The sequence below is a fragment of the Bos mutus genome, chromosome 10 (assembly GCF_027580195.1).
Source record: "Bos mutus isolate GX-2022 chromosome 10, NWIPB_WYAK_1.1, whole genome shotgun sequence".
Classification (NCBI taxonomy): domain Eukaryota; kingdom Metazoa; phylum Chordata; class Mammalia; order Artiodactyla; family Bovidae; genus Bos; species Bos mutus.
Window position 1 is genome coordinate 18955188 of NC_091626.1, and position 72089 is coordinate 19027276.

The 72089-nt window shown below is 44.5% G+C and overlaps 1 protein-coding gene across 3 annotated transcripts; it reads right to left on the minus strand.

The window, feature by feature from the left end:
- Window positions 1-601: 601 nt before the first annotated feature.
- On the minus strand, window positions 602-34225 carry ADPGK (ADP dependent glucokinase). 3 transcript variants are annotated; one of them, XM_070377400.1, is made up of 7 exons: window positions 33915-34225; window positions 25469-25694; window positions 21949-22011; window positions 13056-13176; window positions 8597-8793; window positions 7879-7977; window positions 602-2568 (listed from the first exon to the last, which is right to left on the minus strand). In XM_070377400.1, exons 1-7 carry the CDS (start codon window positions 34145-34147, stop codon window positions 2017-2019), a joined length of 1491 nt encoding a protein of 496 aa, XP_070233501.1. In that variant the 5' UTR covers window positions 34148-34225; the 3' UTR covers window positions 602-2016. The 3 variants fall into 3 exon arrangements, with proteins under 3 accessions (XP_070233501.1, XP_070233500.1, XP_070233502.1); XM_070377399.1 differs by having other exon boundaries at window positions 602-2571; XM_070377401.1 differs by lacking the exon at window positions 33915-34225 and adding an exon at window positions 32795-33824 and having other exon boundaries at window positions 603-2571.
- Window positions 34226-72089: the final 37864 nt, after the last annotated feature.

Here is a 72089-nt window from a genome sequence, read left to right on the forward strand (position 1 = left end):
GCCCAGTTAATCTTCCTCCCAAAGCTTAATGTGCTTGTAGAAAGGTGGGACGTTCACAGAGGGATACACGTACACTCATACCTACACACACACACTCAGGAATATAGTTTTATAAACAATACTTAAAAGAATTATTCCTATGATGTATGATGCATTTTGATACTTCATAACCCAAGTTGATTTAGTCATGATTAATAGTTCAAAACCCACCTTTTGGAAAACACTGCTGTCCACACCTCCTGATCATCTTCCTTGACATCACCAGCGAGAACTGGAGAACTTGTTGAGAATGTACTAAGGACAAGGGCTGCCTGTAAGAAAAAGATGACACGGAGAACATTGCTGCTTAGGGTTAGAACATAAATGATGAATTATTCTTTCTTGGGAAAAGAGAAATTTCTTCTCACTTAAGCTTTTCTAATAAAAACATAAGATTGTTGAATTATTTTTAATTGAGTTTCAAGGCAGACTGATGAGGTAGCAGCCAGAGATTTCCTTAATAAGCTCCTTGGCTTTGAATTTCAGTCTGCATAGTTCTCTAGCCTTGTCTTCAAAGGAGTAATCAAGCTGTTCCTTCTCAGCCAAACCAGGAGGGAAGGTCATAAATTGAGAACGCGAGGTGGCTTTGAGATTCCAGAAGCTGCTGCTGTGAGCCCAGCGTGAATGATTACCCCTGACCCAAGAAGGCCTGCCACCAGTTGACACGTGTTCCCAGTGTTCTCTGAACAAATCGAGATGGCTCTTCACACACATTTTCAAATTACTGGGTCATATTGGCTTGACTGCTTGAGACTAGTATGTCACTTTAAACCAGAGGACAGACCTACAGCTCAGACTCAATGTGATGGGGAAGACAAGATAATCAAACACCTCAACAGCAGAGGAACATGTAAGTCACAAGTCAAGATCAAAATGATTTACATTTTAGCTGGCTCCAGAATCATGGGAGAAATGAAATCAATCACAGACAGACTTAGGATTCCAGAAATGTAAATCGTTTTTAATATATTTAAAAGCACGCTGAAGTCTCGATTTATAAAAATAAATACGTAATATGACAAATTTATTTATGATCCTGGGGCTCTTAGGAGGTTGAACTCTTTAACAGATGTGATGTATCACTGTAAAATATACATGATCTGTTATACACCCAGAAGCAGATTCCAGTTGTAAAAGTAAAATTCCTTTAAGGATCAGAATGAACACAGATCAGTCTTCTGCTATAGCAATCATGTCCAGAGCTGGGCAATGAAGGTGGGCCCAGGCACAGCAGCCTCTGACCAGCCAGTCTACAGTTAAGGAGCCAGGGCAGGAAAGTGCAGCCCTTTAGCTCACAGCACCACCCTGCAGGCCAGCCAGGCCCCTAACGCAGAGTGACTGGTTTCCTCAAGGGCTCCACGAGGCACCCAGCCTCTGCTGTCTCTCTGAAACACAGGAGGGCTATTTTGTCCTTACCTGTGGCTCTGTCTTAATTTGGGAGCAGAAAACTGAAAAGGCGTATTCACTGAATATTGTCATTGTAACACTGAATGGAAATTATGATCCTGTCATGGGTGCTGAGCTGAGAGAATGCAAGAACTCACACTGGGCTTTCAGAGACGGGGAGAACGGGTGAGTGAGCATGCACATCTGAGGTGGGCAAGAAGGGAGTGCTTTCTCCAACTGACATGCTCTCATGGGCAAGGAGTCTGGCCTAAAATACCTGAAAAGGGGTTGGAGAATCAAGTTTTTACCCCTGTAACACACAACATAAAAATAAACAACGAGAACAAAAATCCAGTCTTGTTAGTAGATAGCTGAATTGCGATTAAAACCTGAAATGTTTCTGTGTAATTGTCAAAAGGCTGGAATGTATCTGGTACAGTTTAATCTGCTGTTGTTTCTTTGGCTGTCTTTCAGTTTGATCAACAGAAATGGTTTTTGACATTCTCAATCCTATTTCCCAGAGCACTGAATTCCTGTCATTTTTAGGTTGGCTAGTTTTCCTTCATCAGAAAAATGACCCCAACAACCTTCCTACAAGTGAGGGTGTACTTCTGAATAGAAGAGTCCTTCGGCTGAGATGGCATCTCCGAGGCCCACAGTTCGAACAGGATCTTTACACACCAACACTGGTGTGAAGTGGAAGGACACGCCCTCCCTGTGCCATTCGACCACTGGCTTATTTGGGTTTAACACAACCTTGGAGCCGGCCTCCAAACGGGAGGTCATGAACTCGTGGGGTGCCTTCAGAGATACGCGGCGGGTGTCTATGGTCTCCGTCGCGCAGGCCTGTGTCGCCGCCACGCGGGCGCCTGCAGCCACAGCAGCCAGCTGGTTGGCCCAGTGTCCATCCACAGTCGCCAGGATGTGGTAGGCCAGCGTGTGGAAATGGATCCTGCTGAGGTCGGAGGCTCTGCTTTCACTTTTCCCATGTTCCTTCAAGATCCAAAAGAGGATGTCGCTGACCACGCCCACATCAGGAACACCATTCCAGGAAGAAAGAGAAGAGTGAGGTCCAGATGCCGACTGGCTGAGAAATAACAGCTCCTGTTCATTCAGCCCCAGGGAAGTCACGGCAGGAAAGACCTGCTAACAGAAACAAAATGGGGGTCTCTTTCTGATGGACACCTAGCGCCTAACCTCCTAGGACATGGCCAGTGACGGAAGTCAAGGAGGGAAGGCAGGGCCATCTTCCTTCCTTCCCTGCCTCTGAAGGCACTGAGTGACAGATCAAGGTCACTGTCTTGGCTCTCACACCTCTAGCTATCTCCACTCGCAATATCACACAGTAACCGGGAAGGTGCAGTGATGCTGTATTAGAGCCAGCCTCCTGTTACACACTGGAGGACAAAGCAGAGTGTGCACTCTGGATTCCTTTCCACAGTGCCCAGTCTCTGCCTCGGCACACGCAGCAGAGCCTCTCACCACTGATGGGGCCTGACTCTCAGTTCCCGAACATCAGCAGGTGTTATACCCGCACAGTGGAGAAGAGCCCACCCCACAGCCAGGGTCGCCAGGAGAGTGCCTCGTGTCAGATCTAAGTCTTTTGAGCAGGTGTGGATTAGGAAGACTGTTACGCGATAATAACACTGTGGAAAACGGCACCGAACAGGAGCCAAGTCTTCTATTTTGAGGGGAACCACGATGTCCACCTCACTATCTTTCTTACTTAGCACTTCCTTTCTCAGAGCAGGGACTTGCATAAAGTGAATGTTTGTGCAAGAGAGATGAGCCCTGTGTGTATTTATATAAAAGTCAGGGGTGCTCATGTAACAGCACTTCTGTTTGCCGTATGGTCTATATCAGATGCCACGCAAATGGCTCTATTTCACTCACTTCTTGCTGTAACGCTCTGAAGGAAGGAGGGGTTGCCTCCACCTTACAGATAAGGGGACTGAAGCTTAGAAAGGTTAGGTAGATAGTTATGCAGAAAATGAAACAAAGATGGCTTTTTAAAGAAGTGAAAAAATAACCTCAAGGAAGAGAAATACATGAATAAAAATCATACTGAAAAGCACCAGGCGTGAACCCTAATGTAAACTATGGGCTCTACATGACGACGACTTGCCAGTGTTGGTTCACTGACTGTGACAAATATCCCATCTGCGGACAGGGGAGGCTGTGGCTGGGGGCAGGGGTGCGAGAGCTATGCGGGAACTCTACATCCTGCTCACTTCTGCTGTGAGCCTAAAACTGCCCTAAACACCTTTCACATGTTTGACTGATAAGAAAGCACATTTAAAAATCATGTTTCACCAGGAGGGAAAGAGACACATGTACCCCAATGTTCATCGCAGCACTGTTTATAATAGCCAGGACATGGAAACAACCTAGACGTCCATCAGCAGATGAATGGATAAGAAAGCTGTGGTACATATACACAATGGAGTATTACTCAGCCATTAAAAAGAATACATTTGAATCAGTTCTAATGAGGTGGATGAAACTGGAGCCTATTATACAGAGTGAAGTAAGCCAGAAGGAAAAACACCAATACAGTACACTAACACATATATATGGAATTTAGAAAGATGGTAACGATAACCCTGTATATGAGACAGCAAAAGAGACACTGATGTATAGAACAGTCTTATAGACTCTGTGGGAGAAGGAGAGGGTGGGAAGATTTGGGAGAATGGCATTGAAACATGTAAAATATCATGTATGAAACGAGATGCCAGTCCAGGTTCAATGCACGATACTGGATGCTTGGGGCTGGTGCACTGGGACGACCCAGAGGGATGGTGTGGGGAGGGAGGAGGGAGGAGGGTTCAGGATGGGGAACGCATGTATACCTGTGGTGGATTCATTTTGATATTTGGCAAAACTAATACAATTATGTAAAGTTTAAAAATAAAATAAAATTAATTAAAAGAAAAAAAAATAAAAAATAAAAATCATGTTTCAGCAGGAAAAATAAGAGCACTGCAAAGAAGTAGAAGTAAACCTGTGCTGTGCTCATGGATGCTAACTGTGCAGGATCAAACTGCCAAATGCTTTTTACGCCCCAATCTAGCAGTTCAACTTCTGAGAATGTATCATCCACATGTACCTGGTCATGGGTCGAATTAAATTCATGTAAAAGGGGACGACCCAGAGGGAGGGTATGGGGAGGGAGGAGGGAGGAGGGTTCAGGATGGGGAACACAGGTATACCTGTGGCGGATTCATTTCGATATTTGGCAAAACTAATACAATATTGTAAAGTTTAAAAATAAAATAAAATAAAAAAAAAAGTTAAAAGTTCATATTTGAACTTTGAAAAAAAAAAAAAAGGTTACTCACTGCAGCGCTGTAGGAACAGAAAAGGGCAGTGAGCCAAACACTCGGCTCTGGCTGGCATTAAAGACCCTGTGTGCACCACGGCTGCTTCTACGCATGTGGCAGCAGGGAGACTGATGACTCTCCACGTGATGACAGAGAAAACATCTCCAAAATGCATCCAGTGGAAAAAAGCAAAGTGCACAACTGTCTATGCAGTATGCTATGCTATCTTTTGGGATAAAGAGGGATGAAATTATAAGGCTCTTCCCCATTTGCTTATATATGCACACAATGAATCTGGAGGGATGAGACAAAACTCGTAAGGAGGTTACTAACAGTGGGTACAAGGGCAGGAGGAAGGGAGATTTCACTGTGCATCTTTTAATATTTTGTGACTTTTGAACCATACATTACCCCATGAAAGACGTTAAAAAACAAGAGGTTAACTAACCTGCCTAAGTTCACAGAACTAGAGAGTGGCAGGCAAAGCTGGTATTCCAATCCTGGTTTTCAAAATCTGTGCTCTCAAGCATCCTACTCTTGGATTTATCTGATCATTATTACTGTCCAAAGGCTGAACACCTGGGGGCCTGATGGCGAGGGAGTGAAGTGTCCCCCAAATTTCCTTTCTCTGAGCTTCCTGAAGTTCAACTGAAAGCACCAGGGTTGGGTTTTTGGTTTTCTCCTTTGGGTTCCACTGCAAAAGGCATTCACTTCCAACCTCCCCATGCTAGAAGGAGAAACACACACTACGAACCCATTGGTAACACACCCCGTGAAACACATCAAAATCAGACTGATTATAGTTTTTGCAGCCAAAGATGGAGAAGCTCTATACAGTCAGCAAAAACAAGAGTGGGAGCTGACTATGGCTTAGATCATGAACTCCTAATTGCAAAATTCAGACTTAAATTGAAGAAAGTAGGCAAAACCACCAGACCATTCAGGTATGACCTAAATCAAATTCCTTATGATTATACAGTAGAAGTGACAAATAGATTCAAGAGATTAGATCTGATAGAGTGCCTGAAGAACTATGGACAGAGGTTCATGACATTGTATAGGAGGCTGTGATCAAAACCACCCCCAAGAAAAAGAAACACAGAAAGGCAAAGGGTTGTCTGAGGAGGCCTTACAAATAGCTGTGAAAAGAAGAGAAGCGAAAGGCAAAGAAAAGGAAAGATATACCCATCTGAATGCAGAATTCCAAAGAATAGCAAGGAGAGATAAGAAAGCCTTCTTAAGTAATCAATGCAAAGAAATAGAGGAAAACAATAGAAAGGGAAAGACTAGAGATCTCTTCAAGAAAACTAGAAATACCAAGGGAACATTTCATGCAAAGATGGGCACAATAAAGGACAGAAACAGTATGGACCTAACAGAAGCAGAAGATATTAAGAAGAGGTGGCAAGAATACACAGAACTATACAAAAAAGATGTTAAGGACCCAGATAAACATGATGGTGTGATCACCCACCTAGAGCCAGACATCCTGGAGTGCGAAGTCAAGTGGGCCTTAGGGAGCATCACTACAAACAAAGCTAGTGGAGGTGATGGAATTCCAGCTGACCTATTTCAAATCCTAAAAGATGATGCTGTGGAAGTGCTGCACTCAATATGCCAGCAGATTTGGAAAACTCAGCAGTGGCCACAGGACTGGAAAAGGTCAGTTTTCATTCTAATTCCAGAGAAAGGGAATGCCAAAGAATGTTCAAACTACTGCACAAATGCACTCACCTCACACACTAGCAAAGTAATGCTCAAAATTCTCCAAGCCAGGCTTCAACAGTACTTGAACCATGAACTTCCAGATGTTCAAGTTGGATTTAGAAAAGGCAGAGGAACCAGAGATCAAATTGCCAACATCCATTAGATCATAGAAAAAGCAAAAGAGTTCCAGAAAAGCATCCACTTCTGCTTTATTGACTATGCCAAAGCCTTTGACTGTGTGGATCACAGTAAACTATGGAAAATTCTGAACGAGATGGGAATACAAGACCACCTGACTTGCCTCCTGAGAAATCTGTATGCAGGTCAAGAAGCAACAGTTAGAACCAGATATGGAACAATGGATTGGTTCCAAACTGGGAAAGAAGTACGTCAAGGATGTATATTGTCACCCTGCTTATTTAACTTCTATGTAGAGTACATCATGTGAAATGCCAGGCTAGATGAAGCACAAGCTGGGATCAAGACTGCTGGGAGAAATATCAATAACCTCAGATATGCAGATACCACCACCCTTATGGCAGAAAACAAAGAGGAACTTAAGAGCCTCTTGATGAAAGTGAAAAAGGAGAGTGAAAAAGCTGGCTTAAAACTCATTTTCAAAAAAATAAGATCATGGCATCTGGTCCCATCACTTTATGGCAAAGAGATGGGGAAACAAAACAGTGACAGGCTTTATTGTTTTGGGCTCCAAAATCACTGCAGATGGTGACTGCAGCCGTGAAATTAAAAGATGCTTGCTCCTTGGAAGGAAAGCTATGACCAACCTAGATAGCATATTGAAAAGCAGAGACATTACTTTGCCAACAAAGGTACTGTCTAGTCAAAGGTATGGTTTTTCCAGTGGTCATGTATGGATGTGGGAGTTGCACCATAAAGAAAGCTGAGTGCTTTTGCACTGTGGTGTTGGAGAAGACTCTTGAGAGTCCCTGGGACTGCAAGATCAAACCAGTCAATCCTGAAGGAAATCAGTCCTTCACTGTAAGGATTGATGCTGAAGCTCCAATACTTTGGCCACCTGATATGAAGAACTGACTCCTTGGAAAAGACCCTGATGCTGGGAAAGATTGAAGGCAGGAGGAGAAGGGGATGACAGAGGATGAGGTGGTTGGATGGCATCACCAACTCAATGGACATGAGTTTAAGTAAACTCCAGGGGTTGGTGATGGACAGGGAGGCCTGGCGTGCTATACAGTTCATGGGGTCACAAAGAGTCAGACATGACTTTTTAGTTTAGTTGGCTAAACTGAACTAAATGAACCCATCAGTAACTCTGCCGTCTTCCTAACTTAGCAGGAGATCCTGCTCCAGGGCAGTCCTGGCTCCTGACTTGGATCTCGTGGACCGGGTCTGGGTGAGATGACACCCACAGCACACTGAGCCCCGAGTACTGCCCGTGGGTTACCTGGTGCACAATGGTGCTCATGAGCTCCTTGTTGGTCATGCTGGCCAGCTCCAGGTGAACTGGAACACCCGTAGGGATGTCAGAAATGGAGGTCACGACCTGCAGAGACAAGAGAAGAGCACTGCCATCAGAAACAAGGAGTCAGGCAAGAGGGAAGGATGGGTCCAAGAGGCAGTGCATCCTCATGAGAGCTCCTGGCTACGTGGGCGACCACAGTCTCTGTGGACAAGGGAGGCTTTGCCCAACAGGGACAACTAGGCTCTGCAGGGAGGCGCTGGGGTTAAGGACTTGGAGTGCACTGGGAAACCCCCCTGAACGTTCACACAGCCAGCCTCTTCCTGGGGACCTAAACTGAGCAATCGGCTTCAAGTGCTGTGTGAATCTGCAACACGCTGATGTGAATGAGATGATATGGAAAACCTGAAGGACACAGACCACAAACACTGCAGCCTGCAGCCATGTTTGGTTTAGCACAGGAAGCAGAGGCTCAGGCAAGATGATGTTCTGACCTGTCCTACTCAAGCTGCCGCCTGCGCCTGGAAGAACACCGTGAGGTGCCCTGCTGGAGTGGGAGGCAGGCTTCTTGGCCTCCACGACCTATCCCGGGAGGCTGGGACCTAGGGCAAGGCAGTGCAGGCTGCAGAGGCCGAGAGAGGCAGAAATCCGAAGGAAAACATGAGCTGCCATCTGTGAAATTCTGTAACAGTGCCACCATTACCTCCAAGAGCCTCTTCCTCTGGAACTCCTTGCTCTGTCCCTCCATCATGTGCAATCCAGAGAGGACCACAAGGTCTGGCTGAAACTCCTCCAGGCTAGACACAAACACCTCCAGCATATTCATGGCCCCGTTGGAGAGGTCGTGGGAGAAGATGAACCGGTTGGCATGGGGAGCTTTTAACTGGTCCCACTCCTCCCCTAGAAAAGCCCGGTCAACACAACGGGAAGAAAAGGAAGAAGCTTTGAGTCTCCAAGCTGTGTGGGGAAGGCAGGACCTCACTGGAGCCTTGGCTCGGGGCAGGCGGGCCTCTGGATGAGTGAACCCCAGCTGCCATGGCCTAAGGGGAGCACAGTGCCACGGCCAGGACCATGGTTGGCAATAAACCAGAAACCCCAACCCCACAAAAACACAGTATGGGTGCTGTGTGCCTTTGTCAAGGGCTGGCAGGGTCATGCCCCTCGAGTCCCAGGAAAGTTCTGTCCCCTCAGCCCTCATACCCAGGAGCCCGGGTCCCTCCCCACCCAGAGCATGACTCCCAAACCCCAGTGTGCAGCACACCGTGTGGGCCTGCGTGCAGGACAGGCTGCTTTTCCTGAAGCAACTTCCACCTCACGGGCGCGCCCTAGCACCTGTCACTTCGTTGGGACCTAAGGAGGCTGGAATTCCAAGAGCCAGGCTGACCACACCCCACCCCCCAGCCCTGCTGCCCAATGGTGACTTCTGGGCATTTGATCTGGAAGCTAAGAGTAAATGGCTGCTCCAGCCTCCTGTGAGCAAGCTTCTGTGGAATAATGACAGTAATAAGGAATAAAGACTAAGTTCACGCATTATTCCCTCCCTAAATGGTTGCTGACTGCTCAGCCCAAGGTGTGCTCCCGCTACTCTGAGGATCCAGTGGTTTTCCTTTACACGGTTTGATGATCTATCACTTTGCTTTGAGTTTTCTACTGTTTTATCTAGTGTTCAAACCTGTATCATTACTCATCTTTGGGCCACATCCCCACTCAATACTGTGTGTCTTTGATTCCCACAGCCCAGTCACGGCCCCCTGCAGAGCCTGCCCACTCAGTGTTCACTAATCTGACCCAAGCAGGAGGAGGCCAGGCCCTCCCCAGCTGGGTCCTGGGCAGCAGTAGCTGGGAGTCTCTGCAGCTACAGGAGTGCCTCTCAGCATCGGCCTAGTCAGAACCTAGTTTTTAATGTGCAGACAGCAGCCCCTGTAGATCCTGGTGTGCAGTTAGGTGGTGAAGTACCAGTTAAGATGCCCCCCACCCCACATACACACAGCTGCCACACACCCGAGGGGAGGGTGCTGGTGCCTGAGTCCTAAGGGAGGGCCGTGTGGGGCACAAGGTTTTTCCAAGGTCACTCTGCGCCACACCATGAGGATCCCACATTCCTCTCCTTAAAGTCCTGAAAATCTCAAAACTCAGCCTAAGGGCTGCCTAGGCAATTCCTTAAGGCCATGTCCCCCTGAGCACCAGGGGAAAGCAGTCACCCCCAGCCTGGGGTGCTGCCAGAAACTGGCATGATTTATGACCCGCATTTACACAGCTTTCCTTCCACGTGAAGCATCTGTCCCATTTACAAAACCGAAGTCCATATGATGAAGCCTAGTTTTTCATTGGTTTCATCATTTACTGGCTATTCCTTCAGAAAGTTTTTCCCAAGGCAGACTAACCCTGGCAGAGGGTCTCTACGCTGCAGGCTGATCTGTTCCCTGGGTCAGCGCCCCGCTTCCTTCCTGCCTCCGCTGGGCCTCTATGTTTTTTTTTGGGGGGTGGGGTGGTGGCAGCCATCCTCCCCTTGCTCTGAGTTCAGCTTTACTGAATCCATTCCTCTGAAAAACATTTTATATGTGGGACATATGTATAAAAATCTATGAAAGCAGGAAAGAAAACATCACCAATTTCCTAAAACCTGATGTAATGGTTATATTTGTTAAAACACCACATTCGTTTCTTAACTCCTCACCCATATCTTATTCTTTGTCCAAAGAAAATGCCCCATGGTGATCCACAGAGCTGATGGCAGCATTCCCCCTCTGCTTCATCTCTGAAGACCCAGTGCAGGGGGCCTCACTGAACTGTCACCTCCGAGCAGACTCAATTCCAGCACCTTCTCCCCCAGGCCACTGCTGTATTAGAGGACTCGGCACGTGACTGTGCCATCATTTATTCAAGAGTCCATCTCCTGTAGTGATGTGTGGGTTGGGGAAGGGGCCCGTGTCTTCTTTTACCAACACACTTTTACTGCCTCACACCACACCTGGCATTCAGCTGCAAGACCGAAATCAGCACAGGAACAGTGAAGACGAGGACAGACCCATGACTCAGGTGCCCACAACAAACGATAGGGGTGTGCGTCCTAAACCAACACGATTCTGTACAATGGCAAAAACACGCAACACGGGTATTCTCTGCAGGACAAGACCTGGAACTGCTACTCAGACTGAAAGTGTGCAGAAGCACGATCTAACCCAACCTAGGAGAGAAGAGCCACACAGCATTCAAAACAAACGAATCTCCTCAGCAGAAAGGAGAGGGAGGCAGAAACAAACATGCTTCCGCAAGACAAAGACAAGGAGGGGTGTGGAGAGCTGACCGCTGCAGTTTCCACAGGCCTGATGGAGTGGCTCGAGAAGCAAAATGACTGAAACGCAGACAGGGTGAGCCTGTGATAAAAGTCCATGCCCTTCTTTTCTAGGTTTTGAATTTATTTCCTTAAGTGATCCCTTCTCTCAGTTTATGATCCTGCCCTTCAGCCAGTAAGTCAGCAAAACCAATGCAGTGACTCACTGGCCCAAAGCCTGAAAATAAGCTTCTCCGAGGAGGTCTGGTAGGAGAGAAGGGACAAATGTTGACAAATGCCCTCTGGGAATTTACCCATCTAGGTTAGAGGCGCTGGGGATGGATTTATGTTGAGAGAGCTGACCTGAGGGCTGCTGCCACCAGACTAGGTTTCCTCCAGAGGCTGATGAAAATGCAACTTCACACTGAGCTAACTGGAAGGCCGCTGCTTAGTACTAAGAAATAAGGCACGGAAAAGAAAAACCAAAGTGGGAAGCTTGTAAACCCAAGGATGGAAACAACTTCTTCTCAAGATAAGCTGTGCTGTCTTCTTTACCACATACAAGGCACAGCGGTCAAATACACCAAAGGCTTGGTGCTAGTTCTCTCCACTCCGTCATCACCAGGGACGATGACTGGAACAGGGACCACAGGTTCCGAAGGGAGCACCAACAAAGCGAACACGAGACGGACGTGGAACTAGCAGCAGCGGCAGCAGCGCCCCAAAGGCACACCTTCAGCCGCTCTAGACCCTTCCAGTCAACAGACTGACTCATGCCTTTCGCTGAAGCAGTTCACTGCTCACCACCACCTTCAGGCACTGAAAGCCATTACTCTGCTCACTCATGAAAACTGAGAGAAACTCAAAAACTGTGCAGATGGGAACTGCCCAGTCCAACATTCTGGCTCTAATTTTCAGACTCTGCCCTTCCTAACCCCCTCAATTCTACTAAGCATCCAAAAGAGAAACAGAAACAATTCTTTTTTTGTACTTGGAGGAAGGCGTAATTTTTAAGATGCACTATATTTTATATCTTAGTCAATTACTCTAGTAGGTAAGAGCTTCTTAAGCATCAGACTTGGAAGCACTTGGCTAACGCTTATCAACTAAGCACTGCTTTAAGGTACCATTAGTCTATTTAGTTGCTTAAATCTTTAACTTGAGTTAACAATGTGATAAATCGAAAATTCAAGAGTTCTGTGCACAGGAAAGACACAACAGCAAATACATGGACTCAAGCAATTAAAATACATTCTGGTATTTAGGATCTCTCAGAAATCAGATCTGTGTTCTGTTTAACATATAAAATCTAGTTGGGGTAGGGTAGGATGGGGTGAATTTGGAATTCTAAATCTTGCAACATTATATAATGGGAAATAGTATGTGTTGTTAAATATAAAACGCTTCCACTAATGCACCCAAAGGAAAGGAAAATCCTTCAAAGGAAGTTTGCCAGAGGCCTGGAATTAATCCTGAGCAGCCTGGAACAGCTTGCCAACAAGGCCGAGGGCAGAACCCAGCACAGAGCTCAGAGATGTTACCTGCCCTTCTCTTTTCTTTGTAATGAAGGAAAACTTTATATACATGTGTTTCACACATTTTCATTTAAGGTGCCTGCTCTCCTACCGCCTGATTTCTCTTGGGTTCAGATCAATCATACTTGAGGACCTGGGAACTTTATTCAGTGTTGTAATACTCTCCATTACTCTCCCTTGAGACAAAGGCCTGTATCAGCTCCATAGGACCAGGGACCAGGAAACGTGTGGTAAGGCAAGAACAGGGCCCTGCCAATTTACAAAGAAACATTTCTAGCGCATTCATACCCCCAACCTGACAACACACAGCCTTCTGACCAGGCTTACGCCATTACTTACTCATTTCCTCTTACCTGCTTGATACTCTAAAATGAGGTGGAACTCATCCACTTCCTGCAATGACTCTGGTGGGACAAATACATTGTCATCAAGGAGCTCATGCAGCTTTGGACCAACTGGACCACAAAGAAGAACCTGGAGACAAGCAATATGAAGTCTATCAGGAGATCTGCCCCCTTCCCGTGAAATCTGTTCAGTAAGGTACATCCAGCACTTTCATTTTTTTCAACAAAAACCACTGGACTCCAAATCCAATTCTGAAAGCTTCTGGTTTGGAGGTATGGACTGGAAGAGCTCCTACCAGGGTGCAGGCCTGGAGGGTATGGACACAAAGTACCCAGAAATGAGAAGCTGGCAAAAGACCCTTGTCAAGCATCCACGTGTGTTACACGGGCACTCGTGCGTCTGCTGAATCCCAGGCACTCTGTTAGGGGCTGAATGTTTGTTCCCCGCCCCTACCCCCGCCCCCCTGGTTTCCATGTCGAAGTCTAACTGTCAATGTGATGATACTGGAAAGGGTTTTCAGGAGGTAAATGAGGTCATATGGGTGGGTTCCTAAACCAATCGGACTGGCAGCCTTAGAAGAAAAGGGGGAGAGAAACTGCTCTTTCTCCACTACATCCATTAAAGAAAGGCCCTCTGAGGACACAGAGGCAAGCAGCAGTCTGCAAGCTGGAAAGAGAATGCTCGCCAGGAACTAGCCCCTCCTGCAACTGTGATCCTGGGGCTGTCCAATCTCCAGAACTGTGAGAAAACGAATTTCTGCAGTTCAAGCCACCTCGTCTACTGCATTTTGTCATCAGGGCAGCCTGAGAAGACTAAGATGCACTGTACCTCACTTTCCTTTCTTTACTGACTCACATCCTGTGTAAGCAAAGAGATACTGGGTGCTGTCTGCTCAAAGCTGCCAGACAAAAGCAACTGGTTGACTTGTACACAGTATAGAAAAGAACCTCAGGGTCACAAGACTCCAATCAACCAGTGACCTAACTTGTGGGGGCAGGCTCCCTACTACACTTAGCTGCCTTGTGAACAGGACAGACTTCCCAGCAGAAGAATTAAACAGCACTTCAGTTCATTAAGTTTGGGGGGAGGTATGCTGCAACTTTTAAAAAATATTTTCTTCAACTCCAACCTGGGCCTCTTCCTGGAAGTTCCTTCTAGAAGCCATTTCACACCTTCTGCTGTTTCTGCCATGCCAGCTCTGGCCCCACTCATGACCAGGCCAGACTCAAAACCACTGAAGCATGAAGGCTTGGACCAGGAATCAAAGGAAAGTCCTCAGAGATGATCGTCATCATTTCAGGTTTAATATGCCCCACCAGAAGCTTCCAAAAGTATTTTTACTTGCTAATTAATCACTTGTTTGTACAGAGGCATTTTCATGTATCTAAGAAATCCCAGCTACTGGGCAAAAATACATCTCCCTCTCCTTGACACATGTCTGCTGTTTGCCAAATCTGAAAAGTCTCACCCCTGTAATTTTATTTATTTTCTCTAATTATTGGCTAGAATTTCGGCTTCCAAGGTGAGACAACAAGGGCCAGATTTACCCTCCTGCCTGAAACAATAACAATAAAACAGATAAAATACATGAAACAACGGTTTTCAGAACATTTGGGCACTGGGCAACAAGGACAGTGATACCTATGAAACAGAAAAAAACTGAGTGAGCCCTACAAATCCCTCTGCAAATGAGCCCAAAGGAATGTTCAGATGTATAGATGGTCAATACCAAAATCAGACTGATTTTATTCTTTACAGTTGAAGATGGAGAAGCCCTATACAGTCAGTAAAAACAAGACCTGGAGCTGACTGTGACTCAGATCATCAGCTCTTTATTGCAAAATTCAGACTTAAATTGTAGAAAGTAGGCAAAACCACTAGACCATTCGGGTATGACCTAAATCAAATCCCGTATGATTATACAGTGGAGGTGACAAATAGAGTCAAGGGATTAGATCTGGTACATAGAGTGCCTGAAGAACTATGGACGGAGGTTTATAACACTGTACAGGAGGTGGAAACCAAAACCATCCCACAGAAAAAAAAATGCAAGAAGCCAAAATGGTTGTATGAGGAGGCCTTACAAATAGCTGAGGAAAGAAGAAAAGTGAAAGGAAAAGGAGAAACGGAAAGATACACCCATCTGAATGCAGAGTTCCAGAGAAGAGCAAGGAGAGTTAAGAAAGCCTTCTTAACTGAACAATGCAAAGAAATTGAGGAAAACAACAGAATGAGAAAGACTAGTGATCTCTTCAAGAAAATTGGAGATACCAAGGGAATATTTCATGCAAAGATGGGTACAATAAAGGATAGAAATGGCAAGGACCTAACAGAAGAAGAAGCTATTAATAAGAGGTGGCAAGAATACACAGAAGAACTACACAAAAAAGATCTTAACAACCTGGATAACCACGATGGTGTGATCATTCACTGAGAGCCAGACATCCTGGAGTGTGAAGTCAAGTGGGCCTTAGGAAGCATCACTACGAACAAAGCTAGTGGAGGTGACAACATTTCAGATTAGCTATTTCAAATCCTAAAATGATGCTGTTCAAGTGCTGCACTCAATATGCCAGCAGATTTGGAAAACTCAGCAGTGGCCACAGGACCAGAAAAGGTCAGTTTTCATTCCAACCCCAAAGAAATGCAATGCCAAAGAATGTTCAAACTACCATACAATTGTGCTCATTTCACATGCTAGCAAAGTAATGCTCAAAATCCTTCAAGCTAGGCTTCAACAGTGGATGGACCAAGAAATTCCAAATGTACAAGCCAGATTTAGAACAGGCACAGGAAACAGAGATCAAACTGTCAGTGTCCGCTGGATCATAGATAAAGCAAAAGAATTTCAGATAAACATCTGGCTCATTGACTACTCTAAAGCCTTTGACTGTGTGGATCACAATAATCTTAAAGAGATGGGAATACCAGACCACCTTATCTGCCTTCTGAGAAACCTGTATTCAGGTCAAGAAGCAACAGTTAGAACCAGACATGGAACAACGGACTGGCTCAAAATTGGGAAAGGAGGACATGAAGGCTGTATATTGTCACCGTGCTTATTTAACATCTATGCAGAGTACATCATGAGAAATGCTGGGCTGGATGAATCACAAGCAGGAACCAAGAGGCTGGGAGAAGTATCAATAACCTCAGATATGCAGATGACACCACCCCTATGGCAGAAAGCAGAGAGGAACTAAAGAGCCTCTTGATGAAGGTGAAAGATGAGAGTGAAAAAGTTGGCTTAAAACTCAACATTCAAAAAACTATGACCATGACATCCGGTCCTATCACTTCATTGCAAATAGATGAGGCAAAAGTAGAAACAGTGTCAGATTTTATATTCTTGGGCTCCAAAATCAATGTGGATGGTGACTGCAGCCATGAAGTTAAAAGACGCTTGCTCCTTGGAAGAAAAGCTATGACCAACCTAGACAGCATATTAAAAAGCAGAGACATCACTTTGCTGACAAAGGTCCGTACAGTCAAAGCTATGGTTTTTCTAGTAGTCATGTACAGATGTGAGAGTTGGACCATAAAGAAAAAGCAGAGTGCTGAAGAATTGATGCTTTTGAACTGTTGTGCTGGAGAATACTCTTGAGAGTCCCTTGGACACCAAGGAAATCAAACCAGTTAATTCTAAAGGAAATCAATCCTGAATATTCATTGGAAGCACTGATGCTGAAGCTCCAATACTTTGGCTACCTGATGCTGGGAAAGATTGAGGGCAGGAGAAGAAGGGGACAACAGAGGATGAGATGATTGGGTGGCATCACCGACTCAATGCGCGTGAGTCTGAGCAAACTCCAGGAGATAGTGAAGGACAGGGAAGCCTGGGTGCTGCAGTCCATGGAGTCATAAAGAATCAGACAGGACTTACTGACTGAACAACAATGAGATATACAGAATCTGAAAGAATTCATCACCAGCAGACCTGTACTACAAGAAAGGAAATCCTTCAGGCAGACGGAAAATACCAGATGGAAATACTAATCTAAACACACAAATAAAGAATGCCAGGAATGGTACGCTGTGTAAGCACGTAAGATCTTTTTATTATTTAACTGTCTTTAAAGAGAATTAACTATTTGAAGAAAAGTATTAACAGCATAGTGTGAGATGAATAGTCTGTCTTGAAGGAACATATATGCCGACAACAGTATAGAGACTGGAGGGGAAAAATGAAGGCACACTATTGTAAAGTTCTTAAACTCTATCTGGTGGTTTAATAATATCACTTCAAAGCAGACTGTGATAACCTAAAAATGTACATCAGTAATCCTAAATCAACCAGGAAGAAAACAAGAAGCAAGCTGTGAGACTTAAATTTAACCTGATACAACAACAATGACACTAAATGAAAATGGTCTAAATGCCCCAATTAAAAGGCAGGAAGGCCTTCCCTGATGGTCCAGTGGTTAGGACTCTGCCTGCCAATGCAGAGGACGTGGGTTTGATCCCTGGTGGGAGATCCCCCATGCTGAGGGACCACTAAGCCTATGCACCACAACTAATGAGCCCGCGCCCTGGAGCCCTTGCTCTGCAACAAGAGAAGCCTGGGCACCGCAGGAGAGCAGCCCCTCCCCGCAGCAACTAGAGAAGGCCCGAGCACAGCCACAAAGGCCTAGTGCAGCCAGAAAAAAAGATAAGGAATGTCAGAGTGCGCTACAAATCCAGCCTCTACTGTACGCTGCCTTACAAGAAACACATTCTAAATATACAGACACAAACAGGTTAAAAGCAGATGAACGGGAAAGGATACATCACGATGACACTAATCGAAACTGGAAAGGCTATTTTAATCAAAATTGATTACAGAGCAAAGAATATTATGAAATTATTTTCTTTATCCCTGGTAATGATAAAAAAAAGTCAGTCCATAAAGGGATGAAACAATTCTACACAGTTATGCATCTAAAAAGAGGCTGAAAAACACATGAACCAAAAAGTCACAGAACTTCAAGGGAAACAGACAAGTCCATAATTATTGTGGGAGATGCCAATCTCTCTCTCTCAATAGTAGATAAATCAAGTAGACTGAAAATCAGAAGACTACAGGAGACTTGAAATCAATCGACTTGGCCTAACTGACACTGATGGAACACTCTACCCAAGGGCTCACCAAGGCACACTATCTGCACGGCCATAAGTCTCCATAAATTTAACAGGAGTCAGAAAAGCGTGTTCTCTGATCACAATGGCATTAAAATAGAAATCAATAATATAAAGATATGTGAAACCCTCTCAATATTTAGAAACTAAATACCACTTCTAAGTATTCCACAAGATAGGCTATTAAATACCTCATCTCAAGAAATCAAAGGGAAATCAGAAAGCATCTGGATTGAATGAAAATAAAAACAAAGAATCAAAATCTGGGGGATAGAGCTAAAACAGCACTTAAGGGGACGTTTACAGCACTAAACACCCTGCATCAGAAAACAAAGGAAGTTCTCAAATCAGTGACCTTAGCCACGACTTTAAGAAACTAAAAAATGAAAGTTAAATTAAAAACAAATAGAAACCAATGAAATAGAAAAGAAAAAAAAGAAAAAAAATCAATGAAACTGAAAGCTCTTTATTTATTGGAAAGATCAATAAAATTGATAAACCAATAGCCAAACTTATCAAGGAAAAGGAAAAAGAAAAAGATATAAATTACCAGTTTCAGGAAAGACAGAACATCACTACACATTCCACAGACTTAAAGGAGTAAAAGAACATTATGATTAACTTTAAGTCAATAAATTCAACAATTTAGATGAAATGGACACATTTCCTGAAAGACAAAACTACCAAAGCACACTCAAGAAGTAGATAATCTGAATTTCCTTTTATCAAATCATTAAACACCTTCCCACATCAAAAACTTCAGGCCTCTACATGGGAAAAGAATTCAAAAAAATATATGTGTAACTGATATACTTTGTCGTACACCTGAAACTAACACCACACTGCAAATAAACTATACTCCAATAAAATTTTTTAACCCCCCCTCCCCAAAAAACAACAAAGTGAAATGGAAAAATAAAACACTAAAAACCAACCAAACAGCAGAAAAACTTTATGCCTGGAGGGCTTCACTGGTGAGTTCTACACAAACACTTTAAAAAAAAAAAATCAAAATACTCCCCAATTCATTCTATTAGGTCAGTATTACCCATATTAAAATCAGACAGACATATGAGAAAAGAAAAATACAGATCAATATCCCCCAGGGAAATTGATGTAAAAATTTTAAACAAAATGTAAGTAAACTGAATCCAATAATATATAAAAAGGGTAATACATCAGAAGCAAGTGAGGTTTATTCTGGGATACATGGTTCGTTTGACATTTGAAAAATCAGGGTAATTACCATTTACCAAAGTAAAAAGTAAAAACCACACAATCATCTCAACAGATGCAGAAGCAGCATCTGACAAGATCCAACATCTCCTTCTTGGCTAAATTCCAAAATATATTTCGTTAAGACACTGTTCTCTTCTGCTATCTGGCTTCTATTTCACCATTCCATAACATCTGCCTTTATTATATCCACCAGGGTCTATTTCTGAGACACAACATAGTTTGCTTGGAAACAACATGGACTCTGGAGCTAGACGGCTTGGGTTCAAATTCCAGTTCCACTCCTTACTAGGTATGTGACCTTGAACAGTTTTAACTTCTTCATGCCTCATTTTTCCTATCTACAAAATGCGGATAATAATAGACTTCCCTCAAGGGCTTTTTGAGGATCAAATAGGTTAATATAAAGTAAAGCACTTACGACAGTGCCTGGGAAACAGTAAGAACTATGAAAATGTTAATGATTATTATTACCTATGGAAAATGCTGCTGCTGCTGCTGCTGCTAAGTCACTTCAGTCGTGTCTGACTGTGCAACCCGGTAGTCTGCACACCACCAGGCTCCTCTGTCCCTGAGATTCTCCAGGCAAGAATACTGGAGTGGGTTGCCATTTCCTTCTCCACTGCATGCATGCATGCTAAGTCGCTTCAGTCATGTCTGACTCTGTGTAACCCGATGGACAGCAGCCCACCAGGCTCCTCTGTCCACAGAATTCTCTAGGCAAGAATACTGGAGTGGGTTGCCATTTCCTTCTCCCTAATCTGTGGTTGTTTTTAGATGATCACTTGGTTATGTTGAGAGGCATTTCAGCAAGTTAAATTGAATCTGAGACAGCAGTATAGGGTGGTGAGGTCAAGGCAGAGCCTGGTGTTTGAATCCTGGCTTTATTATTTTATCACCCAGCATCAGCTGGGTGACCCTGGGCACATTACTTAACCTCTCTGGACCTCCTTTCTTTAAAAGGATGGTAATACCTAAACCCATCAGATTATTGTGAAGATCATAACAATCTGATGAAGGAGTAACAGATACCCTTTTCTTCCCCTCAATCTTTTATTAAGGTCAGGCTCTTTTTTTTTTTTTCCTTCCCCTTTTTCTTACCAGAATACTTTCCAATTGGACTGGTCTCAGGCCCAGATTCCCTAGTGACCAAGAGCAAATACTGGTCTCAGAGGAGGAAATACTGAAAGGAACATCTAACCTAGAACTTCCAGGGACAGAATTAAATTACTTCTCAGGGTCAAGAGGGTGTTCTTTTCAGGGCCCAAATGCCCAGGATTCTGATGCAAAGGGCCTGGGTTCTTTCCATTGAGCTTATGATTGATCTTCTCTTTCATCCATTAGCTGGCAATACTTCTAAAGACCAGCTCTGGAACTTCTAATATTCTTTGTTTGGGAGTTTATTACTATCTATAAAGATAATGACTCTTAAAAAAATTTCCCACTGTAATCTTTTATTAAAATTTTAATCCTTATAAAAATGTGAATGTCCACACTTTAATATGCTCTCTATATCTAAGCACATCCATCCCTTGGTGTACACTGTGGGTCCATATGAATTTTGTCCCCTCACACTGTTGATCATTTATCTGTGTTTCTGGGTCCGTCTCTGCACTTTTGATTCTGCACCCCTAAGAACTGTTGATGGTTCCCTCTCTCCATCGTCAGTAGTCACATCTATTCTGCACTTCTCAAGTTCATTTACTTCAGAACCATCTCCGTTAAACTTACCTTCTTTGTCCCTACATATGGTCTATCACCAAGTGATTCCACTAGGCTTTAGACAGACATGTTTCTCTTCTTCTGGTTACTCGAGCCAAAGTCAGCAAGGAGGCTAGTGCTGTGGTCTTGCTGTAAAATGATTGCTTTTATAAGACAACAGCAATAACCTCCTTGTTGGCTTTCCCTCTTGGACCTATTCCACTTCCAGCAAAAGAACTTCTTACTCAGAAGCTATTTTGAAAATAGCAGTAATTTTAATTCTACTTAAACCAAATGGTTTAAGACTTGAAGACACGACCCTAACAACCCCCATCCAGTGGCCTTTGTTTTTAACACTCCGGATCCAGCCTCAAGAATCAGCCAACTAAGTCTTCTCTCATCACTGCACAGTCCCCAGCCTCAGGCACTGACTCCAGAGCCCACACGCTCTTAATGACTACATGGTAAGGTACTCGAGGGCATGGACTCTGGGGTCTGAGGTTACAACTGTTCTATTTGTTTAATACAATTGTTCTAGCTGTAAACTTCTCTATGCCTCAAGCTTCACATAGAAAGCACGACAATAACAGTACCAACAACAGTACCTATGACCTTATAGGTTATTAAAGGAATTAAATGAGGTAATCTACGTCACACACTGGAGACAACATCAGACATGCAGTAAACACTCAGGAATCATTAGCTACCGCTCCTCTCCTTCGATGACTCTATTCCTAACAAGAATCCCAAGCAAATTGAATTAAGGAATGGGCAGGTACTCAGTATTGCCTCTAAAATTACTGAAATACTAGTGAAGGACATAGGTTTTAATCTGGGAATCTGACTTACCTTTAAATCTGAGTTGGCTGCAAACTTCTGTCCAATTAAAGCTGCATTTCCTCCTACATAGTGCTGTAAGACAGTTCAAGGTTATTAGGCAGTTTTTTAACATAACTATGCTACTCAAGCTTAATAATGTTTTATTTAATTATACTCCATTTTCCCCCCCAAAAAATTTGAGGTGACTTTACAACAAGTACACACAGATGGGGTTAATAAAAACATTAACTCCACAGATGAGGAGACAATGAGTTATAAGGAAAGGTGAAAAAAAAAACCAAATTGCTACCTTTGGAAAACAGTATAATTGCCTTAACTGTAGATCAACCTTGGCTTTGAGCTTCCAGGCAGCCAGAACAGATAAATGAAACAAAAGGAAATACAAGTATGGACAGACTTTATCTTCTGCACTGTGATCCTTCTAAAATGAGTGTATGACTATGTCAGTCTCCTCCTGAAAATCATTCGATACTACAATGATCTAAAACTCTCAATTTTTTTTCCTGATATATATTTGATACACAAGTTACAATGGTACAATGTAGTGATTCACATCTTTTCAAAGTTATATCCCATTTATAGTTATTATATTTTCTATATTCCCCATATTGTACAATATATCCCTGTAGCTTATTTTATACCTGACAGTTTGTACCTCTTAATCCCCTACCCCTGTATTGCCCCTTCCCCCTTTTCCTCTCCTCACTGATAACCACTAGTTTGTTCTCTTTATCTGTGAATCTGTTTCTTTTTTGTTATATTCACTAGTTTGTTGTATTTTTTAGACTCCCCATATCTAAGTGATAACATATAGTATTTGTCTTTCTCGGACTTTATTTCACTAAGCACAATCCCCTCCAAGTCCATTCATGTTGCTACAATGGCAAAATCTCATTCTTTTTCAGGGCTGAGTAATATTCTATTACATGCATGCACGTGCACACACACATCTTTATCTGTTGATGGACACTTAAGGCTGCTTCCTTATCCTGGCAACTATCAATAATGCTGCTGTGAACACTGGGATACATGTATCTTCTTGAATCAGTTTTAAAATCCAACTCTTAAGTGAAGTACACGGGTCTTTATCTGTCCCCTGCTTTCCTTTCCGCTTCTACCTGTCTATAGCTCTCCAAGCCTTCCTCTCTGTGTCTATGCCTTTAAGCACATGCTGCTGCTTTGACTAGGATGCCTCCCCTTTCTCATTCACTGGTCAGGGATCACTTTTCAAATATCAGCTGTAACGTCACCTCTTCTGTACTGCTTTCTGTTGCCCTTTTCCTATGGTCACCTCCATCTCCACAATCCTCCTTCTAGAGAGGATTACGGATCCTTTGCTTCTTGCCACCTCTAGACTCAGAACAGACATCCACTACAGCCCTTGTCCTCGTGAGCTAGTGTCATCTGGGGACATGTCTAGCTCCTTCAGGGCAAGGACTGTCTTCTTACAGTAAGTGCTCAGTAACTGCTGCTAGATTTTGAGAAAGGAAGAAACACACACTGATGCATCAGGAAAGGTAATGGGTTCTAAAAGATGACACACCCCATCTCTCAGCTGAGGACTGAAGGAGAAGAGCAGAGAATTCTAGTATTCCTTTGTTCTAAGGATGGATTCACATGCTCTGGAAACCTGACAAACAGGAAATAAAGCTCTGATGCTCTATTATGTAAGCTGAGAAAATGCATCAACAGCCCTGTCTGGGAGGACTGAATGCTATCAGCTTACCTCTCTAGTCCCTAGCCCCATGAAGAGGCACAGACTAAACAACTCAATTCTAGATGCTCAACAACACTTTTAGTCCAAGTTTTGTGCTGACGTATCACTGGGCTCAGACGGGACAGTGATGGCTTTCTACAGATAAATTTGAAACGCTGTGATACACAGGCTGAAATCTGGCCTTTTAACATGTTTAAAGGCCATTTAACTCTGATGGTTAGAAGAATTTACTAGAAATTCCAGGGAAACATTAAGATTCCATGTAATGGATTTTAGAGTTTTCATTTAATAGTTACTATTAACTGCTGTTTATCAGTCCATCTGCCTTATAGTTTAAGGGAGTTTGACAAAGTACCAAATGAAGTGTCACACTAGTGGGAGATAAATAACACATTTTAGGGTTTACAATGTTAAGAAATAATTTTGATGAGGTAAAAGATAGATAAAATTTCTGTAGAAAAAATGTCTGCATTATGAAACAAAAGGCCAAAGAGACTAAACAGAAAGCAAATTGGTATTTTAGATACTACAATCTTAAAGACTTTTAAGCAGGAGATTTGCCATCTTGTTAGAACTTTCAAGACTATTTCATAAAAGATAGAATCTTGGGAGTTCCCTGGTAGTCCAGTGATTAGGATTCCACTGGGGAACTGAGATCCCACAAGCCATGCTGCATGTACAGAAAGCAAAAAAAAAAAAAATCAGAATCTCACTACCAAATTCAGCTATCAAAATGACTAAGTGAGGTTTTAACAGCTTGCTGTCTCCTTGAGAAACTCAGCTGGGAAATACCTGTGCCCACTGCTAATGTTCAAATGGGTGGCTTCCAAAGAATAAAAAAAACTTGAAGAGCTCCCCAAGTGAGAAGTACATCCAGACTGGGGTGATGGGTAAGAGAAGATTTTAGGTAAAAACTGGGGATGAGATGCTCATGAGATGCAGTGGGCATAAAAGAGATGCTTAAACAACAAAATCCTGCCCTTAAGAGGTGTGTGAGCCTTGAGGAAGTGTCTGGACCATGCAGGCTCCAGAGCCTTGTTTGTGATCACCCGGTGGGTGTGGAGACTCCTAAGTTCTATCTCTGACAGTCTTCACCCTGTAGACGAATGGGTCTCAGAACAAGGTGTTCAGAATAGCATCAACATAACCAGGAAACTTGCTGTAAGGGTAAATTCTTGGGACCACCCCACGAGTACTAATCAGAACTCTGGAAGGGGGGCCCAGGAGTCTGTTTCAATACCTTCCACATGACTCTGATGCACATTCAGGTCAGAGAGCCACCAAACTAGACCAGAAGTTCTCAATCAGGGTGATTTTGCATCCCTTCTCTCCCTGACCTGGAAACATCTGACGTGCTGGGAGACATTTTTGACTGTCACAGTATGGGAAAGGAGGGGTGACGCTGCCACTATTTCTCTGTGGGTTTGGCCTTTTTTGGTTTAGGAAGAACTGAGCCATATTAATATTACTGCAAGGTATCAGCCAAGCAGTACCCAGACAACTCTGGAGTAGACATTTTCCTACTTTAAACCTGAGTAACATGAAAAAAGAGCAATTTCATGGATAACTCAGGGCTAAAATTTTAGTAAGTATGCCTCATTAACGTTGGCTGAAGTGAAATGACTAGCAACAGCGGAGTTAAAGGAAGGTCAGGTACACATTTTTCCAAAAAGAGAAAAACACTACAGAATTGTATTGCCAACAATCACCCTCTATGGGTGAACTGGAGAAGAGTTGCTTGGTTGCTTCTAGAAACCATACAAACAAAGTATCTTTTCCCACCCTATCTGAATTTACCACTGGTAGACAGACCTGGGCTTCTGGGAACTCTGATGCAACCTGGGCAATGTCATGGAAAGTTTCCTTATCACTGAAGAAGCGTTCAGCAGCTGCTCCTTTCCCCATGAAGTGAACGAAGGCTTCTTCTAGATCATTCCTCGAATGCAGCTCGCTGTGATCTTTCCCATTCCCAGGACTCAAGCCAAGGGCCTGCAAGAGCTTCACCCCTGACAGCACTACGTCTACACAGGCATTGACGCTGGAAGGAAGGAAGGAAGAGATGGTGTGAGACAAACAGAAGCACTGGGGCAACAGCTTTGCATTTAACAACAGGGAAATGTTTCAGAGGCCTGTGTTCAAACAGGGAAACAGAGGTAGTGGATCTGAAACCTGACCTGGAAAGCAAATAGCATATGGTGGAAGGAGGATTACTTTATCTGGATATGTATGTCTATCCCGGCAATAGCTTGATAAACTTTTACCCTCATTACAAAGAGAGAAGACAGGTGTTCAGCATTTCAGAACGAAGCATCGTAACACAAATACACCATTTCTGAGAAAATGATGGCAAAGCCAGACTGGATTCACCCTGGCTGTGCGACCTGGGCAAGTCACTTCAATTTCTTTGTCTTCAGTTTCCTCCTCTCTAAAATCATGTAATATGAGTATTTAACTCATAGGGCTGTTGTGAAGATTAAATAAGATAATACATGTTTAAGAACGCTGCTTGCTACAGAGTAAGCAAAGTAAAGTTTTGGTCGAAAGCCACCTTCCCTCAAAAGACAGCTGAGGATGGTGGTAAAATACACTGACTACTTCCGGGTGAAACTGAGAGCTGAGTGATGGCTTAAAGACTTAAGCGCACCTGCAGCCTTGTAACAACTCAACACTTGGCAGGTGTTCATCATGAACTTTAAAGACTAGTAAGAAGTCAGTGTGGTGTCACCTGGTTAATGCTTACAGATTTATAAAATACACATAAGGTTGTCTGGCCCCACCTCTCCCATGCACACATGCCGAAGTTGTGGCTTACATTTTCAGTGTTTTGTGTGTGTGTTTTCCAAAAGCCATTTCTTAAAAAAGAAGTTCCAAATACTTTGGGCAGGTAGGTGAGGTCCCCGGGCACCTTTATTCCTGCCTCTGCCATCCCTGCCAGTGGGGTTGGATGACCAAATGAAACAGCCTTGGGCGACAAGGGTGGCTGCCCTTCCACGTTAGTTCCAAGTATTTATGAAGCCAGAAGTTGTGTGCTTCCCTGGTAGCTCAGATGGTAAAGAGTCTGGGTTGGGAAGATACCCTGGAGAAGGAAAAGGCACCCCACTCCAGTATTCTTGCCTGGAAAATCCCACAGACGGAGGAGCCTGACAGGCTACAGTCCATGGAGTTACAAAGAGTCGGACACAACGGAGTGACTTCATTTTCACTTTTCATGAAATCAGAAGGTAAATTCATCAATCAAGAAGGCCCAATGGATTGGATTCTGGTGTGTAATATATAACTACAATGTCTCCCTTGTAGTCTCCTTTAAAAATCTCTTGATCACCAAATCGTTAATGGTGGCCAGCTCTAAAGATGAGGAAAGAGACTGCAGTAAGGGAGAGGAATTTTATTTTTCATCAGATGTATTTTTAATGTTGATAAGCATACATTACTTTTAGAACTGAACAAATAATTCTTAAAAGGTCCTCATGTGGGGTAGATATTATTTACATCACTCAAGGGAGGTTTACAAGGGCTGGAAGAGACACAGCCCTCTTCACAACACAAAACTGACTACATTCTCATTAAGATTCTATTATTAACTCTTCTCCTATGAATCACACATTTTTGAAAAGGTTTTTGCCTACCATACAGCATTTAAATACTCAAATGGTCTTACTCTTTTGAAGTCAAACATACATAATTACTCTGGTCAACTGGGAAAGCATAGCCTAAGAGTGAGTCCACCTTTCATACAAAGCACATAACACACACTGACACGCACGTGGCAGGTTCTTACTCACGTAAGACATTCCTTTCACAGCTTACAGGATACGAACCAACGCACCTTGTAAACTGGTCTCAGTGCCACCTCACACGAGTGTCCTTTCTTTCTACTGGACACCACACTGGATGTCTGAAGGGAGAAGCTTAAAAGGGATACAGGTATCCCTGGCTCTCGGACTCCAGGGGCTCCCAATGTTCAGACAGTAGACGTCTGGATAGTGTGGGACATTATTTCCATGAAGTAGTCCTACCTCAAATAAATGTATCTAAATGGATCTGGGTCCTGAATCTGCATAGCAAAGGTTCAGATACCAAGGGATGTACCCATATTTGGAAATAACAACTTCAAAATAGACATCAATAAACACATCACTTCCATATCTAGTTCTGCTGAGAACTTAAGTAGTTTGATTTCTTAAAGATGAGAATGGAGGAAGTTTCAGTTACAAAAAACAAAACCAAAAAGAACACTGTTTATTTAGCACATTTTGCAGCACAAGACGAAACCCAACTGAACTAATTTTGAGTTTAAACAATATAACTACCATAGGAACATTTTCCAACCCCCACCTAATCATCCCATGAATACTAAAGAGGAAAATCATAGGAAAAAATTTACTTGGTAGCTATTAAAATAATTGTACCCTACTATGTGCCAGATACCAAACAAAGTACTTTTACCTCTGCTTTCTAGTTATATTTTATAATGCTTCAAACAGAACAGGAATCTTTCTCTGCACTTACATCAATTCAACAGCATACTAAAATGTAAACAAGCACGATACTTATAGGGAAAAGAGTGTGTGTGTGTGTGTGTGTGTGTGTGTGTGTGTGTGTGTGTGTGTGTGTGGTCTGCTGCTGCTGCTAAGTTGCTTCAGTCGTGTCTGACTCTATGTGACCCCATAGACGGCAGCCCACCCAGGCTCCCCCGTCCCTGGGATTCTCCAGGCAAGAACACTGGAGTGGGTTGCCATTTCCTTCTCCAATGCGTGAAAGTGAAGTTGCTTAATCGTGTCCGACTCTTAGTGACCCCATGGACTGCAGCCTACCAGGCTCCTCCGTCCATGGGAGGGGGGTGGTCAGGGTGGAGCAAAAAAAAACAGAAGACAAAATTATGTTCATTTGACACTTATGTAGAATTTCACAAAAATGTATCAAAGATTACAATGTGAGTTTTGAGAAAACACAGACACAGATAAAACAACTGGAAGGTAAAATGAGGTAACAGATGCTGAATGCCTACACAAGTGGCTGTACTAACAGAGGGCGCTGGGAGCCAGGGCTGCCAGGCATATTATCAGAGATTTCGGGTTGGGGTGGGAAAGAGGAATACTTTCTTCTAGTCTGTAAATTCCTTAAAGACAAGGACGGTGGTTCTTATCACCTCCCTTCTGTTTTATCATCTGTAAAACGTTTCCTAAGGTTCTTTTCAGCTTTCACACTATGCCTGAGCTAGTATGAAAGCTAATCATAATCGCTCTAAGATACACAACCACAGAGAAGAGAAACCCAAGAGGGCAGGATCAGCAGTCCTTGGGCCACACCCTGGATGATGCTCTGGACAGAGAAGAAGGCAGGCATTTTCAGACAGACCACACCGATCTGCAAAACATTCTAAGATAGGGAAGCAGTCATCACTGCTTTCAGCTGAGAAAAGTAAGGCTGGGGGTTAACTAACATTTCAAGGTCATGACTGGAGGAGCCCACACTCAAACCCAGATTTATCTGATATTGAAAGCCATAGGAGCAAAGACGTAGAAGAAGGGATAACCTTGTGTCTGGATATAACAGGAATGGTGAGCCAGTTAGGAGTCTGAACATGGTCCAAGAAGAGCAAGGCAGGTTTCAAAGGTCGGAGTGAAGCCAGGTGAGGGAGAGTGAGTGCTAGGATGAGGGTTCATCAGGCGCCCAACGAGTCTGAGGACCAGGGCCCGACTCGGAAGCAGAGGAGGCAGCATACGTTTTAGAAAAACGTGGTGTGGGCTTGCCATTGACCATCTCCTTGAAACCACTCCTTTATTTCTCTGGTCCTTTCCCATCAGGCCCTTACATGGCAGTGCCCACCCCTCCCCCAGCCCTGCCATTTGCCTTCCCTTCTTGTTCTCTTCCTGGGTGATGCTGTCTAGCCTCTGGCCTCAACCTAGGTGCAGTAGTCTCCAAACTGCGACCATGCTCCTCAACTACAGCCTCTAGCTGTCAGCAGCTGAGGGCTCAGCTTCCTCTATAATCCTACAGGAATGTACATTTCTTCCCTCTGAAACCAAACTGGTTACCTTTCGCCACAAACTTGTTCCTTTCTTAATCTCTCTTCATGGCAACAATGTGGCACCTAGAGCCACAAATAGGTTTAAGCTGCACCTCTGGCATTTGACAGCTGTGAGATCATGGGCAGGTCAGTATATATGCTAAGCTGTGTCTGACTCTTGTGCAACCCCTGGACTGTAGCCCATCAGGCTCCTCTGTCCATAGGATTTCCCAGGCAAGTATACTGGAGTGGGCTGCCATTTCCTTCCCCAGGGACTGAACCCACATCTCCTGCATTGCAGGCAGGTTCTTTACCACTAAGCCACCAGGAAAGCTTGACAATATCTGTATCTGTCTACATGAAGTTATAACATCCCCAATACTAAGAACTTGTCATTTGCAACTGCCTCTATTTACTCTACCACATCTAGCCTCTTGTCAAATCTCACCTGTTTAGCACCAATGCCAAACGAGAAAAAGCTCTATGGCTTCATAGCTAGTGTCAGGGTCTCAAGACTTTCCTCATTATTAGTCTGTTACCCACAAAAATAATGTGAAGCAGTCAAATAGGTCAGAACCACTGCTCAAATTTTCCATTCCTCCAGTTAAGTCTGTGAAAAGAACTTAGCATCATTGTGTGTGTGCACGCCCATTCATGCTCAGTCGTGTCCAGCTCTTTGCGACTCCATGGACCGTACCTGCTTATTAACTTTCATGGTTTTCCCATCACCCACACTGACACACAGGGCTCCTTTCAGATTCATCTCAACATCTATCATAAAGTCCTTGCCCTAAACACAGGACCAACCTTGCCAAACAAGCCAAATACCTTTTCACATTTGGTTCTCTCTTCCCAGGTGGGCTGATTCCCCAGCGTTCTTGTGGATAAATTCTTTTTTTCTCCAGGGCCTGACCCATGCACGTCACCGTAGCAGAATATATTTTCCGAGGTGGCCACAAGATGCCCCGTCCCACGTGTTCATTTTACAATGAGATGCTGACGCCCCTCCCTCCCAGGTGTGTTCTCTGTCCCCTCTCCTCAAAACCATTTGGACCTGAGCCTATGGGAGAGGTGACACTGTGTGCTTTTAAGGTCAGGTCATAAAAGGCATTAATGCTACTGCCTGGTCCTCTTGGGGAATTCCTTCCCCTAATCCAGTCATCCTGCGGTGAGAAAGCTGAACAATTACAAAGAGAAACCGCCTGCATGTGTTCAGGTAAAACCACGACTGAGGTCACAGCTGATGACAACAATCAACACCTTGAGATGATCCCAGGCCCAGCCATCATCTGCCTGAAACTGCACGGAACCCCAAACGAGAATCGCCTAGCCAAGCCCAACTGAACCTCAGAATCATGGAATAAAATGACCATTGGTTTAAGCTAAGTTGTGGGGTAATGTGTGATGTAGCAATAGTAAATGGATTGTCAGCTTCTAGATGGAGATTCTCTTGAAACCTCATCCTGGGAAGAATTACTAGTTATTCTCTGGGACACAAGAAAGCACTTTTTTAAATTGTTATGGACAGCATTGTGTCCCTCTCTCCCACCCCCCCCCCCGTTCATATTGAAGCCCTGACCACAAATGTGACCATATGTGGAGACAGGGACTATTTAAGGAAGTAATTGAGGTTAAATGAGGCCATTATGCAGGATTCCCAGGTGGTGCAGTGGTTTTAAAAAAAAAAAACAAAACTGCCTGAGCGCTGGAGACAAAGGAGCTGAGGGTTCGATCCCTGGGTTGGGAAGATGCCTTGGAGCAGGAAATGGCGTCAGTCTTCTTGCCTGGACAGAGGAGACTGGTGAGCTACAGCCCCTGGGGTCACAAAGAGTCAGACGTGCCTGAGTACACATATATGCAGCCATTATCCAATAGGGCTACTGTCAGTTTAAGAGGAGGAAGAGACACCACAAGTGCTCAAGAATAGAGTAACGGCCGCATGAGTACACAGGAGAAGTCTGAAAGAGAGGACTTCTTGGATTATCAGCCTGGAGAACTTCGAGAAAATTAATTTTTGCTGTTTAAGCCCCTAGTCTGTGGTCCTCTGTTACGGCAGCCTGAGTGAACTAATACAATAATGAATATATTTGTTTCCAAAAAATGAGGCTGGGACCTTGCTTCATTCATCCCTGGATTCTTAGAACTTAGCATGGACCTGCCGCATACCATGTAGTTAATGAATATTTATTGAAAGTGTGTGCTCAGGAATGTCTGACTCTTTGCAACCCCATGGACTGTAGCCCACCAGGTTCCTCTGTCCATGGGATTTGCCAAGCAAGAATAGCTCCAGGGGATCTACCCAACCCAGGGATTGAACCCATGTCTCTTGCATCTCCTACATTGATAGGCAGATTCTTTACCACGGCACCACCTGGAAAGTCCATGAATTGACTGAAGACTCACAACAGCAGGGAGGACAATTAAGCTGATAAGGATACAGGTGAAAGTGCCTGAACTTGAAAGAAGAGTTAAAAGAAGATACACCTGAAGAAACAATAAAAATGTTAACATATATATATACACACACATATATATACTACCTAACCGGAGAAGGCAATGGCACCCCACTCCAGTACTCTTGGCCTGGAAAATCCCATGGACAGAGGAGCCTGATAGGCTGCACCATGGGGTCGCTAAGAGTCGGGCACAACTGAGCGACTTCACTTTCACGTTTCACTTTCATGCATTGGAGAAGGAAATGGCAACCCACTCCAGTGTTCTTGCCTGGAGAATCCCAAGGACAGAGGAGCCTAGTGGGGTGCTGTCTATGGGGTTGCACAGAGTTGGACACGACTGAAGCGACTTAGCAGCAGCAGCAGCATACTACCTAACATTAGCTGTCTGCTCTTTAAAGCAGATACTATGCTAAATAACAAAGATAATTTAATCTTCATGATAACTCTGCTTGGCTCAGAGGTTAAAGCATCTGCCTGGAATGCGGGAGACCCGGGTTCGATCCCTGGGTTGGGAAGATCCCCTAAAGAAAGAAATGGCACCCCACTCCAGTACTCTTGCCTGGAGAATCCCAGGGAGGAAGGAGCCTGGTAGGCTACAGTCCATGGGATCGCAGAGTCGGACATGACTGAGCGACTTCACTTTCACTTTCAATTTGTGGTCCCAATACTCACAGAACTAGTAGCGTACTTGGTAGAAGATCTGCTTCTGTGGCAAGATATTCACGTCGAACTTAGACAAGAACTAAAATTTGTAGAGGGAATAATTTACTTACACGCGAGAGGAGAATATAAAGAAAGGAGGCACTGTGATTCGAGAGAATCCTAAAATTGCAATGTCATTGAAATCTGGGGAAGAAGAGTTTCAAGAAGGCATGCTTAACGTGTGGAAGGCTGCAGAGAGCTGACAGTGAAGACTAAAAGTGGAAGCTGATTATGAAAACCCACAAGGCTTAGATAAGCTTTGAGAGTGAAGTTTCAGTAGAATGGTGGTCTCCAGACTATGGCATTAAGGAAGCGAAAACAAGGCGTAAAGAAAGAAATTCAGCAGCTAAAGACAGCGACTACACCTTCAAGTAGTTCAGAAGCAAGAGGGTGCCACTAAAATGGAAAGACCAAGCATTTTTGACTGCAAAGGAGTAGCCGCCAGAAGAGCAGAGATTGGAATGAAAGCGACTTGAACTTTACGGAGTCAGGCTGAGCGGGATTTCCAAGAGGCTATTAGGCTGGTTCTACGGGCGATGGCACTCCACTCCAGTACTCTTGCCTGGAAAATCCCATGGGCGGAGGAGCCTGGTAGGCTGCAGTCCATGGGGTCGCGAAGAGTTGGACATGACTGAGCGACTTCACTTTCACTTTTCACTTTCGTGCATTGGAGAAGGAAATGGCAACCCACTCCAGTGTTCTTGCCTGGAGAATCCTAGGGACGGGGGAGCCTGGTGGGCTGCCGTCTATGGGGTCGCAGAGAGTCGGACACGACTGAAGCGACTTAGCAGCAGCAGCAGCAGGGGCTGGTCCTACCGAGACGAGGAGGGTGCAGGGGCCAGCCGAGAGGAAAAAGCAGTCTGGTTGAGTCCCGGCAGCAGTGACGAATGGGGCTCGTCCCAGACGTGCGACGCTTCTCGCCAGGCAGGTAGCGTGGACACCAGCACCAAGGGCCCTCCGGGGGACCTCTAGGAATCTGTTTCCACGCCGTCTGACCTCCGGCAAGGCGGCCCTCAGAGGCCCAGAGAGCCCGCACCTCCTGCAGACACTTGCCTGCTTGCCCAGAGAGGCAAGCCCCGCAGACACTCACCCCACGGCCACGCGGCGCCAACGCCGGGCCGGCCGCACGATGAGCGCGTCCCAGGCGGCTGCCAACCGGCCCTCAGGGGAGCCGACTCCTGGGGGCGCGGGCGCGGGCCCCAGCTGCAGCGAACTCCACAGCGAGCGCAGGGCCGACCCCGGCAGCTGCGGCTCCAGCAGGAAGACGCAGCCCACCGCGAGCGCCAGGAAGCCAGCGTACGCGGAGCCGCGCCACAGCGCCATGGAGACAGAGGCGTGGAAGCGGCGGCGAACACCTCTTTGCCCGGCCCGCGCCTCTTCCGGGCTCAGCACGCGCCGACGTAGACTCGCGCGCCACGTCACGCCGGCGCGTCGTGGTCCCTCGGATGGGCGGGGCGCCGCGAGGAGGTGGACTTAACAGAGGGGCGGAGACTCCTCTTCCTTGGTCCGAATTTTAGCTCTTGGGGGCGCGCGCGGTTTTGAGGCACTGAGGGAGGTTGGACAAAGGCCATAATGCTTGTCCAGGCGCTGTACCTTTTCCCAGAACTCCATTCGTACCCAAAAATAGAGAGGCAAGGATCCGTTTGTTTTCCCAGTAGGATGAACCAGACCGATTTTGAAGAAGCGGGTAAACCTCGTGTCAGTCTTTGAGCCGGTCGGTGTTCCCATTTGAGCTGAACCCGCAGTTCCTCGGAGGGGCACAAATCACACTCCCCCTGTTTTAATCTGTCCCTCTGCCAGTCTGTCCATCCTCCATTGTTAACTAAGCTCACCCTCTTTCAGACCCGGGGCTTGGCCCTCCCCGAAGGAATACGATGGCAGCGGCGCTGCTTGTGAGCCCTTGGGGACACGAGTGGCAGGGGGATTCTGTCCCTTTGGAGGGTGACCGAGACCTGCAGCTGCTTGGGGGCGTTTGCCGAGGCTGAGGGGAGTCCGCACGGATTGTCCTCGCTGGATGATCAGCTTCGAACCTTAAAATAACCCTTTGGGGGCGCTGTTCCCTTTAACAACCTCAGAACATGTACACATGCACACAATCTTGTGTACAACACAAGGGGTTTTGGACATGCGTTAAGAAACCCTGGTTTCTTCTTCTCCTTTAGTAACATGACTTACACCCAGCAGACCCTGTCTTCACTATGACTCTTCTGTGTGTGAGCCTCGGTTGAGAGTCAGTGAAGCTAGGCTTACTGCCAGCTCATTCTCAGCAGTCGTCTTGCCAGGCCTGGTCTTGTTCCTGGATGGTTTCCATTTTTCCAGTTCTGCTGGCTCCTGACCTTGGCTCTGCGTCCGATTTTCCACTCTGCTCCTGACCTTTGGACTTGGCAGTGGTTCTTTATTTCTCTAGCTTTGATCTTGGGCATTTGGCTTCATTTCCCCCAGCATATCCTTATCCTGGTCATCTACCCTCCCTGTCTCACCCCACCCAGCCCACCTGACCATAACATCCCTTTCAAAGGAGATGTTCACACAGGAAGAGATCTGGGCTATTACAGAAAGGAAAGGAGCCAGTGAGATCTGTGTGAAGCTGTCTTCACTAGAGTTACCTGCCCCTTCTCTCACCTCAGGGAGACATGTCAGTTAGTTCCCAGAGAAACTGCTCCCCCACATGACCCCCAGTGAGCAGGTTTTCCTACCACCCTATAAGTGACTGAACCAGCACGTAATTCAAAAGCAGTGAATTCACTGGCCAGAGCTCTCCACTGAGAATTTGAGCCAAGAGTCAAGAGTCTGTAGCTAGTCGGTTTGGGTTGTGGATCTCCAAGGTCATGTAACGTTGAAGGTGAGATAGGGCCAGTTAAACAAATTCCCAAGGTGGAGTTTTAGGGGGGGAGCTGAGGAAGCTGAACTGTGGGAAGACCATGGAGCAAACAAGCTTAGAGGAAGAGGAAAAGTGATGTAAAGAGAAAGCCACCTGGGGCCTTCCCTTCTGGCTCCCAGAAGACTTGCTAAGCTGCCAGCACTTTGTACTAAATTCTTTTGCTTTTTCCTAATGGCACCCCACTCCAGTACTCTTGCCTGGAAAATCCCAAGGATGGAGGAGCCTGGTGGGCTGCAGTCCATGGGGTTGCTAAGAGTCGGACACGACTGAACGACTTCACTTTCACTTTTTACTTTCATGCATTGGAGAAGGAAATGGCAACCCACTCCAGTGTTATTGCCTGGAGAATCCCAGGGATGGGGGAGCCTGGTGGGCTGCCATCTATGGGGTAGCGCAGAGTCGGACACGACTGAAGCGACTTAGCAGCAGCAGCAGCAGGCTTGCCAGAACTTTTTCCCCCTCTAGTTTTATTGAGATATAATTGGCATATAACATTGTACAAGTTTAAGGTGTATTACATATACATTTTGTGCAATGATTACCATAATAAGTTTAGTGAACATTTATCACCTGCATAACAATTTTCTTTTTTTTTTCTTGCAGGACTTTTAAGATCTACTATATTAGCAACTTTCAAATATATCATACTAGAATTTGAGCTTTACTCACAGAGGCAAAACTGAGGGTAGAATCTGGGACCCTTTACTGCGGTCCTTTTACCTGGACAAATGTCTCCTCTCCTCCTCCTGGAGAAACAGAATACAAAGAAACTATGCTGCTGCTGCTGCTAAGTCGCTTTAGTCGTGTCCGACTCTGTTCGACCCCATAGATGGCAGCCCTCCAGGCTCCCCCGTCCCTGGGATTCTCCAGGCAAGAACACTGGAGTGGGTTGCCATTTCCTTCTCCAATGCATGAAAGTGAAAAGTGAAAGTGAAGTCGCTCAGTCGTGTCCAACCCTCAGCGACCCCATGGACTGAAGCCTACCAGGCTCCTCCATCCATGGGATTTTCCAGGCAAGAGTACTGGAGTGAGGTGCCATTGCCTTCTCCGAAGAAACTAAGAGGGACTAAAAATAACTGAATATTTTTATATTCAGTTATTTTCAGGGGAGTCAGGCAAATTATGAACTATAAGATACAAAACGGCCAAAACACAACTGCCACTTCTTTTTTTAAATTTAGTTAATTTTTTAAAATATATTTTTTATTGAAAGTGAAAGTGTTAGTTGCTCAGTGGTGTCTGACTCTGTGACTCCATGAATTGTAGCCTACCGGGCTCCTCTGTCCATGGCATTTCCCAGGCAAGAATACTGGAGTGTGTAGCCATTCCCTTCTCCAGGGAATCTTCCCTCCCCAGGGATTGAATCCGGGTCTCCTATATTGCAGGCAGATTCATTACCAGCTGAACCACCAAGGAAGCACAGCTCCCCCCCCCACCCCCCGCTTTTTTTTAATTGAAGTATAGTTGAATTACAGTGTTGTATTAATTACCCATACACAGAAAGGGACTCAGTTATACATAATATGTACATCCTTTTTCATATTCTTTTCCATTATGGCTTACCTCAGGATATTGAATATAGTTCCCTGTGATATACAGCAGGACCTTGTTGTTTATCCATCCTATATACACCAATTTGCATCCAACCAGTTCCCAATCCAACCCTCTCCCATTCTCCTGCCCTTTGCAGCTGCCACTTCTGAGGTGCCGGGAGCCAAACCAGAGTACTGCATGTGATCCCTGCAAACAGCACCACGAAGAGGGTGGGCAAACCACCTGAGCCAACCTTCCAACCAGACCCACCAATCCACCCTTACCCTCCCCCTCTTAAGGGACCAGCTCACCCATCCTCCCTTAGAGAGCCAGCAAAGGCACCTGTTAATTGTCTTCACTGCCTTGTGCTACATCATGAGTTCCAGTAAAGCCTTGCCTGAATTTCTTGTCTGGCCTCTCAATAATTTCTGTTGATTAAAGAGTTCAAGAACCCAGGCTGGTAACAAACAACAGCAGCTTGAACAAAACGGAAGTTGATTTCTCCTGTAAAAGTCCAAACGGGACTTCTTTGGTGGTTCAGTGGTTAAGACTCTGAGCTTCACAGTGCAGGCAGCTTGGATTGGATCCCTGATTGGAGAACTAAGACCCCACATTCCACGAGGTGAGGCAAAACAAAAAGTCCAGACAGGGTGCTAGTACTCCGTGGGCAACAGCAGCAAGCTAGAGATGCTCTGTGGCTCCTATTGGTTGGTGGTTCAGCGTCAGTTTGCATTGTGGATGGTAATAAGGTTGGACACGGTGCTCGCCTAATTCTAACTGAGAATTAGAGGCAGGAGCTGCAGGAATTGAAGAATATGAGTGAGCATTGCCCGTCATGGTGGAGGCTGTTGCGGCTTCTGGTCCCATAACAGTCACAGGGGCCTTGATTCCTTCTACTCGCTAGGGGCTCAGGGGCAGGCATTCAGTGTTCTTGGCACTACAGTTCCTCTTGAAAGATTTCGTTAGTGAGCAATAGTCATTTCAGATTTTGATCATTGATCTGTTTAATGACTCTGGAATGCTTTACAAGCCAATTGTTTTTCTTGAAGTTAGATTTCTGGGGGCAGTTATACAAAACAGCCCTAAGTGGATAGGCGGGGCTGCCCAGTTCTGAACAAATAGAAAAGGACTGTACAAACCTCAAGGCACCCTTCCCCCAACCCAAATTGCTTCCAGACATGGCCTTTGTTATTGGTTATCTCTCTGAGGACCTTGAAATGAGAGCAAAAAGCAACTTTATTTCAGAAAATTCAGAGGCAGACGGAGGCTACAGGTGTCCCACCCAAGACCCTGACCTGGAAGGCCAAAGAGCAGATCCCATATTTATATAAGGAGTTAGCAGAATCCTGTCAGTCCCAAATTAGCTTAAGGCAAGGTCTTCCTTGATGGCTCAGAGGTTAAAGACTCTGCCTACAATGTGGGAGACCTGGTTTGATCCCTGGGTTGGGAAGATCCCCTGGAGAAGGGAATGACAACCCACTCCAGTGTTCTTGCCTGGAGAATCCCATGGACAGAGGAGCCTGGAGGACTGCTGTCCATGAGGTCGCAAAGAGTCTGAGCACTGAGCAACTAGCAACTAACACATGCACAGTCCTTGCTGCTGCTACTGCTAAGTCGCTTCAGTCATGTCCAACTCTGTGCGACCCCATAGACGGCAGCCCATCAGGCCCTGCTGTCCCTGGGATTCTCCAGGCAAGAACACTGGAGTGGGTTGCCATTTTCTTCTCCAATGCGTGAAAGTGAAAAGTGAAAGTGAAGTCGCTCAGTCCTATCTGACTCTTAGCGACCCCATGGACTGTAGCATGGGATTTTCCAGGCAAGAGTACTGGAGTGGGTTGCCATTGCACAGTCCTTAGCCTTGACATAAACACCAGTCAACACACAACCTATGTTACCTGAAGGGTTTTAAGAAGCAAGTTTGTTCCCACATTTGGAATAGAAACTAAAGTAGGACCAAACAGGTCTCATGAAAGCTGGGATAACCCACTTTTCCCATAGTTTCAAGCCTCTAGGGTTTGATCCAAGGTGCTCGCTGAAGTCCATACTGTGTCAAGGCCTTTGCTGATGCCGGGGACATCACCCAACACAGGTCACACCCGAAGGCCAGCATCAGAGCACAGCTTTGACGGTTGTAGAAAACTCCCAGGAGACAAAAAAGAAGGAATAAAGGATCCTGGGATCCGAAAAGAGCAGGCTTTGTGTCTGGAGCCAGAGCTCTCAGGCCATCAGACATCCTCCTCCCTAAGCTGAATCAGGAGGAAACCAGCAAAACAGAGGCTGGGCTTCTGCCTGGGGTGAGGCGGCGCCCTTGGAGGCACAGGAGCTGGGTGACAAGAATGGTGGCAGCAAAGCAGTGAAGAGAGGTGTGCTGGTTCCTTGCCAGTGACCAAACCTTGCTGCATGGGTTGGGAACTTCTTAGTGTGTAACACTATTGTAACGATGCAGTGGTCCTACGTTTACACTTCAGGATGAATTGCTCGGAGAGAGTGCTGAGCAGGGGAAAGTGGGAGGTGCAGTGTTTCTGTCTGGCAGGGACCCAAGAGCTTCACAGGGCAAACTAGTCAGCAGGCAGGGGAAGCACGGGCTGGTCCCATGGTGCTGTCTGGGCACCTCAGGCTCCCTGGAATACCACCATCACACTGCCTGGGGACTTCCCTGGTGGTCTAGGGGTTAAGAATCTGCTTTCCAATGCAGAGGACTCAGGTTTGATCCCTGGTCGGGGAACTAAGATTCCGCATGCCATGGGGCAAATAGGCCCCTGTGCTGCAGTTACTGAGCCCATGTGCCACAACTAGAGAGCCCTCACACCGCAGTGAAGATCCCATGTGCCTCAACTAAGACTCAACGCAGCCAAATACATATATAAATACTTTTAAAAATAGACAAACACTGCCTGTGCAGCCTTTTCTCTTGCACAGGCCCTCCTGCTTGGTGTTCCTCTGCAGGTCGTGTCCACCAGCCCTGTCACGCATCGTGCAGTATATGCTATAGTTCTGATTTGGGTTCTGAAACCCTTGCAGCATATGTTTGGAAGGAAATGGAAACTGTGCCTTCAAACTGCATTTCCTTCTTAATTCAAGAACCTTAACCATTCTTGAAGCATTCTGCCTTCGAGAGTTGTTTTCCAAACTAACATAAAGAAAAAAAATAAATGAAAGGAAGCAAAAACTGATCTGGCAGGACACCTCTGCTCTCCAGTCGTCAGGGGCTCAGACTTGTTCTGTCTTTTGCTCTGCCATCCCTAGGGGACAGCAGAAAGGCGGGAGTACCTGATGACAAAATCATGATGGCTTTGAAAGAATCAAATCAGGGCTCTGAAAGAAAAGAGAGGCAGTGAATGCTTGTTGCCAGGCAACCACCAGTTTCTACTTAAATGGAGAGATTGTGGGGCTTGATGCCTGTGTGTGTGTGTGTGTGTGTGTGTGTGTGTGTTTTCCGGTTGTTGTTTGTTTTTGGCCAAATTACATGGCATGTGGGGGATCTTAGATCCCAGACCAGGGATTGATCCCATGGCTGCTGCATTAGAAGCGAGGAGTCTTAACCACTGGGCCACCAGGGAAGTCCCTGATGCTTGGTTTAAAAACTCCACTTCTGCCATCCACTATCTGTGTGACCTCAGGCAAGTCATTTAACCTTTCTGTTCCTCAGTTTCTTTACCTACAAAATAATTCCTACTTTACCAAATGGTTGCGGGCAATAGAGTTATTCTAAAAGAGCCTACCACATGTCTGCTACATGTTGACACATGCCCAAACACTCCCTGACATTGCTCTGATTGGTTCTTGAGAACTATATTTAATTTTCTTCTCAGGCTTCCTGGACTGCCACTTTCTCACTTTAAGGAGGACTGGCATCTCTGCATGGATCACTGTACAAGTGGCCTTTTCTAATTTTTAGCTGCTCAGCACCTGTACAATATTCCACTGAATGAAAATATGACAGTTCATTTATCAACTTTACTGTGTGTAGGACATTTGTAATTTTCCCAGTGTTTTCCTATGATGTATAATACTGCTCTGCACACACTTCTGATATGCATATACAGATGCTCCTTTAGGGTGTACACTAAGAGTGAAATTTCTGAGTCATATGCTCACCCTTGTCCTCCTCAACTTCACTAGATAATATAAGACATCTTTCCAAGTGATCCATCAGTTTACCCTCCCACTGGCAGCACATGAGTTTCTGTTGCTCCAAATACGTACCAACAGATTCTTAACATTTTGCCATTCTATCGGATGTGCAGTGGTATCTGCCTGTGGTTCTGACAAGGTTTTATCTGTTAGTTGTGAATATCTCATCCTCCACCCCTGTCGCTTGTTTTTTCATTTTCTTCGTAATGTCTTTAGTGAATAAAGTTCTTAATTTTAATGTAGTTAATAGTTTCTTCCTTTTTATTGTTGCCTTCTCCTTTGTCATTGGTACTTTTTGTTACTGTTTTAAAAAATAGTTCCTTACTTGGGGTCATGAAAATAAATATTCACCTATTCTCCTTTTCAGAGGTGTAAGTTTTTATGTTTCATGTTTATATGTTTAATCCACTTTGAAACCGATTTTTGTATGTTGTGGCGGGAATTTTTATAGATACCCAATTGGCACAGTGCCTTTTATTGGTCATTTCTCAACAACTCTGCATTCCCACTTTTGTCCAATATCAATTATCTACATATACGTGGATCTGTTTTGAGGCTCTTTATTCTGCTCCATTGGTCTATTCATTTATCCTCATACCAGCACCTCACTATTTTGATATGAGAATGTAAATTTTTTAACCTTAGTTTGCAAGAGCAGCTTGGCTATCCTTGGCCTTCTTTTCATTTCTGAATACATTTTCAAATTGACTTGTCAACAACAACAAAACAAAACCAAAAAATCAGTTAAGATTTTCATCAGTTTCATTTGGGGAGGACTGACATCTTTTCAGTATTGAGTTGTATTTCCTAAGACTACAGTATGTCCATTTATTTATTTAGACCTACTTAAATGTTTTGCATAATGTAATAGACTTTTATGTGTAGAAGCTTTGCATATTTTTAGCATGATTTACTTCTAGGTGCTTAAGATTTTTAGTACCTTTATTGAGATAAAATTAGCATGCAAGAAACTTCACAATAGAGTGCACAATTTAATACGTTTATCCTGTATAGACATCCCAAACCATCACTACAACTCAGATAATAAGCATATCCACACCCTGAAGGATTCCTCATGTCCACCCTCTCATCCCTTCCTGCCCAGACTTCTTACTCTGCTGCTTACTTACAGACTTCATTACTCTGTACCCAGGCAACTGATGACATACTTTCTGTTGCTATCGGTCAGTTTATACTTTCCAGAATTTTATATAAATAAAACCATACAGTATGTGCTCAGTTCAGTTCAGTTCAGTTAAGTTGCTCAGTCGTGTCCGACTCTTCGAGACCCCAACAGTCACAGCACTCCAGGCCTCCCTGTCCATCACCAACTCCCGGAGTTCACTCAAACTCATGTACATCGAGTCAGTGATGCCATCCAGCCATCTCATCCTCTGTTGTTCCCTTTTCCTCCTGCCCCCAATCCCTCCCAGCATCAGAGTCTTTTCCAATGAGTCAACTCTTCCCATGAGGTGGCCGAAGTACTGGAGTTTCAGCTTTAGCATCATTCCTTCCAAAGAACACCCAGGACTGATCTCCTTTAGAATGGACTGGTTGGATCTCCTTGCAGTCCAAGGGACTCTCAGACAAGGGTCTTCTCCAACACCACAGTTCAAAAGCATCAGTTCTTCGGCGCTCAGCTTTCTTCACAGTCCAACTCTCAAATCCATACATGACCACTGGGAAAACCATAGCCTTGACTAGATGGACCTTTGTTGGCAAAGTAATGTCTCTGCTTTTGAATATGCTATCTAGGTTGGTCATAACTTTGCTTCCAAGGAGTAAGCGTCTTTTAATTTCATGGCTGCAATAACCATCTGCAGTGATTTTGGAGCTCAAAAAAAAAAAAGTCTGACACTGTTTCCACTGTTTTCCCATCTATTTCCCATGAAGTGATGGGACCAGATGCCATGATCTTAGTTTTCTGAAAGTTGAGCTGTGCTAGTGTGTATCAATAGTGGGTGGGGCTAGTGGTAAAGAACCTGCCTGCCAATGTAGGGGACTAAGAGATGCAGGTTGGATCCCTGGGTCAGGAAGATCCTCTGGAGGAGGGCATGGCCACCCACTCCAGTATTCTTGCCTAGAGAATCCCATGGACAGAGGAACCTGATAGGCTGCAGTCCACAGGGTTGCACAGAGTCAGACACGACTGAAGTGACTTAGCATGCAGACTGTAGTGTGTATCAATAGTTAATTGCTTTTGGGACTTCCCTGGTGGTCCTGTGGCTAAGACTACACTCTCCCAATGCAGGGGGTTCCATACCTGAGCAGGAAACTGGATCCCACATGCTGCAACTGAGAGTTTACATGCCGCAGTTAAAGATCCCGCGTGCTGCAATGAAGACGGAAGATCCTGAATACTGCAACTAAGACCCAGTCAAATACATAAATAAATATTAAAGAAAAAGGTTAATTGCTTTTAAAAGAACTTTTTTACTTTGAAATAGTTATAGATTCACAGGAAGCCACAAAAAACTGGTTCAGAGAAGTCCTCTGGACCCTTCACCCAGATTCTCCCTTGGATCTCTACCTGCCTGGTTGCTTCCTGCCATTCATGTGTGTGTGCATGCTCAGTCACTCAGTCGTGTCCAGCTCTTTGTGACCCCACAGACTGTAACCCACCAGGCTTCTCTGTCTATGGGATTTTCCAGGTAAGAAAATTGGAGTGGGTGGCCATTTCCTTCTCCAGGGGAACTTCCCGACCCAGGGATTGAACCTGGGTCTTTTGCATCTTCTGCACTGTAGGTGGGTTCTTTCATTCATCTCTCTGCTCAAATACAGTCTGCTCACACAGAGCTTCCCTGAGCAACCAATGGAATATCATGAGCCTGGAGGACTCTCACCTCTCCCTCTTTTACTTTATGTCTAGAACTTATTCATATCTGATTTTCTCATTTGTTTACTGTGATCTCATCCAATTAGAATATGAATTCTGTGAAAACAGGGACCTTGTCTGTCCTAGCCAGTGACTAGAATAGTGCCTGGCATTCAATAAATACTTGTTGAATAATAACAGATCTTTCAGCAACTGCACAATACAAATATTGTTCTCTCCATGTCACAGATGAGAAGCTGAGAAAGATTATGTGCCTTGCCCCAAACCACACAGTTGGTGGTGGTGGTGTGGACTTTGGAAGCTGAGATTTGAATCTCTGATTTCTAAAGACACACTACCCTCTCTTCTTAAAAAAATTCTGAAACAGGAAGCAGGGCAGAATGAGGGTGACTGCATCTATCTCCTTAACAGTAGCTTTTTTTTTTCCTTTTTATAACTTTATTTATTCTTATTTTGGGCTGTGCTAGCTCTTCGTTGCTGCACAAGCTTTTCTCTAGTTGAGTGACCTGTGGCTACTCTCCCGTTGCGGTGTGCAGGCTCCTCATTGCAGTGGCTCCTCTTGTGGAACGTGGGCTCTAGGGCCTGTGGACTTCAGTAGTTGTGTGTGTGGGGCTGTAGCGCACAGGCTCAGTAGTTGTAGCGCACGTGCTTAGCTACTTCTCGGCATGGGGGATCTTCCCTTACCAGGGATCAAACCCGCATCTCCTGCATTGGCAGGCAGATTCTTTACCACTGAGCCACCAAGGAAGCCCAGTAGGTCTTCTTTATACCACAGACTTAGACCCTAGTGCCAGGCCAGGGGTAGCGAACATTCCAAGTGGTCAGTTCTTGGGGTCACTGGCCTCAGTAGCAGTGGCAGGGCCTGTAGGTCCCAATGTGGACTATTATTTCCCTACCTCCCAAAAAGGGCAGGCAATTCATCCCCCCTCATGTTCACGTTTTTCTTTTTGTTAATGAATTAATATTTCTAGCAATTTACTTCTAAACCATTCTTTAAAAGGTCATCTAAATCTTTAAAGGGCCATTATAGTTCATTACAATCTATTGCAAGCCGATTTCTTTAAACAAGCCATTCCTGATGCTGAAATTATAATTTTTTTTTTTTTTTTTAGCTTTTGGCACTATGTACTGTTTAGAACAATAGAGGATAACTTTAAATAAAAACTGGGTGATACACTGGAAAAATACTGGGTAATACATTGGAAAAAATATTTTCACATGTAAAAATTCTGCATATCTTCAATTAAGGTTTATGAAAAAGTTAATTTCAAAAAAAAGATACAAGCTTCATAACTCATGATGAAAGTTAGCTGGCTTTCTTGAGAAGTGAAATTAAAAACAGACTGCACTGCTTACTTTTCAGCCAATTCCACTTTGCCAGATTTCAGAAGGAAAAAGCCCAACGTAGTTTCAGTGTTGTCTCCTTGTCTGGGAGAATCCGGATGACTTGCTCCTCTCTGACAGCCTACTTTGTCCTCACTGCTCCCAATCACAGCTGAATCCATCAACAGGACGGCTTCACATGCTGATCATGCACAGCCAAGAATGACAAGCCCAGGTTGGTGCAGATAAATCCTCTGCTTCTTCATTGGATCTCAAACATTGTTCTATATGCTCCAGTCAATTTGCGTGGAGCTGGTACAAGAAAGAAACCACATTACTTACTGCATATTCATCAACCTTCTGGAATCTGGTGCATTGGTCAGTTACTTTATCCAGTACAACTTGAGTGGGTGTCCAGTAGCAATTTTTCTTCCAGAGCTCCTGATCTGTGGCCAAATGCATGATCCACTAAACTGAGTCATGCTGCAAACTGTGTTATAATCAACACTTTGGAAAATGTTTCATCACTATCACGTTCTTCAGAAGGAGCCGCTCTTGGGGACCATGATTCCTGTGGCTGTTCTGGCGTGGGCATAGGAAAGGCCCCCATAATCCTCTTTCCTACTTCCTTTATCCAACTTTTTTGGCTGCTCTTTCTCCAGTAAGTGAATACTGGACTTTTTCTGCTTAAAAAAGAAATTATAAAACAATACATATTCAGTATATGTCATTTAGAAAATGTAGAAAAGAATGAGTACTTTAAAAATCACCCTTAATCCCATTGATCAATGTTCTGTTTTTTGCTGTATATCTTTACAGACTTAAAAAAAATACTTTTATGCATTTATTTTTGGCTGTGCTGGGTCTTTGTTGTTGCACTCAGGCTTTGTCCAGTTGCAGTGATTGGGGGCTGCTCTTCGTTGCAGTGGACAGGTTTCTCACTGCAGTGGCTTCTCTTGTTATGGCTCCCAGGCTCTAGAGCACAGGCTCAATAGCTGTGGCCCATGGGTGTAGTCGCTCTGAGGCATGTGGGATCTTCCCACACCAGGGATCCAACCCATGTCTCCTGCATTGGCAGGTGGATTCTTTACCACTGAGCCACCAGGGAAGCCCTTTGCAGACTTTTTAATATAATGTGTGCACACAGATACATACATCTTCACAAAAGTGGAATTTTATTATTACATATTTTGTTTTGTAGATCAGCCCTGGGTGTTCTTTGGAAGGAATGATGCTAAAGCTGAAACTCCAGTACTTCGGCCACCTGATGTGAAGAGTTGACTCATTGGAAAAGACCCTGATGCTGGGAGGGATTGGGGGCAGGAGGAGAAGGGGACGACAGAGGATGAGATGGCTGGATGGCATCACGGACTCAATGGACATGAGTTTGAGTGAACTCCGGGAGATGGTGATGGACAGGGAGGCCTGGCGTGCTGATTCATGGGGTCGCAAAGAGTCGGACATGACTGAGTGACTGAACTGAACTGAACTGATTTTGTTTTGTAATAATTTTTCCCTTAACTATATAATGAACACTGTGATATCACCAATTTTTTTAATCCAGTATGATTTTTCATGGCTGCATAGGCTGCTAGTTATCTAATCTACTGGTAGAAAATTAGACCATTTGCAAGTTTTTGCTATTACAAACCATGAAGGAGGAACATTCTCATGGCAGAATCTGCAGTTTTTTAAATGTCTCTTTAGGATAGAGTCACACCTACCTCCGAGGACAGTTCCGATGATGTTCTCAGATTCGCCTCCATTAAAGTTGCTCTACCTTCCTTCTGCAGTAGCTAAGAATAACCCCACTCCACACACACTCTTGTTCATACTGCAGCCTTGCCAGCCCGTCCCAAGAAGGATGCTTCAGGTGATCTCTCTGGCTTCAGGAAACCGCGAAGAGAGGGCAGGTAGAAAGGGACTCAAACCATGTCCGAGGTCACATCTAGGCTCTGTAAGGCAAAGGATGGGGTCCCTAGGTGGAAAAAGACGAGAGAGGATGGGCCTCAGGGTCCCAGAGACTCCTCTTGGTGCCGGTGGATGTGTCTTAGAAACCCGGCTTCCTCATCTACGGAATGAGGATGGGATCTCTCGGTGACGGAGATGCGTGGATGTCACCTTCAGAGATGCATCAGAACCGAGCCGCGCCTGCAGGAGTGCTCCCGGCGCCTGGAGGGGACCGAGGACCGGACAGTCTGGCTGGCAGCCTAGGAGCGCCCCTCAAGCTCGAGCTGACGTCTCCCGGCTGGCCCGTGCCAGGAGGGAGAGCCGCTCGGAGCCCCCAGGGGGCGCCGCAAGCCCACCGCAAGAGCCTCACACTCGCCGGGTGGGGACCGCGCGAGCCTCCGGGAGTGGGTCCCGAGCCTCGCGGCTCATGGGCTAGGCCCCGCGATGGGTCTTCATCCCCTGTGATTTCTTTTTCCGCACAACAAACAGAAACGCCATCAGCTCAACCTGTCCGCGCTTGCAGCGTGGGCTTTTTTCATCCCCTGCTCAGTCCCGCAGCCGCCGTGCAGTTGCTCCTGGGGTTGAAGTCTTGGATTCCAGGGTTTTCAAACCTCAACTCAGAGGCCATCGCCTTCCTTGACTCCCCCAGATCTCGGGGGCGTGGCGCCCGGATGGAGCCTGGTCCTGTCCCGATGCGACCCACTTCCCAGGCTGGGCTGTCTAAGGATGGAGCTTTGGCTGCCTCCTTGAACTCGAGCCCTTATTGCAACACCTAAGCACCACACTGCCTCTGGCCTATGGTTATAAGTGAGGGAACCGGCTCTTTTCTCTGCGTGGCACAGTCAAGGGTCTGTGGGAAGGGATCACGCCCTTCAGCCGCTTGGCAGAATAGAACCCATGACCCAGTTGTGTGTGTGTGTGATGAGTGGGTCTTGCATCTGTGTGGGAGTTTTTACATGTCAGCAGAGTGTTTGTGCATATGTGATTGTGTGGATATTTGGGAGAAAGCATTTTCTAAATGAATGATATTCTATATGGAGTTAAATATATGTCAGTGCGGCCAGAATTTCAATCCCTGTTACTTGGTGGTATAGGTAAAATGGACAAATTTGAGGGCCGGGATGTGTGTGCGCTCAGTCGTGTCCGACTCTTTGCAACCCCATGGACTGGGGCCCGCCAAGCTCCTCTGTCCATTGGATTCTTCAGACAAGAATACTGGAGTGGGTTGCCATTTCCTCCTCCAGGGGATCTTCCCAACCCAGGCATCAAATCCATATCTCTTGTATCTCCTGCTTTGGCAGGCAGATTCTTTACCACTGCTCCACCTGGGAAGCCCTTGAGGATTGGAGGTTGGTTCTATATTTGCAACAACAGGCACCTAACCTTGGGCAAAACTCCTCCTCATTGCCTCCACTTTCTTAAAAGATCGTTGTTTAGAAGGAAAAATCATAACTCATAAATATACAACATGAACACGTGTGAGATTTTAATTAATTAATGAGGAAACCAGTGATGTGTTAAGCGTTTCTTCAGAGGACAATACAAAGACCAGTTACACATACTGGCACTCAAGAATAATGAAATGAATTTGTTAATTGATCCAAAATTGGCTTCTTCCACAGTAGGGGAAAGTCAATTGTATCTCCACCTGAGAAAATTCATTTGCTGCTGTGGACAAGAATCATTTGTATAACTTTCAGTTTTCTATAACTTACGGACTCAAAGACAATGACAGGTGAAGATTAGTGCAGAGTCAGATAAGGAAGGTTACACTAGCTCAGTATTCGATAGGGTACTTTTCCTCCTATTTCAAAAGATTTTCACGATTTTTCCTGACTGTACAGTAGGGTTGGGTGGCACAAAGTTTCTTCAAAATTTTTGTGGAACTCTTTTCTAGGTGAAATCCTGCAGGAAACCCTAATATATTTTTAAATGTCTCAGTTAAAATAATTTATTATACAGTTAGTACATGTTCATTATAAAAATGTCAAATAGTACAGAAGGTTATTAAGTAAAAAAATCAGCCTCCCTTCTCTTCCCCTCCCTCCGTCTCCCCTTTCAATTCCAGACTTATCTACTGTAACAGTTTCCTATATACCCTGTAGGTACCTTCTATGCATGCACAAGCATGTTTTTTAAAATACAAATGGGATAAAAAGAATTTGTTCTTCCATACTTTACTTTTTTTTCAATTAAAAAATATATTGTGGGAAAGCATTAGGGAAGTTTCTCAAAAAACTGAAAATACAACTGTAATGATCCAGCAAGTCCACTTCTGGAGATATAGCCAAAGAAAATGAAATGATAAACCGAAAAGATACATGTACCCTGATGTTCACACAGCACTATTTACAATATAGCCAAGACAAGGACACAACCCGTGTCCATAAACAGATGAATGGATAAAAAGGATGTGGTATATCCAATGGAATATATACACAATGGAATATTACTCAGCCATAAAAAGAATGAAATAATGCCATTTGCAGGAACATGGATGGATCTAGAGATTGTCATACTGAGTGAAGTAAGTCAGACAGAGATATGCAGAATTTAAAAAGAAATGATATGAATGAACTCATTTACATAGCAGAAAGAAGAAACTTATGGTTGTCAGAGGGGATGGATGGGGGGAAGAGATAGGGAGTCTGGGATCGACATGTACACAATGTTTTATTTAAAATGGATAACCAACAAGGTCCTACTGTGTAGCACAGGGAACTCTGCTCAGTATTATGTGTCAGCCTGGATGGGAGGGGAGTTTGGGGGAGAATGGATACATATATATGTATGGCTGAGTCCCTTTGCTGTCCCCTTGACTATCACAATATTGTTAATTGGCTATACCCCAATACAAAATAAAAAAATAAAAAATGAAATTTTGCCATTTATAACAACATGGATGAATATGGAGGGTATTATGCTTAGTGAAATTAGTCAGAGAAAGATAAAACTGTATGTTGTCACTTCTATATGGAATCTAAAAAATAAAACAACATAGTAAATATATAAAAAAGAAACAAACTCAGATAAAGAGAACAAACTAATGGTTACCAGGAGGGAGAGGGAAGGTGTGAGGGGCAAGGTAATAGTAGGAGATAAAGAGGTATATTGAGAAGGAAATGGCAACCCACTTCAATGCTCTTATCTGGAGATTTCCATGGACAGAGGAGTCTGGCGGGCTACAGTCCATGGGGTCACAAAGAGTTGGACATGACTGAAGCGACTTAGCATAAGTAGTATTCCATGGTTTGTGTACCCTTAACTTTTTGAAAATTAATTTTTATTGGAGTATAGTTGATTTACAGTGTTTTGTTAGTTTCAGGTGTACAGCAAAGTGAATCAGTTATACATAAATCCACTTTTTAAAGATTTTTTCCTCATATAGGTAATTACACAGTATTGAGTGGAGGTCCCTGTGCTCTACAGTAGGTTCTTATTAGTTATTTATTGTATACGTAGTAGTTCGATACCCTTATTTGACCAGTTTTTTATTAACAGATTTTGTTAGGTGTTTCTAATTTTCTGGTTTGTAAACAAATGAACCTCCTTAATAAGTATTCATGTACGGTGATATTTATCTACATATGGAACAACAGACTGGTTCCAAATAGGAAAAGGGGTACGTCAAGTCTGTATATTGTCACCCTGCTTATTTAACTTATATGCAGAGTACATCATGAGAAATGCTGGGCTAGAAGAAGCACAAGCTGGAATCAAGATTGCTGGGAGAAATATCAATAACCTCAGATATGCAGATGACACCACCCTTATGGCAGAAAGTGAAGAAGAACTAAAAAGCCTCTTGATGAAAGTGAAAGAGGAGAGTGAAAAAGTTGGCTTAAAGCTCAACATTCAGAAAACGAAGATCATGGCATCTGGTCCCATCACTTCATGGGAAATAAATGGGAAAACAGTGGAAATAGTGTCAGACTTCATTTTTTGGGGCTCCAAAATCACTGCAGATGGTTATTGCAGCCATGAAATTAAAAGACGCATACTCCTTGGAAGCAAAGTTATGACCAACCTAGATAGCATATTGAAAAGCAGAGACATTACTTTGCCAACAAAAGTCCATCTAGTCAAGGCTATGGTTTTTCCAGTGGTCATGTATGGATGTAAGAGTTGGACTGTGAAGAAGGCTGAGCACCGAAGAATTGATGCTTTTGAACTGTGGTGTTGGAGAAGACTCTTGAGAGTCCCTTGGACTGCAAGGAGATCCAAGCTGTCCATTCCGAAGGAGATCAGCCCTGGGATTTCTTTGGAAGGAATGATGCTAAAGCTGAAACTCCAGTACTTTGGCCACCTCATGCAAAGAGTTGACTCATTGGAAAAGACCCTGATGCTTGGAGGGATTGAGGGCAGGAGGATAAGGGGACGACAGAGGATGAGAAGGCTGGATGGCATCACTAACTCTATGGACGTGAGTTTGAGTGAACTCCGGGAGTTGGTGATGGACAGGGAGGCCTGGCGCGCTGTGATTCATGGGGTCTCGAAGAGTTGGACACGACTGAGCGACTGAACTGAACTGAAGGTAAATTTTATGAGTCGAATCACTGGGTTTAAGGTTAGCTACATTTAACGTTTTGACATATATTGCCAAGTTACCTATCCCAGAAATTGTAATTTTTTTTTTTTCTACCAAATGACCTATCTTTATACCCCCACCCACACTGGATATTATCAAACTTTTAGATCTTTGCAATCTGATAGAGGAAAATGACACCTCATAATTTCAGTACATTTTTCTTCAGTTATCTCTAGCAGTTAAACATCTTCCCTTCGGTGGGAAATCGCTTCATTATTTGTGTGACTTCTTTCTGCAGAATAATTCACCTGGCATAATTTGAAAACCCTTGAGCTAGATTGATTCTCTGGGATTTGCTATTCCAGGAGGCAGTTTCTGGGTAAGTGGGGGTTGGGCCCTGCTGTGTCAGCATGGAGTTCGCGTGTCACTTGCACGTGTCTGAGTCTGATGTGTGTCTGAGCACAAACGTGTTCCTGTCAGTGAGTGTCCACGTTTCCCTGACAGTGGAGAACAGAGGTCATGCAGGTTACAGGGATGGGGGGTAGTTATTGCAGGAAACAGAGAACTCTTTCAGTTGGGAAAAAAGAACAGCCGGCCTTCTGTTACCTAGAACTGGAAATGGGAAAAGGGCGGAGGACAGAGGCAACTTCATGTTCTTTGTCTCCATCACCACACTCTGCTCTCCTGGGATGTGCTCCCGTCTCTCTGTGGACTCATAAACTTCCCCAGGAGCCCAGAGCAGCCACCTCAGTCTGAGTTTGCTTGCCTTTCAACTAAAGTGGCCATTGCTGTCTGGAACAGCAGCTCGGTTTCCCAAGAAATCAACCTGTTAGTGTGACTGGGGAAGGGGAAATAGCCACCAACAGGGTCTGTTTGCAGGGGCTTGAAGGAGTGACTCTAAATCTCTGCTTCATCATATGCTCCATTGTCTGGAAGGCAGGTGGAAGCTCAAGTCTCTGTCCATGGACAGTGCCAACAGTGTATATGGAAGGGAGAGTAGGAACTCAGGAAGCAGACAGACCTGGGTTCCAGTCTCGGCTCTTGCTAGCTGTGTGACTGGGGTAGGCCACTTGACTTCTCTGAGCCTCCAGCCCTCATCTGTGCGTGCGTGTCTGTGCATGCTCAGTCGCTAAATCATGTCAGATTCTGTAACTCCATGGACTGTAGCCCGCCAGGCTCCTTTGTCCATGGGATTTTCCAGGCGAGAATGCTGGAGTAGGTAGCCATTTCCTCCTGCAGGGGAGCCCTTATCTGTAAGTTGAGATTAATGGCACCCCTATTGTGAAGCTGTGAGGATTAAATGAAATAATAGATGTCATGGATCATAACAAATACTTCAGTCAGCACTCCCTTGAAAGTGACATTTTGATAATCACACTTTTCAAAATGAGGATCTCAAAGAAGGTCCTCAAACATCAGAAATGGAGGGGATCCTTCCTCCTTTTGTGCACCCATTCAGCAGCAACCTTGTGGCTGTGGTCTCTTGCAAGAACTGCAAGAGCTGGTTCTGTCTCCCCTCCTGTGCCTCTTGCTGCTCACACTTTTATTTATTAAAAAAAATTTTTTTTGGCCACACCCTTCAACAAGTGCAATCTTAGTTTACTGACCAGGGATCGAACCTGCATCCCCTATGAAGGAATAGTCTTAGCCACTGGACCACTGGGGAAGTCCCACTATTCACACTTTTTTAGCCAAATCATGCCACTTCATGCCTCTGCTCCTGCAGGCCCGTCAGCCTGGAGTGCTCTCCCCAAACTCAGTCCACCTGGCAGATGTCTACTTACACCTCAAAACATAGCAGGGCAAAAATATATATTATTTAATCTAGCACATTTAGCTATTTGTCTGAAACAGAGTCAGAGTGGATTTCTATCTTATCATATACAGAAATAAAACTCCAGCTGAATTAAGGATTTAAAATGTAAAAAAGAAAATATTAGGAGTTTGGCAAGACAAATCACAGTGCAACACCAGCGTGTACCTACCTAATGAAAAAGTCGGATGATACCGAGTTCTGGGGTGGATATAGAACAACTAAGACATCTCTCACATTACTGGTGAGGGGGTAATTTGTACCACTGCTTCGGAAAACTGCCAATACCTACAAAGGCTGAATGTACACATATCCTGTTATCCTGAAATTACATTCTTGGGTAAATACCCAACAGAAATGTAAACATAAATTCGCCAAAGTTATATACAAGAACATTCATAGCAGCACTGTTTGTAAAGGCTGCAAGCTGGAAGCAACTCAAAAGTAAGACAGATAAATAAAGTGTGGTTTATTTATATGTATGTGAATATTATGTATATTCATATATATATTCAGTATTCAGTATTATGAATACTGCACAGGAACGAGAATGAGTGGGCTACATGAATGAATCTTATAAACACAGTGTTGAGTTAAAGAAACTAGACACAAAAGAATACATATGGATGATTCATTTAAGCAAATTTTGACTCTAACCTATGATTTTAGAAGTCAAGGTAGAGGTTAATCTTTAGGGAGGGTGATGACTGGAAGGAGACATGAAAGAGCTTCTAGGGTGCTGGGAATGTTCTGTTCCTTGAGCTGGGTCCTTGATTGCATGAATGTTTTACTTGTGAGATTTTATGGATCCACAAAAATATGTGTACTATTTCATATGTATGTTATACTTCAATAAAATTTTTGGCAAGGAGGCCTCATATAAACTTAGGGTTAGAAGACCTTCCCAACTAAGGTTGGAAATATAGGGGATAAAAAGATAGCTATTTTTGCATATAGATATTTTAAAATCATTTTTATGGTGAAAGATACTGCAAGCAATGTCAAGAATAAGCATTAGATTTGGAAAAAATATTTGTAATGCAGGTGATAGTCAAAGCTGTAATGTGTAAAGCACTCTTACCCATTGATAAGACAACCCAATGGAGAAATAAATAAAATAATGCAAATGCAAGTCAGAGAAGAAAATTATTCAACTATATGGAAAAATGCTTAAAATCATTAGAATTCTGGGGAATGTAAAGGTAGTAATAAGATTACCAATTTGTATCCTTTGGGCTGGCAAAATTAAAAAGAGCTTCTATATCTATTGCATATGGGGGAAAAGTGTGCACTTAATCCTTGCTGGTGAAGATGTAAATTATTACAACCTTCTTGGAAATCAATCAGGAAAAATCCATTGAAATTAAAAATACATATGCCCTTTGACCTAGCAGTCCCACTCCAGAGAATCTATTCCAGAGAAATGAAAGTCTCCACCTAAGGGCCCATGTACAAGGGTGTTTATTGCAGCATTGATCGTAGAGGTGCATGCATGGCGCCTGTGTGTGCGGACATACACGTACACCTCCCCCCCGCCGCCACCCAAAGCAAATGCCTCTCAGCAGAGAAGTGGTATAAATGATACTGCTTTCACAGTATCATTTATACCATTTCACAGTCCAGAGGCCTCAGGGTAAACTGTGATCTTTCAGTCCATAGGAGGTCTTCACCTCGAGTGCGGGGAAGGGCGGACAGTTGTGGATGATCGAAAGCCCATTTCCTCTTGTCCTTAACCAGCAGCTTGGATTCCAGAGCAGGACTTGGAGGAGTGACCATCTAGGACAGTGGCATCCTCTCTTAACAGGGCTCAGATCCTGTCCCTGCAGGATCAAAGAAGGGACACCCACAAAGGAGGATTACAGAGGTGGCTCTTATGGATATCCACTGTCAGTCACGCCTACAGTGGCTTTTTAAAGTCCAAGTCAGGCAAAAATCTCTACTACCTGAAGAATAAATGAGACATGAGACCAATTGCAAATAATTATTATCTAAAAGCTGTGTTTCCCTTCAGATGTTTGCATTCAAGTCACATCTCCCTTCACCTGATGCTCCCTCTCTTAAGGGAATTAAAGTGTGAACTGAGCTCACTAACCTCCATTCGATTGCTGGGCCGCCGTGGCTTAGCTCAGGAAGACAACTCTAAGCAGGTCTCTATACTAAATGGAGGGCCATGTCATACATGGGTAAATATTTAAAATTATAAGCCAAGCCAATCAACTATTATATAAAAATATTTTATCCTCCTATCTTGAAAAATATGCCTTCATAAGATAGAAAAATTAGTTACAGTATAACACTATGGTTTTTATGTAAATGAAAGTTGGCAAGCCAGTGAAGATTACAGAATTTATTTTTGCACATATTTGGATATTCTGTGTGAATATCCAAATAAGGATATGACTGGCTGGTGATGTTTTGATAAGTAATAAAATCAAGATCTACATAAATCATAAATTATTGTGTGGCTCAGCAGTGAAGAATCTGCTGCCAGTGCACTGGTTTGATCCCTGGGTTGGGAAGATCTGGAGAAGGAAATGGCAATCCGTTTTGCTATTCTTGCCTGGGAAATCCCATGGACAGAGGAGCCTCATGGGCTACAGTTCATGGGGTCTCAAAGAGTCCATCAGGACTTAGCAAATAAACAACAACAAATTTTTCATTAACTTTATTTTTCTTTCTTCCTTTATTGCAAAATTACTTAATCACCATTGTGCAAGGTTTTTACACAATTTATGCTCTATTGAAAATGATAACAAATTAGACTATCTTTTTTGAATCAATGCAATTCTTAGATAAATTTTAAAATTCATTTCAATTTGGAGAAAGTTTCAATAATAAGTGAGATTGTTATCAAAATCTTAAAAACCACATCTATTTATTTTTCAAAAATTTATTTCTTTGGCTGCTCTGGGTCTTAGTTGCAACATGTGGGACCTAGTTCCCTGACCAGGGATCAAACCTGGGTCCCCTGCATTGAGAATGTGGAGTCTTAGCCACTGGACCACCACAGAAGTACCCTAAAAACCATATTTAAATTTGCAAGTGAACCATGAGTTGTACAAATCTATTCAAATATTTTAACAAAGTTAAGATAAATCATATTATTGCAGAAAATGTTATAAAATCTTTTAATTTCACAATATAAATTTTTACCTCTTACACTGTAAATTTTACTGTCTCTTAAAGGAATATCTAGGTTCATGCAGTGATAGGAAGAATTAGTGTCATGTATCTATATTTAAGATATATACTGTTTTAAAGGTAAAATAAAGTGCGATTGGTGCAAAATGTTCCTCAGCCGCCATGTGAAACTGTGTAAGCCACACTGCTTCATGAGTACCCACTGGACCACAAACTGGAGCACAAAATGAAGCATGAAAATGGACGTATGGCCCTCCTGGGAAACGGTGCTTCACCCTGCAAGAAACTACTACATTCATGCTATCTGAGAAAAAGGATTTGACAAGTTAATTAATTTGTCTTTTTTTTTTTTCTTACTTAAGTGCTTCTGCCACTCAAATCTTCCTCTTATTCTGAAGCAGTGTCTGTCTCCGATGTTGCAGAAGCACAGCCCTGAAACCTTTGTGACATTCAGACATGGCTGCTCTTTGTGTCTAGGGCATAGGAAAGTGGTGTTTCCTGGGGCCTGAACTGTGTTACCTGCAGGCTGCGCTCGGCCCCTGTTGAGCACCAGATTCCAAGTGCTCCTTAATCCATTTATTTTTGGTGTATTTGGGATGTGTGGGAACTTCTAAAATAGGGCTTTGCAAACTTTCTGTGGTACAGGATTGCTTTTTAATTTTCCAATCCCATCCAAAGCAATTCTTTTGTAAAAAATCCAATAAAAATAAATCACTAGAAAAATGAAATAAAAAAAAATCCATACCAAATACAAGGCTGAATTTTTACAGATTCAACAGACATAAAATTACTCTTGGTTTCTGTGTGTACTCATCAAGAATCAGTAACAGACTGTGGACAGGCGCTGGTCCATGGACCACATTGCTCAGAAAGTCAAGGGACTCTGGGTAGGAGCCAGTCTTGCTTGAATCCCACCCCACAGGCTTTTTCAGTCCCTGTGTGAGCTTTCCCCTAGGTCATGCAGCTCTCATTTCAGGCCACCAAGTCGTCTGTCCTGTCACTGTCCTGACATAGGGGCAAATGTCCAAGGTCCCATCATGTCCATGAGCCTCTATATCTCCTACTTCTCCCTGAGTCACCTCACATCGGTGTATGAGGAGGGGCCTTGAATGTTAAGCCTGGAGAGGGGCTTCTAAGTCGAGGACCACGCGGAAAGTGTGATGTTGCCTTTGACACAGCCAGGACCTCTTCTAGGCCTCTCCCCACATTGCTGGGATGAGGGTCAGGCTCAAGAGGGCTTTTTTACCCCTTGAACTCAGGGAATGTGGCTACTTCTCTGCTCTGACAGGGCCAGAGGGCAGGAGCATTTCTGGAGCTGAGACTAGGCTATTTACCTGTCTTTACTCTTAGGGACTGAGGCCAAAATTTGAGACTGGATTGTTTCAGGTATTGTGCCTGCTAGAGTAGTCAGGGCCCTACATCCAGGGCAAATGGTAACCCATGCCATAGGTAGCAGGAGATGTTTGGATATGAGGTGTTTATGAAGATCAGACCATAAAGAATCCACCTGTAATGCAGGAGAGCCCGGTTTGATTCCGGGGTCAGTAAGATCCCCTGGAGAAGGGAATGGCAACCCACTCCAGTATTCTGCCTGGAGAATTCCATGGACTGTAGAGTCCATGGGGTCACAAAGAGTCGGACACGACTGAATGACTTTCACTTTCATTTTCAGGATACTCTGGGTTTTCTCAGTGGAGGTAGGAACTTTCGTTAGGCCTGGAGTCAAGAACTCACAACCTGCTTCCAGAAATTCTACATGGGACAGATACAAGCCTCTAAAATCAGTCACATGTTTTTTATCACCCACATATTTTTTTATGACCCAACTCAAATTTTGTTTGTCATTTAACCTTCTCATAGATAATTTTTGCAGTGGACTTAGTTTTATTTGTTACCAACTACTGACCGTCCATCTAAACTTTCTCCTTTAATGTTTTAAAATTACAGAAGGAATTTCAGTTCAGTTCAGTCACTCAGTTGTGTCCAACTCTTTGCGACCCCATGAATTGCAGCACACCAGGCCTCCCTGTCCATCACCAACTCCCAGAGTTTACCCAAACTCATGTCCATCAAGTCGGTGATGCCACCCAGCCATCTCATCCTCTGTCGTCCCCTTCTCCTCCTGCCCCCAATCCCTCCCAGCATCAGGGTCTTTTCCAATGAGTCAACTCTTCGCATGAGGTGGCCAAAGTATTGAAGTTTCAGCTTTAGCATCATTCCTTCCAAAGAACACCCAGGACTGATCTCCTTTAGAATGGACTGGTTGGATCTCCTTGCAGTCCAAGGGACTCTCAAGAGTCTTCTTCAACACCACAGTTCAAAAGCATCAATTCTTCGGCACTCAGCTTTCTTCACAGTCCAACTCTCACATCCATACATAACCACTGGGACAACCATAGCCTTGACTAGATGGACCTTTGTTGGCAAAGTAATGTCTCTGCTTTTGAATATGCTATCTAGGTTGGTCATAACTTTCCTTCCAAGGAGTAAGTGTCTTTTAATTTCATGGCTGCAATCACGATCTGCAGTGATTTTGGAGCCCCCCAAAATAAAGTCTGACACTGTTTTCACTGTTTCTCCATCTATTTCCCATGAAGTGATGGGACCAGATGCCATGACCTTAGTTTTCTGAATGTTGAGCTTTAAGTCAACTTTTTCACTCTCCTCTTTCACTTTCATCAAGAGGCTTTTTAGTTCCTCTTCACTTTCTTCCATGATCTTCCCTGGTGGCTCAGACAGTAAAGCGTCTGCCTACAATGCCGGAGACCTGGGTTTGATCCCTGGGTCGGGAAGATCCCCTGGAGAAGGAAATGGCAAATGACTCCAGTACTCTTGCCTGGAAAATCCCTGGGAAATTCCATGGACAGAGGAACTTGGTAGGCTACAGTCCATGGGGTCACAAAGAGTCGGACACGACTGAGCGACTTCACTTTCACTTTCTTTTCTGCCATAAGGGTGGTGTCATCTGCATATCTGAGGTTATTGATATTTCTCCCGGCAATCTTGATTCCAGCTTGTGCTTCTTCCAGCCCAGCGTTTCTCATGATGTCCTCTGTATATGAGTTAAATAAGGAGGGTGACAATATACAGCCTTGACGTACAAATGGAAGGTCTATATTCATCATCCCCACAGTCCTGTGCTCTTCAATCCTCAATCCCATTCCCAAGAGTTAAGGTGTTTTTTTTCTTTTTTACCGACTGTTAATGGTATACCCTTCCCAATTCCTGCCTACATATTTGCAAATACTGTCTCTTTATGCACTATTGGGGAAGCTCTGTAATGAGCAACCAATGGAGAGGCCCAGGTGGAGAGGAACTGAAGCCTCTGGCCAGCAGCCATGTAAGTGAGTTGAGACTCAGGTCTTCCAGCCCTCACCAAGCCTTCAGTTGGGGCTGCAGTCCTGACTGGCCAGGACCACTTTGAGAAATTCCTCAGAAACTGTGTGAGATCATAAATTTTTGTTAAGTTGCTATGTTTTGAAGTTATGGGTTATACAGAAATACAATTAACACAACTTTCATTTCTCTCCAATTCCTGTATCATCGTTTAGTCCCCTCTGATAGCAAAGCTCTTCAAAAGAGTTGTATTGGGTTGGCCAAAAAGTTTGTTTGAGTGTTTCCATGAGAGAGTCCAGGAAAACCTGAAGGGACTTTTGGCCAACCCAGTGTTTACTCATCGTCTTCTTTTCCTCCCCAGCGCTTTTATCCCACCCAGTCCTGTCTGTTCTAATGTGTTAGCCAGTAACTACCACCTGTGTGTCTAGGACAGGGCCCTGCCGTGTTCTGATTAGTCGGAATGTTCTCATGTGAGGTGCCTGTTGCAGACCCTGAGCTGACGGGTCACATGCAAGAGATTCATTAAGGAAGAGCTCCCAAGAGAGCTGGAAAAGGAGCTGGGGAAGCAGCACAGGGAAGGGGAAGAGGTGAAGCAAGACTGAAATCTCAGGCAAGTCCCAGTCTTAGACTGATCCTGATGGCTTTGGAGAAAATAACATCTTATGGTTTTGTTCTACCTTAAGGCAAGAGAGGGACTTCCCTGGTGGTGCAGACGGTAAAGCGTCTGTCTACAATGCGGGAGACCTGGGTTCGATCCCTGGGTTGGGAAGATCCCCTGGAGAAGGAAATGGCAATCCACTCCAGGACTATTGCCTGGAAAATCCCATGGACAGAAGAGCCAGGTAGGCTATCCATGGGGTCGCAAAGAGTTGGACACAACTGAGTGACTTCACTTTCAAGGCAAGAGAGCTGGGCTTTCATGCTGCTAGCTGGTCATTGGATGGGCAACCCTACAGGACGTCAAGTCCCAGACTCTTCTGGCTATCTGCATATACAGACAGAGTAACTCCATTAATCCAAGGGCAATTAAGGATCCAAGGGGAGCTGGGCAGAGTATAGTTAATATTTGTTTCAGCAGTGCTTTATTTACTTATTTACTTATGGCTGTGCTGGGTCTTCGTTGTGGTGTTGCCCCACAGTATGTGGGATCTTGGTTCCCTGACCTGGGATAGAACCCTTGTTCTCTGCATGGGAGGCAGATTCTCAACCACCAGACCACCAGGGAAGTCTTTCAGCAGTACTTCTTAAACTTTGATGGGCACTCAACTTATCAGCAGTTCTTGTTAAAATGCAAACTCTGGCTAGGGAAAACTTGAGATGGGGCTGAAATTCTGTGTTTGTAACAAGCTTCCAGATCCTCAAGCTTTGAGTAGCAAGGAGCCACAGTACCATTCATGGGAACCTAATGTAATGGGAGCTACTCCTTCAGTGAAAGAACATCAGGCACGTTCTGGGCATCTACTGCTGTGTATCAAGACACCCCCTTCCCCCGAACAGAGTGATTTACTACTAATTTATTATTCTATGGGCTGATTTGGCTTGGCTCAGTGGGCTCAGTGGACATCTCTCATGCAGTTGTGGTCAGGTGTTCATTGGAACTGTGTGGTTTTCTGTGTGGAATGTCCAGGAGGGTTTACTCATGTGGTTGGCAGCTGACACAGAGTGTTGTTAGGGACTCAAGTAGGGCTGCTGATTGTCACATCTCCCTGTGGCCTCTCTGTGTGGTCTGGACATCTCATAGCACGGTGGCTGTTCTAAAGTGTACCCAGGGGACTTCCCTGGTGGTTCAATGGTTAAGAATCCACCTTACAATGCAGGGGATTCAGATATGATCCCTGGTAGGGGAACTAAGATTCCACATGCCACAGAGCAACTAAGCCAGAGCTAGAACTACTGAGCCTGGGCATCACAGCTAAAGAATTTGTGTAGTACAACGAAATGTCCTGTGTGCCGCAACTAAGACCCAATGCAGTCAAATAAATAAACAGATATTTTTTAAAAGGTGGGGACTCCCCTGGTGGTCCAGTGGTTAGGAATCTGCCTGCCAATGCAGGGGACCTGGGTTCAATCCCTGGTCCTAGAAGATTCCACGTGCTGCAGAGCAACTAAGCCCGTGTGCCACAACTACTGAGCCCGTGTGCTGCAACTGTGGAAGCCTGCGCACCCTAGAGCCTGTGCTCTGCAACAGGAGAAGCCACTGAAATGAGAAGCCCGCACACCACAACTAGAGAGTAGCCCTTGCTGCAACTAGAGAAAAGCTGGAGGGCAGCAATGAAGACCCAGCACAGACATAAATGAATACGTGAAAAGCGTACCCAGGCTTTGTTTTCATCAGGTATGGTAAGACGTGCAGACATGGAAATGACTGTCATAGAGGAAGACGTTTACATGCACAGGTCTCTAGAAACAGGAGGCATGTGTGCCATGCAGGGCCACATGAGGAAGCACTGGGGTTGGTCAGGAGGTAAACATCGGGGAGAAGAGAGCAGGATCAGAGTCTTTATTAGGGTTTTCATGGGAAGGCATGGGTGAGACAGGGTAGGCACAGTGAGTAAATTCAGGATTGGATGGTTCAAATAATCTCGGTAGACTCTGGCTATAGGGGTGGTCCTAAATTGTCTGGCACGTGGCCCTGGAGTGATTTAGGGCAGGGAGGCTATTGGCTTAGTGTGCAAGAATATGATAAAGGAAGTGTGGGCTCTAGATTTGTTGGAAAGAAAGAAAGAGAAATCACTCAGTCGTGGCCGACTCTTTGTGACCCCATGGACTGTAGGCTACCAGGCTCCTCTGTCCATGGGATTTTTCAGGCAAGAGTACTGGAGTGGGTTGCCATTTCCTTCTACAGGGGATCTTCCCAACCCAGTGGTTGAACCTGTGTTTCCCGCATTGTAGGAAGACACTTCACTGTCTGAGCCACCAGGGAAGCCCAGATTTGTTGGCTTTTGTATCAAATCATACTCATAAGGGAGGGTCTAGGAATGAACTAACCCTGGCAGGGACATTATCTCTAGGATCCAGGCCTCGAATATCCGAGCATTAAGAGTGGAAAATAAGAAAATATAGTCAATAGCTCAGTTCTGAAAGGGACCCAAGAGAGAGCATTCCAGAGGCAGAAGGCGGAAGCTACTAGGCCAGTTAAGAGCTATGTCTAGAACTGATGCAATATCACTTTCCCTGGATTCTATTGGTTGAAACAAATATTGAATAACTTAGATACAAAAAGGGATATAAATTCCACCTCCTGACAGGGGAGTGGCAGGGTTCCATCACAGAAGGACAGGTGATATTGCTGTGGCCATCTTTGGAAAGTTCGATTGATCAGATGTATGTCTTAATCAATGTAAATATCCGTACAAATATCTGACAACAGCCAAGTTGGGGGATTCTGCAGGTAAAATGCTCTCACACTGAGACAGTTCAATGTATCAAGGCTTTGTATCCCCACCAATCTGAACAGCAAGATGTTCAATTCTTCAAAGTGTTTCCCTCCTCTGTGTTTTCAAAGTTTCCAGTAAAGCCCAAGTTAGCCTACAAACTCTTGCTCATCGCTGCCCCCTGCTGGTGAGTCAGAAATTCAGGCACTCCCTACCAGCCACTGGCTCCCACCCTCATCATAACCTCCAAGTGACTCTAAGTTACAGGCTTAAATACAAGGTGAGCCCTTCTGAAGGGTTCAGAAATGAGACATATATCTGGGGCTGCCCCAGTCCATTAGGCATGTTTTTCTATCCTCTGTGAAGAGTGATACTTATTTTTTTTCCCAGGGCAACTTGTGAGTACAGATACTAAAGACTCAGCTGGACTCTTCTGCCAGTAGTTTTCAGGCCCACCCCCGTGCAAACAGCTATATTCAGTTACCTAAGTCAGATTGGCACGGCAACCCTGGCTTTCCCAGGTGGAAATGGGTGGGCAAGGCTTGAAGAAGAAAGGCAGGATGTCGCTATTTCCTTTTCTCAAGTCATGTGGGAATGCAGCAGACACCCAATCAGAATGTCCTGTGACTTTAGATTTTAAAGTTTACAGAAACTGCACTCAGGCAACTGAAGCCCGGGCATCTTTCCCTGTAAAGATCTACTATTCCACTTTCTTGCTTTAGTCTGGGTCTCTTTTTCCTATGGTCTGATGAGGTCTGTGCAGCCCGCTTCTGGGTGTGATAGCCCCTGCTAGGGTCTAAAGAAGGATCTCAGAGCAGTTTGGAAAGGAAGGCCCAGGTGGTTTTGGGAAGGTCCAGTGGTCAGAATGACCACTAAAGCTGCTCACTCATCCTCAGCCAGGCCTCAAACTGTGCTCCCCATGGAGTTCTCACAGTCATTCACAAGGGAAAAAAGTTTTATGTGGAAAAATATGTTTGTTATTTACAACTCCCCTCTGCCTCCTGAGAAACCTGTAGGTAGGTCATTGTAACCTATAGGGAAGCAACAGAATCGTACGTAGAATAACAGACTAGTTCGCAATTGGGAAAGGAGAATGTCAAGGCTGTATATTGTCACCCTGCTTATTTAATTTATATGCAGAGTACATCATGTGAAATGCTGGGCTGGATGAATCACAAGCTGAAATCAAGCTTGCCAGGAGAAATATCAACAACCTCAGATATGCAGATGATACCACCCTAATGGCAGAAACAGAAGAGGAACTAAAGAGCTCTTGATGAAGGTGAAAGAGGAGAGTGAAAAAGCTGGCTTAAAACTCAACATTCAAAAAAACTGATATCGTGGCATCCAGTCCTATCACTTCATGGAGAGTAGATGGGGAAACAATAGAAACAGTGGCAGATTATATTTTCTTGGGCTCTGATATCACCATGGACAGTGACTGCAGCCATGAAATTAAAAGATGCTTGCTCCTTGGAAGAAAAGCTACGACAAAGTTAGACAGTGTATTAAGCAGAGACATCACTTTGCTAACAAAGGTCCATATAGTCAAAGCTATGGTTTTTCCAGTAGTCATGTATGGATGTGAGAGTTGGACCATAAAGAAGGCTGAGTGCTGAAGAATTGATGCTTTTGAACTGTGGTGTTGGAGAAGACTCTTGAGAGTCCCTTGGACAGCAAGGAGATCAAACCAGTCAATCCGAAAGAAAATCAATCATGGATATTCATTGGAAGGACTGATGCTGAAGCTCCAATACTTTGGATACCTGATGCAAACAGCCAACTCACTGGAAAAGACACTGATGCTGGGAAAGATTGAGGGCAGGAGGAGAGAGGGGTGACAGAAAATGAGATGGTTGGGTGGCATCACTGATTCAGTGGACGTGACTTTGAGCAAAATCCGGAAGACAGTTAGGGACAGGGAAGCCTGGTGTGCTGCAGTCCGTGGGGTCACAAAGAGTTGGGCATGACTGAGCAACTGAGCAACTGTCTTCTAAAGAAGATGAAGCTCAAAGACTGTTGACTGGGGTCATGGGACAGAAACTCTAAAAAAGGAAGCAAGACAAGAAAGAGAGGTATATGGGGTGGGTGGCAGGAGGAGAGGCTGGAGAAGAGTCAGGGGAGGAGAATAAGCATGGTTGATAGAAAGTTTGCAGGGAGAGAGAGATGTCTAATTGAAATTTCTGTTGCATTTGCTGCATTTGCAATGTGACACCCTACTCCATCTTCCCTGTTGGAACTTCAGAGCAAAACCAGTTTCTTCCTTTAAAGCACTGTGTGGTGGATTTTCTTTGGAGGAACACAGAGGGTGGCTGGAGGGTTTTAAGGGTGGAGTGGAGGCTTCCGCCACAGAAGCGCCAGGCCTAGGCTCAGGGCCGCACAGAGCACTGGGTGCCTCTACGCTGTGTTCCAGTCTGGCCGTTCTCTTCTTTTTTGTTTTTGGCTGTGCTGGGTCTTTGTGGCTTGAGGACTCTTCGTTACAGCTTTCTCTAGTTATGGTGAGTGGGTTTAGTCGCCCTGCAGCAGGTGGGATCTTAGTTCCCTGATCAGAGATCGAACCTGGGTCCCTTGCATTGCAAAGTGGATTCTTAAGCACTGGACCACAAGGGAAGACCCCTGACCTTCCCCTTCTTGACGGAAAGGAACATTTAAAGTAGAGGGCACAACTAGGACAAAAAAGTGAGTTTGGAGAATGAAGAGGCTTGTAAGGTTGGGGATTGTGAGCTGGTAAGGAACAGTGGCAATAGGTGAGTTCGGGCTCTGGGTAGAACCTTGCTTATCTTCCACATGAAGGATTCTCCCAGATACTCTGCTAGTCGAAATCTTAGGGTAATCCAAATAAATCTCAACACTCCATGTGTTACTGACTTGGGTACTTGAACTCTTTAATCAATGGAAATTAGTAAGAGCCCAGATGAGGAATTCAGACAAGGCTCTACTAGGACTCACACTGCAGCACATGGACTAAAAGCAAGTAACAGCTGCCCCTGCTCATTTTCTGAGGAGGGCTGGCTAGTTCCTTTAGTGGGTGAGGGTGGGAGCAAATTGGTCGGTTGGGGCTTGAGGGGTGGCTTGGGTGGTCTGCCCATTCCCTTGGTGGTGCTGTGTTCAGGGATCATACCCTGCTTTTGCTCCCAGCATCTCAGAAATAGCTGTTGGTTTTGACCTTTTTCTATCTTCTTCTGCGTCACTTTCCTGATTGCACATGCATGCAGTTGTTTTTAGTCCCTTATAGTATGGTTGAATTCTGTTGCTCCAAGACCAGATGTTTGTCCAAGTGCAAGCACTTTGGTTAAGGGTCCCAGGTCCCAGCCTATCTCACCTGTGGCCCAGGCTTGATTCAGTATCACATTCAAAGCAACATAGTCCATCTCTGCTGTGGGAACCCCATCAGCGGTAATCATTCATTGTATGCATGCATGCGTGCTCAATCGTGTCCAACTCTTTGCAACGCCATGGACTACAACCCTCCAGGCTCCTCCGTCCATGGCTTAGCTTCCTCCAAATAAAACCTTTGATTCCACAGTGAGGAAGGCCCCCATTCTTGCCTTATCCCTTCTGCAGGGACCAACCACTGTAGGAGGACTTGGGCAAGGCATTGCATAGTCCTAGGCTGCTTGGGACATTTTGTAAGGCACATTCCAGCAGGAGGTGAACTAGCTCTGGAGAGGCAGTGTTCTGTTGGCTGTAGGGAGGTGTTTCGGATCCCTTACTCTTCTCTGTATGTTCCAGCAAAGGTCTCCACAGGGCTTCCTGGCAAACACATTTCACACTTTTTAACTACTTGGCAAGTGGCTTACAAATCCTTCTAAATACCAGCAGATTAGTCCGTGGAAATCCAAAACTTTAGAAAAAATTAATTGAAAGAACTATTGAATTGAGGAGGTTTTGCCTGAGTAAATATTTTCTCTATGGAATTCTGATCCATTCATTTAGTAATCCTAATTATGGTTTTGCTAATTTGGGAGTAGTTTCAGAGAAAGCGCTTTATTCCATCAGGAGCCGTCACTAGGTTAAGAGGATTTTGTTTTTCATCTGTGATGTTTCAAAGGAAATTCATTCTTGGAACAGCTTTAGCTCTTTTTTCGCTCATGTCTGCTGCTTTGCTGCTCACGGTTGACGAGAGAATACCACTGGCTTTTGTCGAGTTGCCGTGGCTGGGTCCCTTGTGCCCTGGCCATGCTCTCTCTCTGCCAGCCCTCCTGGGGACTCACAGCAGATGCAGGCAGAGGTGGGTGCACTGCGTTTTGCAGGAATCTCCATTTTCTTCATTGTCTTCAGAATGAAGGCCAGACAGAGCAGAAGCAACTTCTCTCAAGCCTTGGGGTCTTTATGTAGGCAGTGCTTACTGCCTGAAACTCTCCCCCTTCCTCTTCACCTGGCTCTCTCTAAGTCATTCTTGGGTTCTCAGCTCATCTCTTGCTTCTGGGAAGTTTTCTCTCACTCTAGGTCTATATCCACAGCCATGGGCCCCTCTTCTGAACTCCAGACCTCTGGACCCATTAGTACTGGACATTTCATTGGATATCCCATAGGTACCTCAATTTCAACATGTCCTAAACTGAGCAGCGCACCATTGCCCGTTCCTTCTCACCTCCATCTCTTCCCTCTCCTCTGCTCTAAACCCGTGTCTTCTGCGGTGTTCTGTGTCTCCAGGTAGGGCACCATGGGCCATAAAATTACCGGTACCAAAAACCCAAGAGTTATTCTAGACTCTTCCCTTTCTCATATTCCCATGTCTCTCTCAATTCTTCTCCATTCCTGAATCCAATGGATCCCACTTCTTAAGTTTCTCTTAAGTCCATTTTTTCCTTTCCTTCTGTTACAGACTTGATGTTTGTATCCCTTCAAAGTTCATATGTTAAAATTCTAATCCCCAATGTGGTGATATTTGGTGATGGGGCCTTTGGGACTTCCTTATAAGAAGAGACACAAGAGGGCTTGCCTGTCTCTCTGCTCTGCACCATGTGAGGGCACAATGAGAGGGTGGCCATGTGTAAACCAGGAGGATGGCCTTTACCAAGAACCCAGTCATGCTGGTACCCTGACCTTGAACTTCCATACTCCAGAACAATAACAAATAAATGTTGGCTAAGCCAGCTAGTCTATGCTTACTTGTTACAGCACACCAAGATTCCTTCCTCTTTCTAGCTTGGGATGCTATCTTTGTTTGCTTGGATTACTGCATTAGGCTTCTAACTTGCTTCTTTGCCCCTGGTCTCACCTTCCAGCCTGGCCACCATACTAATCTCTGATGTGAATCATGCAAATCATGTAATTTTATTCCTTGCTCTGGGTTCTTCAGTTTCTACAGCCCTTATCCCATTGGATAGAATTTAAATTCCTATCTGGCCCCTTCCTACTTGTCTAACTTCATCTTCTGTCACTTTAGACCAGTCAGGGCTCTTTAAATTGCACGGAACAAAAAATCTAATTCAGGTGAACTTAAGCAAAAAGGAAATTTATTGGTTCACATAATGGAATGTCCTGGGGTAGATCTGGCTCAGCTTCAGGTGTAACTGGCTCCGAGGGCTCAAGCAGTGTCATCAGTTCTAACTCTCAGTTCTATTTTTTCCCTTCTAGTTCATTTCACCTGTAGACTTCTCTTCACATTATGGTAAGATAACTGCCACAGCTCCAGATCATCCTAACAGGAACACATCCAGGAGAAAGAATGTCCCTCTCACATAGGTGCTCAAGTTAAGTACAGGATTAGCTCTGGTTGGATCTGATTGGCTGGCTTTGGGTCAGGGGCCCACTTATTAACCAATCACATCTGTGAGAGGAAGCTGATGCTCCAATGGTCCAGGTCTTGAGCCCATCCCTGGTGCAGGGGTTGCAATCAGCTTTTCCAGGCAGCATTGCAGAGGAAAAATGGAGAACAAGCTGGTTTTAGAAAAGGCAGAGGAACCAGAGATCAAATTGCCAACATCTGCTGGATCATGGAAATAGCAAGAGAGTTCCAGAAAAACATCTATTTCTGCTTTATTGACTATGCCAAAGCCTTTGACTGTGTGGATCACAATAAACTGTGGAAAATTCTGAAAGAGATGGGAATACCAGACCACCTGATCTGCCTCTTGAGAAATTTGTATGCAGGTCAGGAAGCAACAGTTAGAACTGTTATAACAGTTAGAACTGGACATGGAACAACAGACTGGTTCCAAATAGGAAAAGGAGTACATCAAGGCTGTATATTGTCACCCTGCTTATTTAACTTATATGCAGAGTACATCATGAAAAACGCTGGACTGGAAGAAACACAAGCTGGAATCAAGATTGCCGGGAGAAATATCAATAACCTCAGATATGCAGATGATACCACCCTTATGGCAGAAACTGAAGAGGAACTAAAAAGCCTCTTGATGAAGGTGAAAGTGGAGAGTGAAAAAGTGGGCTTAAAGCTCAACATTCAGAAAACGAAGATCATGGCATCCAGTTCCATCACTTCATGGGAAATAGATGGGGAAACAGTGGAAACAGTGTCAGACTTTATTTTTTTGGGGCTCCAAAATCACTGCAGATGGTGACTGCAGCCATGAAATTAAAAGATGCTTACTCCTTGGAAGGAAAGTTATGACCAACCAAGATAGCATATTCAAAGGCAGAGACATTACTTTGCCAACAAAGGTTCGTCTAGTCAAGGCTATGATTTTTCCTGTGGTCATGTATGGATGTGAGAGTTGGACTGTGAAAAGGCTGAGTGCCGAAGAATTGATGCCTTTGAACTGTGGTGTTGGAGAAGACTCTTGAGAGTCCCTTGGACTTCAAGGAGATCCAACCAGTCCATTCTGAAGGAGATCAGCCCTGGGATTTCTTTGGAAGGAATGATGCTAAAGCTGAAACTCCAGTACTTTGGCCACCTCATGCAGAGTTGACTCATTGGAAAAGACTCTGATGCTGGGAGGGATTGGGGCAGGAGGAGAAGGGGACGCCAGAGGATGAGATGGCTGGATGGCATCACTGACTCGATGGACGTGAGTCTGAGTGAACTCCGGGAGTTGGTGATGGACAGGGAGGCCTGGCGTGCTGCGATTCATGGGGTCGCAAAGAGTCGGACATGACTGAGCGACTGAACTGAACTGGGAGAAGTTGGAATGGAGACAGGGCCGGCCAACACAGACATGCGTGCGCACGCCCTTTCTAGAAGGACAACTCCTCCCGCTGCTCTGTTTCCATCTCTCCCTCCCAGCTGAATCCTTTCCTGTTAAGGTGCAGCCTAAATTCTTCCCCTTCTGGGGAATCTTCTCTAATCCTCAGAGAGGCTTGGTTGCCCTTCCTCCCTCTGTTTCCATGTCCCTTGCTTTGGGTTCTCATGCCTCTCTCCCTTCTAGACTGTGAGCTCCTTGAGGATAGGGACCCATTCTTTACATCTTGATATTGCTTGTACCTACCTGGCACAGGGCTTCCCTTGTATACAAGGTCTGACCTACAGTGGATGCCTACCAAGAGTTAAATGGTAAAGTATTTAAAGAGACTGCATACTACTCAGCCATTATAAAGAATGAAACAATGCCAATTGCAGCAACATGGATGTAATTAGAGATTATCATACTAAGCGAAGTAGGCCAGAAAGAGAAAGACAAATACCATATGATATCACTTACATGTGGAATCTAAAACCTGACACAAGTGAATGTTTCTACGAAACAGAAACGGAACCAGAGGCATAGAGAACAGATTGGTGGTTGCCAAGGAGGAGGGAAGTGGGAGAAAGTTGGACTGGAAGTTTGAGATTAGCAGATGCAAACCGGTATGTATAAAATGGGTAAGCAACAAAGTCCCACTGTATAGTACAGGGGGCTGTATTCAATATCCAGTGATAAACCATAGTGGAAAAGATAATGAAAAAAGAATATATATATACATATATGTGTGTAACTGAGTCACTCTTCTGTATAGCCATAATTAACACAACACTGTAATTCAACTACACCTCAATAAAAAATAAATTAAAAAAAATAAAGAGACTGAAGATGTCACATAGACTGCAATCCTGAATGCCATCAAGGTAGGAAGAGTAGCAGCGTCAAGGATAACAGAATCAGGATCTGTGCAGAGTTCAATAACTTGCAAAAATGGACCAGATGTGCCAGGATAAACTGAAATAGAATGAAATGAATAGTCCTGTATTTAGGTCTAAAAAAGCATTTATTCAGGTGGGGCTAGTAGGACTCTCAGGAAAAGAAACCTAGTAGTCTTTGTGTGGCTACTTAAAAATGCTAATAAGATCTTGTGTAGCCCGACAGGCTCTGCTGTCCATGGAATTATTCAGGCAAGAATACTGGAGCGGGTTGCCATTTTCTACTCCAGGGGAATCTTCTGACCTAGGGATTGAATCTGCATCTCCCACATTGGCAGGTAGATTCTTTACCTCTGAGCCACCTGGCCACATTAATGAAAATATGCTATTTTT

Coding starts and splice junctions, on each gene's coding strand:
- ADPGK (XM_070377399.1), bottom strand. CDS start 34,147: ATGGCGCTGTGGCGCGGCTCCGCGTACGCTGGCTTCCTGGCGCTCGCG. Junction 8,794..13,055: donor CATTTTAGAGTATCAAGCAG/GTAAGAGGAAAT, acceptor GGGCTTTTCTAG/GGGAGGAGTGGGACCAGTTA. Junction 2,572..7,878: donor TGAGCACCATTGTGCACCAG/GTAACCCACGGG, acceptor TGTTTCTGTTAG/CAGGTCTTTCCTGCCGTGAC.